Genomic DNA, 57,537 nt, shown 5'->3' on the forward strand with positions numbered 1-57,537 from the left:
TCAAACACGAACACGAACACGACCCGCTACCCTCAGACACGAACACGACACGAACCGGTTCGGGTCAACACGACACGAACACGACACGAACCCATCAATGACACAAAAATAAGTATTAAAAAATGAAAATAATAAGAATAATAATATTAAAATATTATGTGTTAATAAGAATAATAATATTAAAATATTATGTGTTAACGGATAAAACGAACACGACACGAACACGACACGAACACGCATTGCTAACGGATAACACGAACCCGACACGAACACGACACGAAATTTTCGTGTCCTTAATGGGTCGACCCGATAAGGACACGAACACGATAAGCTCTAACCCAAACCCATTAATTTCGTGCCGGTTCGTGTCGTGTTATCGTGTCGTGTCAAAAATTGTCAGCCCTACTTGCGGCCCATACTCAGACCCGAATTCGTATAAGCATATCCAACAATCACATTTAAACAAACATAGGCATGGCATAACAGTTAAACCACCCTTATAACACCGAACAACATTTTGACAAAATAAAAGAGAGTTTTAAGAGTAAAGCCCACCTCGATTACTTAGTTTTCAAGTAGTTTCGCTTTTCCGTTATCCGGCTTCGCAACCAAAGTTTCACCTTTTAATCACATAGGCACATATCACAAATTAGGTTCGATACTACTCTTACTCATGCATGTCTCATCACTTTTCCCTCTTCCCAACGATTTATCTTATCATTACTAATTAACCAAGATCATGTTTATCACACAAGATTATTTAACTATCAAACACACACTACACCACACAACAACACACACACACACACGCCACACACACTCACGGCACACACACATACACATGTTCCCACATCCCTTTTTATCCCTCTTTCACTCAACCAAGATGCATGAGGGTTAAAGAAGACCGATTAATCGGTTAGAAGAAGAAAAAGAAGAAGTAGAAGAAGAACAAACATAACTCTTAAACAAAAATACCTTTTTGAGAAAAACAATTGGTAGAAAACAAGTATTAGCCTTGATTCTTCAAAGTTCTTGGATTAAACTTCAATTCTTTCTCAAAGGATGAAGGATTAATGAAGTAAAGTAGAAGAAAAATTGAGAGAGTATGTGGGAGGGTGGGGGCCGAAAATTATGGGGGCTAGGGTTGATGTTTCTCTTATTTATAGTGCTCAACAAGATCTTTAGGTAATTAGAATAGAATATTTGGTAAGATCTCATTCTCCACAATTAAAATAATATTGTGAAGTAGGGAAGAAGAATTAACAAAAATAGACTAGGTATCAAGCATGGCAATTTTCGAAAACTAGGCTCTCAAACTAGCCAAGACTTTGTTTTGGTATTTTTCCATATAGAATAAAATATCATGGAGCAAAATAAAAATAAGAAAAATCCTCCATGAAGCAAGGTAGGGGCGATTTCTATGCCTTTTAAATAAGGCATGGATTTTTGAATATTGACTAAAATAAAGTAAGGCAAGATCTCTTGAAGTATGGAAAGATTTGGTAGAATATTTAAATTCTAGGTATGGAAGGAAATCAAGTAAGGAATCAATTAAATAGGCAAAATAATATTTCCTTTCCACATAGTGATTTTCGAAAATCACTATTAGACAAGGGGCTCGATTTTTCCATCTTCAAAATAAGGAAATAATTGGCTCTTGGAATTTAATTTGGATAAATATCCCAAGGATTAAATAAATTCCGGAAAAATAGAAATTCTTTCTCTAAGGGGTCTAGGGTTCGAAAATTACAAGAATTAGGGTGACAAGTATTTATGGAAATTTTCTCTAATATCCTCACTCACCCTTAAACAAATAATTGCCACATAATCTCACCAAATAAATAAATCACATGCCACATCATTTAAATCACATAGTTTGACTTTTCAAACTTTCAGCACAAACCCTAAACTCAATTCAACCATATTAACTCACGAAATAAATGCATTCTCGATTCCACGTCATCAACAATTAATTCTAGGGCTCTAAAATTAGGGTTCTAAAATCCGGGATATTACAGTTACCCTACAGACTGGTATTTGGAAAAATGTGTCACCTGCCCGTGGAGATAGAGCACAAAGCGTATTGGGCAGTCGGGGAAATGAATATAAAGGCTCATGCATGTGAGGAAGAGAGGAAGCTGCAACTGCAGGAGCTAGAGGAATTGAGACTGGAGTCATATGATTCAGCCATGTGGTATAAGGAGAGGATCAAACTCTGGCACGACAAAAACCTTCGGGTCAAGGAGCTGCAGGTCGGGCAGAAAGTACTCCTTTTTCAGTCAAAGCTCAAACTCATGCCTGGAAAGCTGAAGTCCAAGTGGATAAGGCCTTACACAATTGTTGGCATTCGACCGCATGGAGCAGTGGAAATTCAGGGAGTCAATGCTAACTCTGTTCTTTTCCTTGTTAATGGTCATAGAGTGAAAGTGTTTAGGGATAGTTCGGAGTTGTGTGAAGTGGAAGAAATTCCACTCCACACACCTTCTACTATTTCCTAGTAAGCCATGTTTAAATATTCTTCGGGAATTACTGGGCCAAGTAGATAGGGTAAAATTTTCGATCAGTTGACTGGACCAGTTAATTCCCAAGAATATTTAAACATTTAGGTGTAAATAACATGAATAAGTTTTATTATTAAAATACAAACAATATATATATATATACACTTCTAAAACCCAAAAAGATTTTTGAAACTCTGAGCGTCTGAGGAAAAGCAAAAAATTGAAAAGCTTATCTCTTTGACCCCGACGTTCAGAAAATTTCGTTTTTTTTACTAAGTGTTTAAGATTACCCGGTCAGAGGGAAGTGAGAAAAATCAGGGGGAAGTTTGAATTTTGAAATTCAAAAAGCTGGCGAGGCATATGGTTGCTTGCGTCAGAGACGCGACCGTTCGCCTGCAGCCAATCATGATATTCCTTTTCTTATTTTTATTTTATTTTCTTTTCTTTTCCTTTTATTTCTTTTATTTTCCTTTTATTTTCTTTTTCCTAAAATAACTTCCCTAAAAACTAATTAACTTCTCTCGCCTAAAATTATTTTCTCATAACTCCTAATTCCCAAACTTTTCTTTCTCTCTCTGCAGATCCGAGAACCATCAAACCCACCGCCATTAACCACCACCATTAACCACCGCCGTAAAACACCGCCATAGACGAAGATGCAGAGAAATCTGGCGTCACGCACAACCCGCGGGAAGAACCCGCCGAAGGAAAAAACCAAAAAGAAAGCAACAGAGGCGGCGAGTTCGACTCCCGCGGCCGAAAAAACACCCACGCCGCCACCAGAAGAAAACCCTACTCTGCCAGAAGTTCCACCACAGCCCATACCGACCAAAGTGCAACCAGAGACCAACAGCGGACAAGAAAATCCCGCCGAGGCGAAATCAGACGAAGCAGAACCGGCCCCCGAGGAAATCATACAAGAATTCATGAGGAAGTACGGAAAGGGGCCGAAGGCGAGCAAATTCTTTGCCCAAATGTCGGAGGCATGCCGGAAGCAAGAAGAGGTAATTCCTGCCCTAACCCCACTTACAATTCCACTAAGACCCCAAACCTTAATCGAAACACCCACTGCACAAGCCTTACCCACACACCCAGAAAACCCCCAAATTTTACCCGAAACCCTAACTCAAGAGACGAACCCCCCACACACTATTCCTCAAAAAGAAACTGAGCCCCATGCCGAACCCTCTGTAAATATAGAAGAAACTGATGCTGAGGAGGGTGATAGGATGGATACGGAGGAATCAGAGAGAGTGGAGGGAGGGGGTAGTCTAGGTGAGCAAGACGAAACACCGGATGTAGAGGCCGCTGGGTCAGGGGACGAAGGGGAAAAAGAGGAGGGTATAGACGGTGGGGAGAATGATGGAGCAGAGGAAGTAAATCAATAAGAAACTGGGGATGTGGAAGAGACTGAGGAACAGGGTGTGGAGGAAACTGTGGATGGTGGGAAGGGTAGTAAGGGCAGCGTGGGGGAAGAAGGTGAAGCAGTTGATGACAAAGAGGCTGAGAAGGAAGGCGAGAGTGTTGATGAGGAAGTTGTTGAGAAGGAGAAAGAGGAGGAAGAAATTGTTGATAAGGAGGATGTTGAGAAGGAAGAGGAAAGAGACGGCGATGGGCAAGATGCCGAAGAAGTGTGTGAAGAGATAGAGACTGACATCGTCGTGGTAGACGATATAACTACCGATGACCAAGGGACCCCAACCGATGAGAGGCTGACGAGGAGGCAATCCTGTCGTAATAGGAAGCAAGAGGATGAGGCAGAGGCAGGCAATCCCAAGCGCCTGAGGCTGGAGGACACAGAGGAGGCAGGGGATGATATCCCCCTGGCCCAGGAGACTGTGGCAGCCGAAAAGGAAATCTCTCTGTAGGCTATGGAGACGAGATACGGGGCGGAAAGGAAAAGGAAGGGGAAACATACTGCTAAGCCCCAACAGAAGAAATCTCGCCCCGCGAACACCACTGTGGTGATTAGCGAGCCGGAGGCGATCCATGTGTCGTTTGCCCATCCAACTGAAGAGGAGGAGGCTAAGATACCAGCCGTGGAGGAGAGCCCTTTCGAAACAATGGAGGTCCTTGTGACCAAAAGGTTGTTGGAAGCCATGGTCCAGTTTGAGGACCCAAAGCTGCAGAAGGCATGTGATGGCCGAGCCACGAATGGGAAGTCGGCAAAATGCGGAAAGAAGTTGTGCCTCTCGGACCTGGAGGAAATGGGAGTGGAGAAGAAGTTCATCTCCTACTTCAAAAGCATCGGGTTTCAGTGGCTTCTCAACCTCAGCAACACGGAGGTACCAGTGGCTCTGGCGAAGGAGTTCTTCACGTCCTTCAAGTTCAAACAGTCTACAGATCTCGATGCAGACACAATCTCTTTCAGGCTGTTCAACGAGGAGATGGAGATGAGTATAAGGGAGTGGTCGTTGAGACTGGGACTACTGACTGTTAGGTTTGGTATACTGAAAAGCATGTTTCGAGCAAGTTTCGCTCGAATAGAATCTTGCTTGTATATGTAAAACTCTATAATCCACTTTTACCCCGATTCAGTATTATTCGAGCAGTTCCGCACGAATAGAATCACTATTATTATTACATTGTGTTTGCTTGTGCATTTATAAGATGTTTTACAAACATTTAAATGCATAAGAAGTAAACAAAGTCTAAGTCTTTTGCTTAGTAGACCGGTTGTGGGCGTCGTCCACTTTAAGGTAATACGGTCAGATCTATGCAATGCTTTGCAAAAGAAAAAGAAGAATTTCACAACCTAGATAGGCTTTGGCTACCTATCGTGAAAGGTTGCAATGTCAGTCCGCATATTTCTAAGCCTTACTGAAATAAGATGACATTGGTGTGGTATAGCACTGAACGAATCTAACAGCAAGACGTGTCTTTATGCTATCTACTGAAAGACTAGGTCTTGATAAAATTCTATTTCTTAATCTACATATGTTAGTATTGAGCATACGGTATTGATTATGCACTACTTTGACTTATCAAATGGTGCGGATTTTTCGCAACCCAATAATCCTGATATATTGGGTAGTGGTGATTAATATCTAGCGGTGTTAGGATTGCTATTATGTTGAAACGTGCGCGAGGTGAGTCTCGTTTGATAATGTCCTCAAGAGAAGCTCGAACAAGGTTTTATTATTCGGAAAACTGGCCAGTTGGAGTTTTATTACTCTATGAATAATAAATAAATGTTTGTTTCTAAGTCCACTCTTGGAATTAATAAGATGTTAATTAATTAAGTCCATAGCAGACATTAATTAATTAATGGACATTTATATCTTAAGCGCGGGAAATAAATAATAAAAGTGGAAACCCGGATTACTTGTAATTTCGGATTTGGATGGAAGAGTTCAATATTACTTCTGTAGTGGCTGCTCGTAATATTCCAATATAAGCTTGTATTAAATTGTGGGTTCAATTTAATTAGTAAAATGCTAATTGGGGGAGCCCATATCCAAAACCTTCCATAGATCCCTGTCTAGGTCCAAAAGGAACTTAATATAAATAGGAGAATAAAGGAGACAGAATGATTTAACTCCATATCTCCATTTACCAGAATGGACAAAACACTGTGAAAATAACTCCATATCTCCATTTCTTAGCATCTCAAAACCTATCTGAATTATTTAACTTGCTAAAACTGAATTATGGCATAAAAATGCTAACTGGATTTTTTCATATGAGCGTAATGAAACCGTGCTAATATCTCCACACCAGTTTTTTCTCAAACATAGTTAGCTGAGAAAGGAAAGGACACTCAACTTCAACTTTTTAGTTGCTCATAGCTCTTGTTTTCCCCCAAATTCGGGTATCAATTTTATTTTTGGGTTTCAAAACAATTTAGGGGTGAGGTTTTTGCTTTCCTAGGACACTACCATAGAGTTCGATGGCAAGTGTGCAAAGGATAATAATGAAAACGGACAGATAACCTTCAACGTGTAACTATTTAGCATTTTTCAAATGGCACGGTTGCGATTTAGGGGAGAAAAACACAGGTTATCAAGATGAAGAAATTCATATTTAAATAGTTTAACCAAAGCAGGCTATGGCAAAATATGAGCACAAATCTTGTCTACCAAGAGTACAAACGCACCAGATTGAAGCAGGATCTTTGGACATCATAGCATTGCCTTGTGCAGGAGCATTAGGCTGGGAGTAGCCGCTAAATTCTCCACCAAAATCACCATCAAAGCTGAATATATCTCTCTCAGGGGTCTTCTTATCATCATCAAACTTATTCTCGAAGCTGAATAAATCTCTCTCTGAGGGCTTGTTGTCGAAGCTGAATAAATCTCCCCCTGAGGGCTTCTTGTCACCTTCAAACTTATTGTCACAGCTGAATATATCAGTATCAGAGGATTTGTTTCCACCTTCAAGCTTACTGTCGAAGCTGAATATATCAGTATCAGATGATTTGTTTTCACCTTCAAGCTTACTGTCAAAGCTGAACAAGTCCTCTGCTGACTTATTTTCAGAAGTTGAGACATGATCACAACTTCCAGCCCAGGTATTTTGGGGAGGAGCTTGTAAGCTGGTTGAGCAAGCAAAATCATTCCAGTCTTCAGATACATCCTCATCCGTTGCAGTAGGCTCATGGCTCATGCTCTTATTCTTAGTAATATCTGCATGGTTCGCTGGCGTCTGGAAGTCCTTGAACAAATCAAAATCAACACTGCTAGAAAGATCTTCTGAGAAGCCTAGTGTAGTAGGGTCATTTTGATTGTCAATCTTAGCGCTGAAAGTAACACCAAATCCACCAGACAAATCGGGCATGCTCGACCCCAGATTATTCCATGCATCATCCGAATTCCAGTCACCAGCTGCTGTAGGAACAGAAGCATTGCCGTTTCCTTTCCCATCATTCAGGTTTTCTCCAGGTCCAAACACAGAATCGAGTTGAGCACCAAGATCAACATTTAAACTCGAGGAGCTCTGAAAGGACACGGGGTCTTCAAATTTAATATTAGAACCTTCTGAGGAAGCTACAACATGATCAGATGACGTGTGCCCACCAAGCTGATTTTCAGAATCAGTGAACTGAAAATCTGCCTCCCATCCAGAAAGTCTGTTGTTCATGTGCTCAGAAGAGCTGACTGCCGGCTTGGATGATTGGACACTTTGAAACAAATCTTGATCGGCAAGAGCTGCAACATCTTATGTACTGTCAGCCTCTGTCAATTTAAGATCAGATGGTTGCTCAGAGACGCCATTACTCTTAGATTTCAAGAAGAATCTATAGGGAGCTACTCCAGTCAAAACCGAGGCTCTTTTCCCCTCTTTTAAAGGCTTATTGGAACCATTATCTTCGTTCACGTTTTCAGCTGGCCACGCTATCTTAAAGTTCAAGAATTCAGACAGCAGAATTAAATCTTTAGGCAAGCCCTGAACCTTACCTTGGTTAACTTTACTGATTGGATCAACCATTTCCTGCAAGATTGAAGTTATTTATCTTGTTTCATTTCATTATTGAGATAAAAATCGCCATTTTTCTAAAATGACATTAGCTAATGCCTAATGCTGTTGTTTTTCCCACAACCTTCTTGGATTAATAACCTGTCAAATTCTACAGCTCGATCCTCCTAAATCCTAGTATCCTACTATTCGACAGACAAATACATCAAATTAGAATCCTAAATCGATTTCTATAACCAGATAACTCAATTCCCCATAAAATAATACATCAGCCAGACTCATCCAACTGTCTTCAGCTAAATCCTCATAATCCTACTCTTTCAACAGAAGAATATGCTATCAAATTAAAAACCTAAATCGATTTCTATAAGCAGATAACTCAATTCCCCCCAAACAATAATCAATCAGCGAGATTCAAGCAGAAGTTTCGCACAGAAACAAAAAAATTACTAATCGGATTCATCGAAAACAACCATACCGATCCATCGAAGTGGAGCGAGCGGAGCAGCCACTGGTACCCCGCGGTGGAGGTGCAGCAGATGGGGTCAGGAACAGCGTAGTAATGGGGACCAATGCCGCAGTAGAAGCAGATTATGGACTCCGATTCTCTAAGAAGCAACGCTTTGCAGTTCCGGCAGCGGCGGTCCGACGGCGAGGCTATCGTGGCTGAGAGAGACGGCAGATGAGGTAGGTTAGGATCCGACGGGTCGTAATCTGGTAGCCCCGCGGCCGACCGGGTACGGATCTGGACTTGTCGGATCAATTCATAAGGAATTTGGGTCATTTTCTATGTTTTCGTTTTATTCGGTGATTTTCCCTCCTTTTTTGGTACTCCATAAAAAGAAAAGGATGAAATCGCTTTTTTGGATTAGTTTTGAAAATTAATTGAATAAACGACTTTTAATCCACTTGATCTTGTTGAATTTCCATTTGAGAAAAGCATGCTCTAATTTTTTGTGAGATGAATCACCTATTGATGAACTACTATAATTTATGTGTACACTCGTATGAAGGTATAACATAAAGATGAAAAAACGAAGTCAAATCAATTATAAATTCATTCGTATAAGAAGCTCGGTAAGAAGCTAAAATTCCAATTCGATTAGTCCAATACTTGGATAAAGTTGTGACTCCAAACTTGATGAGCTCGGCCAAAAGTTTTCTCAAAATTTAGAACAAAATTCAAGCCAAAATCCACTTAATTTCGAAAAACTGAAAAATTTGTTGTTATATTCTTCCCTGATAATCTTTCTTCTGTATATACCTTAGTATTGATGATGGGTTGGGCGAATTTTATCCTAGGTGTTAGGATGATGAAGAACCGAAATTTGCTTATTGTTCTAGCTTGGAATTTCCGATTGATGAATATAGGTTAAGGTGATATGTAATGAAAAATGAGTCTCACTGATTACATTTATGTGCACTTTTGCACCACATAGGAGCATAAAATAACGCAACCGGTGGAGATTTAAATTAATCAACCATATTGAATTAAACTACAAATAATATAAAATATAAAGTTCAGTACTACTATCTACTTTAAAACAAATTAAACTGCATGTAGTTATCATTTTATATAAACACGTAATTATTTATAAAATTAACTCTAAATATTTGGATAAACTAAATTGAAAATGTAAATTTATTAACGTGATATAACGCACTCATAATTTTATGTTGAATCTCAATGCATATAGATAAGAAAAGTAAAACATATAAAAAAAATTAGAATAAAAAATTAATTAGAGAAAATCAAGCATATGATTGGCCAAAACCTGCAAAATTAATTGAAACGAATAAACAAATTAACAGAAATGAATAAACAAGTTAATAATCTAGAACACATTACACATATATACATGAAATCTAAAAAAATTCTCCAAAAATTTGTCACGTGAAACAGATGTAACAAATTACGATCTATCAAGTCTTGCACGTAACACAAATATATGTCAATTCACACTATAATAATATACTCTTGTAGTGCAATCACCAAATTAAATATTTTATCTAATATTATGTAAAATATATGCATATCTTTGATTATCTATAACAAGCAAATTGGAGATCTCGCATGATAACTCTAATGATCAATCCATTTGAATTTTGAGTACATTAAATTAACCTCTTCTATTAATACTCTATAAATATTGAAATAAGAAGCCACTCTTCACAATTACGTTCATCACAATGATACTTGTACTGTCCATAACTCTACCAATATTCTTGATTTTCTACATCCTCCACAAAACCCCAACTCGGGCAAAAACCACTCTACCACCGGGCCCGCCGCCTCTGCCGCTGATCGGAAACCTCCATCAGCTCGGCACGGCGGCCGACCCTCACATCTACCTCCACCAACTCTCCAAAAAATATGGCCCCATTATTCACATGAAACTAGGCTCAGTTCCTGTCCTTGTAATTTACTCAGCCAAATTAGCCAAACAAGTATTGAAAACTCAAGATTTGGCATTCTGCAGCAGACCAAAATTACTAGGAACGCAGAAACTATCCTACTACCGCTCCGACCTCGCATTCACACCGTACAACGAAGACTGGAGGGAGATGAAAAAGATAACTCACATTCATTTGGTAAGCAACAAAAGGATTCAATCTTTTCGCCCCATCCGCGAAGAGGAGATCTCTCGTATGATCACCAACATTTTATCTGCCTCTTCTTCCTCATTGAATCTGAGCGAGGTGGCGATGGCCGCCAGCAGCCGTATGGTGTGCAGGGTTGCTTTTGGTAAAAGATACGAGGAGGGCGGGCCGGGGATGAAGAGATTCTATCAGATTCTGAAAGGATTCGACAGCCTCACCACTTCTTTCTTTGTGTCTGATTACTTTCCTGCTTTGAGTTTCGTTGATAAGTTCAGTGGCAGAATGAATAGTGTGGATGCGGTGTGTAAGGTCATGGATTCGTTCTATCAAGAGCTCATCGATGAGCACCGCGAATCGAGGAGGATGGAAGAGGAGGAAGACATGCTTGCTGTGTTGATCAAGCTTAAAGAGGATCACTCTTCTTATAGTGCTCTCACTTGGGATAGCATCAAGGCCCTTCTAATGGTAACCTTAATTTATTAATTGCATCATTTTATAAATTTTGTTTTCATTAATTATCTCTAATTTTACTTTTTTCTTCTTTTGGTTTTTGGACTATAAAAAAATTTTAATTATGGAATAGAATATGATCATAGCTTCAGCAGAGACAGTTCCAGCTGCAACGATCTGGACAATGACAGCTCTGATGAAAGCACCAAAAGCACTGGAAAAGTTGCAAAAGGAAATGAGAAGTTTGGTAGGAGAAAAGGGGAGAGTAGAAGAAGATGATCTGCCAAAACTTCCATATCTAAAAGCAGTAATAAATGAGAGTTTGAGGTTATACCCACCGGCCCCGCTGCTTATACCAAGAGAAACGATGGATGTATGTCGTCTTGATGGCTATGAAATCGGCCCCAAAACAATGGTTTATGTCAACGCGTATGCTGTAGGTAGAGATCCCGAGTACTGGGAAAATCCAGATGAGTTCATTCCGGAGAGATTCTTGAATAGTAGTATTGACCCGAAGGGGCAAGATTTCAGGCTCATTCCATTTGGGTCGGGCAGAAGAATGTGCCCTGGCATGTCTATGGGATATTTGACAACTCAGCTTTTGGTTGCAAATTTAGTGTATAGTTTTGATTGGGAATTGCCTAGAGGAATTCATGCACAAGACTTGGATATAAATCCAACGAATGGAATCGCAGTGCATAGGAAAAATGCCCTTCTACTTGTGCCTAAGAGTTATGCTGCTTAGTGTGTGTGTGTGTGTGTGTGATCTTCTATTTTACAAATAGTATTAATAAAAGGGCAGCAGATTATCATGGTAAATGGTGGCATTAAGTTTATTACTACGATTCTACAATAATTACGAGAATAACATGAAAATATGATGAAAATAGTTGATCGAATATTCCAGCATTTCATCATTGAGTTAAAATTTTGAAAATAGGATGAAAATAGATCGTCTTTATTGGGCGAAGCTCATCATGTATTGTTATAGAAATCGTACCATTCAATGAAATGTTACTTAACACGTGATGGAGAGATTAATCAAGCTATAGTGAGATTCGAACGAAAAAGTGATTCGATATATATTTAAGTTAATCTTTTTTGTCTACGTTGGAAGTGTTGTTTAGCCGGTTTAGTTGCATGTAAATTTGAAGAGTAGGGTACTAGTGTTTGCGATTTGAGTGAACTACAAAAATAGTCTCTGGACTATGAGGTTATTTTATAATGGTTTCTGGACTTTAAAAATATTACCAGCAGTCCCTGGACTAAGGGTTAATATCAAAAATAGTCTTTTTGCAATGTTTCGAGACGAAAATGCCCTTTTGAGGGGTTTTGGAGGGTTTGGACAATTTGGTCTTTTTACACTTTTAACATTTTTAATCTGGTATTATTTCAGTTACGTACTAATATAATTTCGTATATTAATTTGAAAACAATCAAAATTACTAGAAAATTTCAACAATAATCCTATATAAATTTTTAGTCAACTTGATAATATTCTATCACAAGCAATTATAACAACCGAACAGAGGCTAAATAATATAGTTCTTATTTTTCCATCATGATTAATATTATTTTTTTTACTTCTTCAATTCAGTTGAATATTATATTAAATAACAAAAATTAATAGTTTTAATCAATATTTATGTGTCCATGAATTAATAGTTTTAATTAAAAAAAATTATTGATATTTAAAAATCAAAAATTTAAAATTTAATTTTATAAATTAAATCTAATATTGAAATAAAGAAACAAAGTGAAGGAAGACAAAGGGGAAGAAGAATGATAATTTTGAAATAATATCAGATTTAGTAAATAACTGAAATAATATCAGATTTAAAATGTTAAAAGTGTAAAAAGACCAAATTACCCAAACCCCCCATAACCCCTCAAAAGGGCATTTTCGTCTCAAAACAGTGCAAATGACCGTTTTTGATATTAACCCTTAGTCTAGGGACTGTTGGTGATATTTTTAAAGTCCAGGGACCATTTAATTATAAAGATACTCCAGTATTTTTGTCATTAATTATTTAAAATGAATTTGCATTATTAATATTCCAGGGACAAGCAGATTTTTTATTTGGAATAAACAACTCATTGGTTTTCTAGTTTTTACCCAATTACTCCCATTCCTATAAATATGATTATTATAAATTCATTTTTAGTAATCAGTAACAAAAAAAAACAATTTTAGTATAAATATATTTAACGGATATTGGTATTAAAACTAAAAATTTAGCCAAAGTTTGATATATTCGACAAACTTTAAAATTAGTTTAAAATATCACAAACTTTACATTTTATTTGTTATTTCTCACGGCAGGTCAATCACTATATCCGACTAACTTACACGTATTTTTTTTATCTTAAGGTATTTTAGACGAACTTTAAAATTTGGCCAAAATTTGTAGTTTTAATACCAATATCCGTTAAATATATTTATACTGAAGTTGTTTTTTTTTACTAATTACTAAAAATGAATTTATAATAATCATATTTTGTAGGAATGCGAGTGATTGGGTAAAAACTAGAAAACCAATGAGTTGTTTGTTCCTAATCAAAATCTGCTTGTCCCTGAAATATTAATAATGCAAATTCATTTTTAATAATTAATGACAAAAATAGTGGAGTATCTTTATAATTAAATATTGTATATTTGAATTTCAGAGAATGAATCGGTGAGGTGGGCCATGGGGAAACGGTGTTTGAATAATGAATAAAGCAAATTATGTTGAAAGGCTTATTGTTTGCGTTTTAACAACAGCATGGTGTGCTGTGAATTACTCCAAAGCAGAGTGCTCCCGCCCTCAGTGATAGTGGATAGTGAATTTATATTATTAAATTGATATATTTTTTTAAAAATAAAATGTATATATTTTTATGTGATAGATGAAAATAAAAAGTACATATATATATTTTTATGGTAGGAGGGAGTATAAAAAACTAAAAAAGTTATGGCTCGACTCAGTGGCCCATCACAGAAGGCCCAATAAAATAAGGTCTCATTCGACCTAGTTGCTAAATTGGTAGCTTTAAGCCCATGTTAGTTAAGAACTCGCTGCTAATTTTATGTTAGTATCATTTTAAAGTGACATTAAAATGTTTTATGGAGTATAGCTGGCGGACAGACATGGCATTCGTATGCTGGAGAACGGAGATAGCTTACCACTCCAATGTAAAGCAAAATTGTGATCTGTTTGTGGGCTTTGATTTAACTGTGAACGTCATGTGCATTAAGAAGGTAACTTTGATGTCGACTACTTATCACACTATGCATACACGTTTCATCGAGGCGTCCGCGTTCTAGATACCTCTCCGTCAGATATTAAAATCTGCCTTTGCATGATAGAGTTGGTGTCTCTTATTATCGTTAATTTTTGTTTTTTGAGAATTTTGGATTGTTACCGCTTTTACTTCCAAAAAAAATGTTATGCGTAACATAGTCTCAATTAAATTAAATATCATATTAGCAATCATGTTAATGAAATTCATGATCAAAAGATATGATAGTTTGCTTCGATATTAAATGCAAATCGTAGCCAAACCTAGAAATTCTGTTTTCTTATTGCTATAATAATATTATATTGAAATTAACAAATTGTCTCAGTTTATGAATATTGAACTTTTAAATTATTTTGTCCATAAATTTCAGTTGTCTTTCTATAAAATAAATAATGTTTTGGATCGATCAAGCAGACAACAAATTAGCAATGCAATTATACACAAGAAATAATGCTAAATAATACCAATAATTGAACCTGGTCGAATATTAGTAAATACTTTGGAGTTTGAACCCTACCTTTAGTACTTAGTAAATAAATTTATCGTTGGTTGTATTTGATATTGTAATTATTGAAATCGATTATTGTCCGGAAATATTAGGCCAACTCATTAATATTGGTATCGTAAAGATTATTTTATAATCGGTTCCAAGACGAGACTGTAATTTTGATTGTTACTCCATATACTACTGGATTTATTTGCGTATAGAGTATTCTTTACGGGTAATTTCTATTGTATATATATATATCAGAATATACGCCAAATTACGGGTACTAGATAAAAGGTTAAAATAATGCTAGCAAATGGAGTAGCAATTAAGAATGAGATAAATACATTTTCGAGGGATAGTATTCATAGCACCTCCGCCATAGTGGATGGCTTGATGCTTTAACGGCAACGACATTTTTTTCAAAAATAGGAGGTAATTGAGGTCAAACAAATCAGTCTTTGTCTAAAAGTAATAGATCTTACTTTCGGTGGGAAGTTAATTTGCATTAAAGAATCCTATTTTTATAATACAATTAGTGTTACAAAATTTTCAAGCAATTAACTTTAACAGTACGTTCATATTTATGAGGCGAGATGTAACGTGCATTGATCAAATCATTAAAAATGTGTACTACTCCATTTCTTTTCTTTTTTCCAACAATAATGTACTAGTAATTAATATAGAGGATATAACAAAAAATTAAGATATTAAATTTCTTATGGTATTAAATTAAGAATCATTAAACAATTTCAAGGGGCTAAGATGAAAATTTTCTGCAACCGACATATGCTAAATTCGATAGTTGAGACATCTTAACATATGTGATTTTTTTTCATGTATCAAACATGCTCACACTAATGAACATGGTGAGAGGCAAAACAGTTGAGAAACAGATCAATTGAACAACTAAAAAAGGGCAACAGGAGCTAGAAGAAGCTTGCAAAACCTATCCTGACGAGCTACCTCAAACAATAATGAGATAAAAGCAAAAAAAATAGCAAAAACAAGACAATTCAATCCAAGGCACACTGGGGCACGACACAACAATAATACCAACAAGACTACAACCTAAAAAAAAAGGATCCAAGCAGCAATCAACTGCACGAAGGATGGGGACGGCCACAAAATCTGTATGCGTGCAACGAGTCACGAGAAAGTGTACTACTCCGATCGAGGAATAGGGAAGTAGATCAAAGCGGTTAACCTAAATGATATATTTAATCTTTTGATAAAAATTACCAACTCATTTAATCTCTTTTATTTTATTCTTTTGTCTCTCCTACACTTATGTCTGTCGTTGAATGTAGAGACGGAGCCAACCACGGACACGACTCGGAGGTTACATGGATTTTTATTTTTTTTTGTATTTTTAATTATAATTGTAATTTTTTCCATCCAATTGTTAATAAATACAATAAATATTTAATTTGGCCCCCCTATTCTTTAAATCATAGCTCCACCCTAAACGCTTACATTAATGACGTGTACTGGTGATTAATCTGGTATTAATATATACTCGATTTTTGTTTTCGTCTTGATTTTTATTCAACGAGGTACAATACATGTCAAAGTAACTAGGGTTTGAGATTAGCAAGTATGCATGGCCACCTATGACCACAATTTAATTAACCAACCACAAATTAAATTATCCGCAAATGTAGCTCTAACTGTTCCATTCACTATTCATAACTTATTTCACTATAAATACACTGAAGCAATAATAACAACTAAATTTATTGATCACAACAATATTCATTCATATCACCATGAAAGTCTCACATGCAGGGCCAACACCACTCCTATGGCTGCCCTTCCTCCTCCTGCTCGCCGCCACAGCCGCGGCCAAAGTTCCAGCGATCGTCGTCTTTGGTGACTCGTCCGTAGACGCCGGGAACAACAACCAGATCCCGACGATCGCCCGGAGCAATTTCCTCCCCTACGGCCGTGACTTCTCGGGTGGAAAGGCCACCGGGAGGTTTTCGAACGGGCGAATCGCCACCGACTTCATATCGGAGGCGTTCGGGCTCCGACCGGCGGTGCCGGCCTACTTGGATCCAGCTTATAACATTTCTGATTTTGCTGTGGGGGTCACGTTTGCTTCTGCTGGCACTGGATATGATAATGCAACTTCTGATGTACTAGTAAGTCAATCTCATAACTTTCAAAAGTAGCGAATTAAATCATAAATTTTTTGATTAAAATTCACAATGATTTAATTTTATTGATCTTCAGGGAGTTATTCCTGCGTGGAGGGAGTTGGAATACTACAAAGACTACCAAAAGAGATTAAGAGCCTATCTTGGTGATGGGAAGGCCATATATACTATCTCTAATTCATTGTACATAATAAGTATGGGAACAAATGATTTTTTGGAAAACTATTTCGCCTTTAATTCGCAGCGACGGAGTCAATATTCGATCGATGCATATCAGCATTATCTCATTGGACTAGCCCGAAATTTCGTAGTTAACCTACATGGCCTTGGGGCCCGTAAAATCAGCATCGGGGGTCTTCCCCCGATGGGCTGCATGCCCTTAGAGAGGGCCCAAAACCTAGCAAATGGGAATGGATGCATGGAGACGTATAACGTAGTGGCCAGGAGCTTCAACGATAAACTCTACAATTTAACCAGAGTGTTAAATAGGGAAATACCTGGCCTCAAATTGGTCTTCTCCAATCCCTACTACGTTCTTCTACAATTAATCCAAAAGCCATCCTCTTATGGTAAGAGTTCTTAGTATTAATTACTCACATTTTATGATTATACCACATGATCGATCGGGCTTGTTCACTGTCCGATGTGTCCGTATACTTATATGCCTGTGGTTTTTGTACAGGGTTTCAAGAATCACAGAGGGCGTGTTGTGCCACGGGGATGTTCGAGATGGGGTATGCCTGCCAGCGCAGTCTCCTCACGTGCACTGATGCAAATACATACGTATTCTGGGACGCGTTCCACCCGTCTGAGCATACGAATAAATTGATCGCGGATCATGTTATCAAGACTGCCTTGTACAAGTTCCTTTGACATATGAGTATAGACAGAATCATATATTCATGTGTTTGTCGGGCTGTGTCTGAGTTATCTCTGACTGAAGAGAAATACAATTTTGCTACTTTTGTCGCTTCTGCAGATTACCTACAGGGCGATGCGTGTAAACATTATGAATTTATATATGCATATATAATGGATAAAGTTTATTACTTATAAATTACTGTATAATTGAATATTAAGAATTTAAATACATTCTCGCATCAAAATAAATAAAATAAGGAAAGACAGGCGATACTGTCGAAAGTCGAAACCAAATTAATGTTTTAAGTCTGAATATTTTAGTTCAACAAAATGATGTCTTTACTTATATGTTTGTTCATTTTAGCTGTAATCGCAATCGCTGCTAAAAAGTACTAATTCCAATTTCAGCAAATGACGAAATCCCTTTTGAACATTCACTCACCAACAAATAACACTACTCTGTTACATCAAAACTGTTTTTTAATTAAGCAGAAATCTTGTTTCTCTCAAAAGCTAAAAAGAATAGAACTAGAGCTCATCTTTGGTGGCAGTGTCATCTCCCATGAGTTCTTCGAGGGAGAACTCGTCTTCCTCGATTATCTCTCCGTCTTTGCCGTCCCACGGTAGGGTCTTCACGATCTCGGGGTCAACAGCCAATGGCAGAGTGCCCTTCCCGCCACGTCCGGCTTCTTTCACAAACTCTCTGAGAAAGCAAATGGGGTTTTACTTCGTTTGCAGTGAGGGATCAAATGAAGCGAGAAGAAAAGAGAAACAGAGAGAGGAGCTCACGATATCTGGTCACGCTCGAACGCACTCTTGAGTGGGGCGTAGGCTTTCTTCTTTAAGTTGAGTGCCACCAGTGCTGGATATCCGTAGCCCCCGACTCCAACGTGCTGCTCGAGATCCGCCTGCTTCCCAGCAGCGGCCCAGAGGAAACTGTAGCATTTTTGAAACTCAAGTCAATCATGTCAAAGATAGGGGTACAGAATGAGAATATGAGATTTTTAAGGAGCTTTTATCTTGCCTGTAAGGGCTCTTTCTGAACTTCTCTGCAACCGATAGCAGAATCTCGAGGTACTTGTTTCTACCCTCTGCCTTGGAGTCCAATATGTCAGGGAGGAAGGCTACAAAGCAGATGGCAGCTGAGCCACACTTCTCTTCCACAACATCCTATACGAATATACAACAGCATTACAGTGTCAGATGTAATACAACTTGACTGAATTGTCGTAGGAAAGTGAGATTGGGGGTCAGGGGAGGCGGGAAACCAGAAGGGGTGATGGATCATACTGGGCTAGTCAATTCAGTCACTTCGGGAGGGGCAGCATTTGCTTCCAGCTGCTCCAGAGCGAAAGATTCAATTGCTGATGCAGTTCTTGCACCTTCATATGGGAATGGGCTGTCTTTGTCAGCACCAAACACCATAATAGTGGGAAAACCTTGCACATTATACCTGCTCATCAAAGACTGGGAAGTCTGATTGGTTAGAAATGGGAAAAAACCTTCATCTTGTATCAATGGCAAGAAAGAAAGGATGGAGCTACAACATTTATATTACCAAGCAAAATATCTACTACTTATGAATACAGGAATATATACCTATGCATATATACATTAATGTCACTCTGCATAGCTCACACTTCTCAAGTTTTAGCACAATGGCACTTCCTAGTATAGTCTGAGAAGTAATACAGATCTCTAACGCATATGACAATGACATGAGGCATGATTCATACCGAACATTGCTAAAATTAGGCTTTGTGAAGTACATAAATGAACTTATGATCACTCATTAGAATAAAACACAGTAAGAACCAATGTGACCAGTGCTTAATGGCATGTGGCTTACCTTATCTGCATCACAGTCAACATGACCCAACTTCACCTGACCCTTGAGACTGTTAGCTGCCTTCTTCCACTCAGGAGCAAGCTTCTTGCAGTGACCACACCTTCACAACAGCAAATTGAATGACTATATGAAAAAACAAAATTTCATAATAGCTAACCATAAAATCACAATATCATTATATCAGAAGAAGTGCAAAGATTTCAATCCAATTAATAGTTCACCATCTTTGATTTCCTACTGTTCACAAAATCCATTTTCCCAGTCAAACTAAATTCGACCTCAATGGAACAATTCACATCTTTCAACTTTTGGCTGCAAGACTTGCAAATCTACACTCCTCCAGCCCTTCTTCATTCTCGACAACAGACATTTCCATGGTTGCACTTGCACTACAACCCAAACTATATTTACCAGATCACATAAGCTCAAGCCTGCTCTAATGGTGAACCAGTACTGCCTTAGATATCCTTATATGCTTCAACATAGCCAAACCCAGATTCCACTTCTTCTCCACCTGTCCCGTGGGTAATGCTCCACAGACCTCAAGAATATTTCTCCCATTTTCGTCCTAACCTCAATGATCCCCCACCCTGCCAAAAATATAATACTACTGGAAAACTTTGTCTCTCCAACACAACTACTCATTTACTACATCATTATACTACTATCGAATAGAAATGCGGGATGTAATTCAAACAAAATCACAGGTTTAACTCAAGGATTAACCCAAAAAAAAAAGATTAAAAAAAAAAAGATATAACAAGCACACAACTCACCAAGGAGCAAAGAACTCCACAACCCACAGTTCCTTGCTTTTGAGTACCAATTCATCAAAATTGCGAGAGTTCAGTTCTACAGATGCACTTGGTTCCGATTTCTGACTTGATCCTCCTCCCGATTTTCCATCCAGGCGTTCTTTCAGGAGTGCTTTGACCTTATGGAAATGAAGAGAGAAAAAAGAATCTAGTTATCCCTGCTCAACAATAATGACTCGGTGCCAAAACAGATATAGTGCAAAGTGCCTGACTAAGAAGTAAGAACCTTGTGCAACTTGACTTGTTACATATCTACATAGACTAAATGAATACCCAACAAAGTAGTATGCACTAATACATAAAAAAATCTTTTATCATAAGGATGATAAACAACTTTAAGTGCAGAAAGATATGACTGTAACTTTTTAAGGACCTAAAATCCATTTCAAACGATCCTTAAAACTTTATTGCCTGTCAAGATAGAAGGTGGTGATAAGCAAAGCACACGAACATAAATAAGATAACAATATAGAAAATGGAAAATGAGAAGCAACTTGCAAGTAATAAATTTAAAGCTTAAAAGAACCATAATTCACCTGTTGGAGTGTAAATTCGACAATAGGCTTGACATCTCTAGCTCCTTGATAATCTGCAGGGGGTTTCCCTGGTGCAAAGACCTTAATGGTAGGAAATCCTCTAATACCATATTCCTACATAACACAAGGACCAGAGATTCTTCAAAATAATGGACAAAGAAAGCCTTGTTTATGGGAGAAATAAATCACATGTCAGAATCCTATGTAGTGAAAGCTTTTCATGGAAATTTTTTTAAATGAATGATTAAAGAAGACTGAAGATCAGATATCAAGATTTATTATCTACTATATCCAGAGATGTACAGTAATAAGTAAGATACAGAAAGTCAAAGAGTGGATTAAACTTGTGTTAGCTATAGATCTAACGGCACAACGAATGAGCATCCTTGCAGCATATTTTCCATTCTTTAATGTCAAAAGACCATGCAATATTTCCAGAGTAGAATCTCTAGATGCTCCTAGTCCATAAAGTGACCAATCAATAGATTAACAGCAACTAAGAATGCAACATCTTGCGGAAAAAGCATTAACGCAATTGTATATCAAGTTGAAAGCAATGAAGTAGCAACAGCACAGTGGTAAATAATTCGTGATATTAAGCTCTATAAATAAATAAATGATACTCCATATGAATACCACCAAATTGTTCAACAAAAAGTTACCTGAGCTAGTGACTGGTGAGCATCAGCATCTAAAGCCGCCACAGTTGCCACACCTTTCAAGACAGTAGCCGCCTTCTCCCACGCAGGTGTCAGAGCTTTACAATGACCACACCATGGCGCGAAGAACTCTACCAAAACTATACCATTCGAATTGAGCACCTGTGCGACATAAATAAACAAAACTTCAGAAATACTACGCCGTCGACTAAGACTCAATAAGAAAAGATTGAGCAGTCACGCCAAATTTTATCAAATTTTTGTCTCATCCGGCTACGAATTTACAAATTCAAGGCAAATCCACCTCCTCAGTGTAATTGAAAACTAATCACGCACTCACATCATGGAATATAGGCTAAAGAAGCAGGTACAATGTTAACCAAATCACTTTCACCAAAACAAACAAGTAAAATGAGCTAAAATTAGTCTTCAATAACATTACACCATAAAACTCTGAGAATCTTCAGAAACGGAGAAACGGAAGCAAATTCGCGTACCTTGGACTTGAAATTGTTAGGGTTTAGCTGTACAACGGGGGAGGAAGGTCCGTACAGAGCATATACGCCGAGATTTCCAACCAATGAGAGAAGGAGTAGTGCGATCAGCGGTGATTTCTCCATTTTTGGACCTTTTTTCTCTTTCGAAGTGGCTTAGTATTATTTGCTGAGAACAAATCACCAGCTACTGCTGGTGCTACGTAGCTCCGGCCAATGGAAGCGATCCACGTCATCTTGATTATATTCATTTTGTTTTCGTTCAATAATGTCCTTTCAAACTATCTAAAATTATGTTTTTAAATTTTTTTAATTTATTTTTATGATATAATCTCGTAAAACTTATCTTTCCCTAAATTTTTATATATACTACTTATGCCTCAAGGTATAAAACATAAAACATCTTAGATGAAATCCATCCGACTCTTTTCAAAATTAATGTCTTGCTTTTCTAGTTCATTCTTCATTAATAAAACTCGTATATTATTTACATTATCACAATTTGCAACACTTACCACTACTTTCATATCCATATTAATTAATTTCACTTTATTTTATTTCAAGCTACATATATATAGTAGTAGTATTATTAATGACAATAAAAATATAAAGTGTTGATTTAAAAAACTAGCTTTAGTAGAATCTATGATTCTATGGCTTCCGTTACCATCCTATATGCACATATTAAATAAATATACATTTGCTTTTTCTAGGATTATAAATTTGTCAATTTTTCGGTTAAATAGAACCAACAAAATAAAAATTAATTTACCAAATAATAAAAGAATACTAAGTACGAAATTTGCGCGCATTAACCATTTGATTAACTCTTTCCTTTTCCGTCCAGCTCACAGCCCAAAAAGATTAAGAGAAAGAGAGATATTTATTATAAAATAAAAAAAAATAAAAAATAAAAAAAAACACATCTGCACAAGTCTTCAAAAAAAAATTCATAGTAATACTCTGGATGAGAGTTTAAGAAATACGATCCTCCCAAAAAAGATTAAGAAAAAAAAACAAAGAAAACTGACAATAAAAATAGAACCATCTGAGTCTTCAAAATAAAATTTCATAGTAACAGTATGTGAGAGTTTAAGAAAAAACATCAGCCAAAAATAGACCATCACTGAGAGGGTGATGGCGGGGTTACTGGCGACAGAGCGTCAGTCAGACTCGCCGTGATGAACCTCGGATGAGGCCTTCGACGAGTGTGGGAGCGAATCAGACTGGTCGAGTGACTCCCCAGGGCTCTTGGTGTCTGAGTTCTGATGATGCTTGTTGTTAGCAGTTGCTTCCTTTTTGATCCAGTCACTCAACTTGGATGATTTGGTTGGGGAGATGTCGGCTATGGGCAGCGATATACTCTGATATGGGGCCGGAGACAAGTAAGTGAAGGCCGGAGGAGGGACACTGAGGCTGTACGCGTAGTTGTGCCCGTCCATGGGGTGGTCAAATCGGCAGGTAGGGCCATATTTGCAAAGTCCATACATGCTATAATATGAACACACGGGCTGGCCCTGCATTTAAACAGATGTCGAACCATCACAATCACGAACCAACAAAACCTAGTAACGTATATATAATGAGAAACTTACAGGTCTTAGAGGAAGACCGAGTGGACCGAGAGAAGTTGAAACTAATTGCGTGAGCTTTTCTCTGGGATGGTGATATTTGCACTCTGATCCGTATTTACAATTACCGTGTTCCATGAAATATCGGCATTCCGGTTGATCTGGTCTTTCCGGGAGATACGAGACAGATAGATGCCCGCTCGGTACTGGTCCAGTTAGGACACTAGTGACAGACAACGGATTGGCGTTTCCCTAGCAATCGGAAAATGGAATGCATAATAAGATGATCCCGAAATAATTAACCAAAAATGCTTTCAACGAAAATGGCATACCATGTACGTGTTCCATCCTTGCGACTGAGGTATAAATAAGGGCATGTAGCTATGTGGAACTTGGAGAGAGCTAGCAAAATAAGTTGCCTTTGATAAGGATGCAGCTGAAACACTTTCAGATGATGCACCAAGTGAAGAAACACTTGCAGAGCCGCCTGAACCATAGACGGGTCCTGCTACAGGTAAGACATTTGCAGCAGCTAATGTAGGCTGGGGATGATGGAACTTGCAAGCATATCCATATTTACATAATCCTGTACGCATATAAAAAGGACAGGGCCTTGCGTCCTGTACATCACAGCCAATTCAATGAGGTCTATCAAAATTAATGCCCGTGGCTAAATGGAACAACCGGATTATAGAAGATATAGCACCTGACGCATTGGTAAGCCCAACATATTCAACACGAAATCAGCTTGTCGATCCTTCGGATGATGATATCTACAGGTTGACCCATACTTACAGGTGCCTGTCTTTATATAGTGCTGAAAGACGACATAATCAATCAAAATCAGTACAAACGATCAAACATTTCTCTTCACATATCGCAACCTCATTTAAAGCATGAACAGAAACTAAAAAGTCATTGAAACCTAATCAGCCCATATCAGGAAATACTTCAACACCATTTGATCGACATGTGGCCAACAAACAGAGTTACTTAAACGATTCGTGCAGGAAATGCAAAACATGCCAACAAGCAGAGTTCATTAATGAACTTAAATAATGAAATACATTAAGGGGTTGTTCGGTTTGCAAGATTTGATCTAGGGATTAAATATGTATTGTGTTTGATTCATGAGATTGAATCTCACAACTTAATCCTAGATGGATAATCATGTGATAATTAGTCATAGCCACCCCTCCAACTAAAATAATCTCGCAACTTAATCCTAGATGGATTCTCATAGGATAATTAGGCATGGCAACCGAACGACACCAAATAAGAATACCCAGCAAATTTAATACTCGCCTAAACAACAAGCCAATTACCACAAGTAAAGGCAAAAAATGCATCTGAACTGAATTTACTTCACAGCTCAATATCGTACATCAGTGTTGCTGCTAAGTGTATTCGAGCTAGGAACTAATGGCTCGTTTTCTTAAAGCAAAACGATAAGTGATATTCGGGGAACACCCATTCTATAAATATATAAGCTTCCATCCACTATGCAATAAAAGTACATAAAACTGAAAGCAAGAATATAACCAAAATAGGTTGAAAAGTAATAGAATCCAACAGAAGAATTACCCCACAATCTGGCTGTCCAACCCTTTCGGGAAGTTCATTGCTCGTTTTAACACCATAAACCTAGAACAAAGAACAACAGGAAAGAATCTGATCAGAATGAAAAGTAGCCAAAACAACAAACGCAAAACAGAGAAATGCAAAAAAAGGCATGATATATTTCTATATGTAGATATGTATGTACTTGTCCTGCATTAGAGGGATGATTAAAACGGCAATCGCTCCCATAGCCACAAGACCCCGTCCGCAAATAGTATATGCAATCGGGTTCACCCGGACGATCCGGGTAGGATCCTAGCTCATCACCAGCTCCCCCATTTTCACCACTCTCTTCTACCTTAAGCCGTCTCATTGCCTCTGCCGAAATGAACTAGTTAAGCATTAAAACCAAAATACACAAGCGAGCTTAGAGCTAAGATGATACTCAAAATTCAAGCTCTGTTAACAACAAAAAAACTGATGTAGAAGGAAAAAAATAATGATTCAATCAAACCCCATTATCAAAAAACACCGATCATCAAACAATACGAGAGATCAACCGAAAATCAACATTAATAAAGCGGAAAATAGAAACAAAACCAAAGATTGAATCGAAAAAATCAGCTCTGATCAAAATTCGCACCTTCAACTCTGTCGGAGGTTGAGCCATTCCTCGAAAATTTCCGATTTCCCGGCATCGATTTCTCGAGAATTTTTTACCGACACTGTGCTGAATTTGTGGTTTGGAATTACGATTTTGATTTTGATTTTGATTTCGATTTTAAATTAGCAGCTCCACTGAATGCACATGCGTGTGATTATGATCAAAATTCAGAAATCACGCCAACTTTTAATGGCGAATAAATTAGGCGAAGAATAAAAAAAACTAATATGAGTCGGATTCGATCATCACTCGCTTAAAAATTATTCGATTTCTCTCTCTCTAGCACAGAGGCTTCAGATCTTCGAAAAAGTCCCTAAAACTGGACTGCGTATCCTTGTGAAAGATTTTCCTGCACTCGTGTACGAATGTGTTAAATTTAATTCACCAAATAATTCTTGTATACAAGAACAAAATGTACTCGTGGCATGTGGCGATAAGACATATTTGCCCCTGGAAGTGTATAAATATTCTAATTTCTCTTAATTTCTTTCTTTGTACATATTCACTTTATAACCGAACAAATGGTAGGTTTATGTAGTAAGGTGGTACTAAAAAGGACAAAATTTGGTTACAAAAGTCCCCCTATGAAATTTTAGTAATAATGTTAAAATTATTTCTGAATTGGCCTACTAAAATAATCAAAACTCAGATATATCCGACTTTTAGAGTTTTGTTGGAAAATGTTGTTGAGCATATTTCTAAACCTAATTAGCTTGGTATGAATTACTAAATCTAATAAACGATTATGAACTTAGTAATTTTGCTATTAACTCACGTACTTCATGTCAGGCTTAGCAAATATGTAGACCTAGCATTTTTGGTATGGTTCCAGACAATCATATCTTACTTAGACATGCACAAAGCACACTTCAAGTTTGATATACAAGATATGAAATAATATCATATCAAGCATATTAATCGTGCATTTGTTATACGCATGGTACAAACTTATAGCATTAAAATTTATAATCATGATATAAATTCAGTCAATTCATATCAAACTTGTAGACCATTGGGTGCCCATCATATGATCGATCTGCACGTGCATATTTGGTAAATCTCGATACGAATTTGTCGAATCCGAACTATGATTACAAAACAAAAGCTACAGAAGGATCAATGTACTAAAAGTCAAATCTATACTAAGAGAGTTAGATGGAAAGTCAATATTGCCCTTTTTGGAGGGAAAATATAAAGCTATTTTGTTTATCATTTTGGTAATTTTGAGAAATGACAACCATTGGATAGAAAATTGATCCAATTAAATGATAGCTTCCCAATCAAGATTTGGAACAATAATAATAGTATGTATTTTTAAAATTAAATTTATTTTAATTCAATAACTAATTTATTAAATATTTTTTATAATCCTTTAGATATTAAAATTATCGTATGCAATATTAAAACTAAATTTATTATTTATATTTAATATTAAAGCTAATATAAATATATTTACATTTAAATTTAGTTTACATAATTACGGAATAAGATGAAATTATATAATATAAAATTAAATTTGGCTTACTATAAAGTTTGTATTGCTTCTTAATATAAATAGTAGTGTAAATTGTCACATTATTCAAAACAACCAAGATGCATAAAATATTATCGTTATTTTAAGTGACAATTTACTTTTTGTATGTATATGTGGCGGGAAGTAAGAAATTTATTCTTTCTAATATTAAAAATTCATTTAGTCTTTGGCCATGTATATCAAGTTATGCCATGGTCTGAAGTTAAACGGAAAAAATAATAATCAACTAAAGTGTGATTATTGGATAATACAAATTTTTTAACTTGACTTCTCTAAGAAGTTTTAAATTTTTATGATTTAAATTATTCATATTTTAATGTGGATATGTTTAATATTCCTGAAAATTTTCAATTGATTTTTTTTAATTAAGCTATTAAATTTGAATTTACCTTTTATTTCGATTAATGACTACCATAGCACTATCAATAAATATTTTTACTCACGCATATTTTCTTATTCTAATTAAGTCATATTCTTTGAACATAGTTACACATCTTCTTTTTGTCATTAATTTTTATTGTTTTTACTCCATTTAAATTATAAATTAAAATTGTATTGTATAGATATTTCATTCATTAGGGAGTAGTAAATTCGTCATTTAGAGTTAGACAAGATAAATACATTTCTATTTTTTTAAATCTTCACACTAATTAGAATTTATATTTTCTATATATTTATTATATTGTGTATTCATTATTTGAAACTATTATGTCCTGCATAGCACAGATGTCAATACTAGTACAACAAATCTACTTAAAATATGTATGGAGATAGAGCCCTCTTTCAATCATTGACTTGGTAATAAAGAGATTTTCCGTTTAAGCAATGAAAAGTATATTCCTTTAGTCATGTGTTTATACTCATTTTGCACGGTTAGGACATAAAATCATAAAATTGTACAGACATTTTTTTATACTCCCTGGTTTTTATTCCAGGAGTAATTAACATATTTATGGTGTTTCCAGGCGTGCTTGTAATATTTTTTCTTAAGAAATGCATTAGCTCATGAAAATATTTGTCTTTTTATATTTTCAGATACTAGTAGACAAAGAAATTAGCATGCTATGTGGGGGAGTTTTCTGTCATTTCGAACATCATAGTTTATACTAGTATTACAAGAGGCATGGTTCTAGGAAATAGGAATTGGGCGAAATATACATAGAATTTACTAAATTTGTATTTTATCTAACTGTGAAAAATCGTCGCCGTTGAACGGGGAAAAAGTAGTAGCGTGGGCTAGAAGCAGGAAGCTGTCAGCCGTTGATCAAATCGGTTCCTTGGATCTTCTCTGATGGGCCCACATATTGGAATTTGTTCTGCTTTTTGAATAAAGGATTCCGACCGCGGTGCATGTAATAAGGAAATAGGCGTGGGAATGAAAAAAAGATACACATATTCTCACATACTAATGTAATGTACTGTAATGTAGTGGAGCATATGAATTTTTATTCTTAATAATTTTGGTATGGTGAACCATTTTAGGATAACCAATTACCTATGATGCTAAAAATATGTTACAATTGCTTTACTAGATAATGGAAATTAAGTGGTACTGGTATTGATAACGTATATTCGTAAAGAGACTCGAATTTTGTCATATTACCTAATGTTATTAGTATAAATATTATTTTCATCCTTTCAAAATAGATAATAATTATATTTTGATCCATTAAAATACAATTTTTTTAAAATTTTTTCTTTAATGAAATGAGTCACATTCTCAATTAATAATTTTTTAATTATTTTTGCTCGATGGAAAACTGTCAACGGCACCTCCAATTGTGTGGAGTACAAATATGTAAATTTTGACAGAAGTAAAAGAAAGAATACAATGTAGTATTAGGAGAATTAGCAAATTCGAGGTCATTTTACTGAAACTTTCAAAAACCAAAACAAGACAATAGTACTATATGGCGTGAACAAAATAAGACAATTTAGGGGCCGTTTGATAGCTATATTTCGCCTAGATAAGAGATTAATCTGAGTTTATTTGTGTGTTTGGTAGTTATGTTACCAAACATAGTAGCCCGTGTTTTATTTCCGGCCCGCACAAAGCCCACTGAAAATCTTATGTTTTAGTCATATTTGTAACTACCCAAAATCCTATGTTATTTATCATGGAAGCCTAGTTAAGTTAGCAAAATACAATTTTACCCATCAAAATTTCTAACCCATCAATTTTACTTAGTTGTTGTATTGAAGGACGTCATTTTCCTATTAAATCATATTAAGAATTTTGTTGATGTCAATTTGTTGTTCTAATTATATTACTTTGTTATTTTATTTACATTATATTATATTATAATATTCTCATTATATTACTTTATGTTCTCGTTATATTACTTTACATTAAATCATATTATATTCTCATTATATTACTTTATTTACATTATATTATATTATACTTATAATTACGTAATACTTGAAGGCAATTACTTTTGTTTTAAACATAACGCTTTAAACTTAAAAAAATTGAACATATAAAATTTGATACTTAATAAAATATTTTCATATAGAATTTGTCCAAAATAATAATTGATTATTCATAAAATTTGTCCAAAATTATTAATGCTCACAAAAATAGAATACCAAAATAAATATAAGTTTTTTGATATAAAGATGCTAATTTTTGTAAAGAGTTTAGCTTGAAAAGATGTTAATTTTAAACAAAACGATTTTATAGGAATTATTAGGGCAAAATGATGATAGTTTAGTAATTAACTTAAACTAATGAGGATAATTTTGACAATCATAATTTTAATCCTTACTTGTGACTTATTGTACCAAACACTACAATAAGATAACTCACAATTATCTTAATCTACCAAACACCCAATATATGTAAATTAACTAATCGAAACTATGATTACTATCATAATGGTATCATGTCTAGTCTAAACATGACATAGCTACCAAACAAGCCCTTAGAGTACTAGTTTGTTCACTGGTGATGAAAAAAAATAGTACGGAGTACTACTCTAGGAGTCCACAATATTCACTATCGTAATTTTACCATCACATATATTTTTACATCATCACTAAGAGTCCACTCACAAAACCTTACATAAACATTCCTTGCTTTGCAGTATACATGGGTCTTATATATTTATATCTGAATAAATTAAATATTAATAAAATAACAAATTTGCTTTAAAAATCACATGCAAACTAACCATAATAATTTGAAACTGAATATTTTATCTTATACATTAACTGCTCTATCAATAGACAGATTCACACGCACATCAATACACCAACTTATACTCCCCTCGTCCCAATAAATATGAAACGTTTATTTTTCGGCACAAGATTTTATGTAGTGTTGTTTTGTGAGTTAAAGAAGAGAGTTAAGTAAGAGAGAAAGAAAAGTGGAGATAAAGTTATTTCTATTTTAAGAAACGTTTCATTTTTAATGGGACAACCTAAAAAGGAAAACGTTTCATTTCTAGTGGGACAGAGGGAGTATTACTTTAGTGACTAAATATTTTATTTGGGGTTGGCACAAGTTTAACGCATAATCGATAAAATAAGAAAGAAAGAAAAAAGTGAAATAACTAATATTATTGGATGATGAAACCCATAATAATAAAGTGTAAGAGGATGAGCAAATATTTGTACAAATAGATATTGACTATTTCTAAGGTTGAATGAAAAACGAATTACTAAGACTTTCTATGGGATAGAGAAAATATAAATCAATACAATTAGAGGGATACGATCAATTGATAACTATCTTTAAAATTGATAACCGACAACTATGTCAACAACCTACATTACAGATGTCAACAGAAGACATACATATGTCAACTGACAGCAATGAGCTTAGACATCTTTGACAGAGATCTCGAGTTCGACCCCTCTTAGCAACAAAAATATAGTGGAAATTTATTTCCACTAGGTTTAGAAGAGGGGAGTCTTGACCCACTCAGTCAATTCACAATTTTTGCGTGTGTGAATTAGTCAAGCGGTAGAGGTAGAAAGGTTAATGTCTGAGATCAGTGGTGGACCTACAATGGGGCATGGGGGTCCCATAGAGACCCCAACTTTCATAACTATTACTATACATACACTATTAGTTACGGCGTGTGTGAGCTGGTCAAGCGGTAGAGAAGTTAATGTCTGAGACCAATGGCGGACCTACAATGGGGCATGGGGGTCTCCATGGAACCCCCAACTTTCGTAACTATTACTATACATATATATACTATTAGTTTTATGAATATAATTTTCCATCAGCGCAAGTGGCTGACTCCATGGACTTCGTTCGGAGAGGTCCAAGTTTGAAACCTCCTCAGACGTACTTATGCTTAGTTTGTCCTTTCGTTTTCACATGCCCAAAGTGGTGTTTTAGTGATCTTTACCAATACACAAGCTTCTTGCAATAAAAATCTCCTTATTTATCATTCCATTAAAATGAAAACAACATCATCTCTATTTTATTCTCTCTTACTTTATCATTTTTTTTATTTAACTTAAAAAATGTCACTTATATAAAAATTTTGGAGAATACTTCTCATTTTAGCAAACATACACAAGCTTTTAGTATTAACTTACACTCACTTTACTTTTTTGTTTCGCACATAATTTGCACAAACAAAAAATCTCCTTATTTAGTACTCTCCATTAAAATGGAAGTATAATCATCTCTATATTTTTTCCTCTCTTTATCATTTTTTACTTAACTAAAAAAATATAACACTATACAAAATCTCGTGCAAAAAAACAAGTGTTTCACATTTAGTGGGACAGAGAGAGTTATTGTCACCAACCTTTTATTATTCGTACTCATTATTCATCTATCTCGTAACCTCCTGCTACCCGTATACAACTACTTACGGTGAGGATAAATATCGAAAAAATTCTATTACTGTTAATAGTAAATTGTACCCTCCAGAGTTGAAATCTTGCGTCCGCCACTATCTGAGACTGAGACCAGAGTTTTTGCGTGTGTGAGTTGGTCAAGCGGCAAGTGGTTAATGTTTGAGACCAAAGGCTTCAGGTTCGAGTCCACCGTTGCGCGACCTTTCAAATTTTAAAATTTATAAACCCATAAAAAAACAAATGTCTTCATAATACTCACTTCGTCTCACTTTAGGAGTCTCATTTGAGTTCGGCACGAGTTTATTTATCCATAAAAAAAACTAATGTCTTCGTAATACTCCCTTCGTCCCACTTTGAGAGTCTCATTTGAGTTCGGCACTAGTTTATTTACCCCTAAAATAAACACATGTCTTCATAATACTCCCTTCGTCCCACTTTAGGAGTGTCATTTGAGTTGGACACGAGTTTTAGGAAATGTAAAGGAAAGTTGTTGAAAAAAGATAGTGGAATGCGAGTCATACTTTTATATAGTACTCCCTCCGTCCCATAAAAGTTGAGACAAAACTTTTGGGCACGGAGATTAAGAATTTATATTAAATAAATAGGAGAGATGAAAAAAGCAGGAAAAATAAGAGAGAGTAAAGTAAATGATGGAATAAAATAAGAGCGATTAGATGTTTTGTCTTTAATTAAAAAAGGAAATGACTCAACTTTGTTGGGACGGACTAAAATGGAATACGACTCAACTTTTATGGGACGGAGGAGTACAAAATGTGAATGGGAAAAAGTTAATGGAATATGAGACTACTTTTATATATTACTCTGTTTTATAATAAAATGAGAGTGACCTTATTGAAATGCATGTTCTATTATAATTTGATATAAAATATTTAAACCAAGACTCTTAAATTGAAATATCCATAAATAGCAAACTGATCCTAGCAGTAAATTCAAAAAAGAAAAGTAATTATCCTAGCAATAAATTCGAAAGAGAAAAATAGTACTCCGTAACTAGATCTGTCACATAGGTCGCAATAATTCAGAAAAGAAATTAACCTTCTTTTGTGTGTATTATATGAGTACTGTCTCTGCATTGAATTGAATTATCCAATTATCCATCTCCACGGCGGATATGCTTATAAAATTGAAATATCTTCGTCCCCACCACCACTCCCACTCAAAATCCACGCGATTCACACTTCCTATCTCCTAATCCCCTCTCTCTTCACAATTTATTCGATCTAGGATCACCCGAGGAATGGAGGATTGCTCGACGACTTTCACAGTGCCAGCGGCGGATCCAGCTCCGGAGGCGGAGGACAAGGAGTTGTCGTGCCCAATTTGTATGCAGATTATGCAGGACGTCTTCCTAACCTCGTGCGGCCATAGCTTCTGCTACATGTGCATCGTCACTCATCTCCACAACAAGAGCGATTGCCCCTGCTGCGCTCACTTTCTCACTCCCTCTCAGCTCTTCCCCAATTTTCTCCTCAACAAGGTTTCCTCGCTGCCTCTGCTGTGCGTGTGTGTGTGATTTCTTATCTTACATTTTCCTCATGTGGATTTTATTTCGTAATGTGTTATACATCCCTCAGTTTCATCCTCGACAAGGTTTCCTCGCTGCCTGTGTGTGTGATTTTTTTTATGTCTCATTTACCGATGTGTAGATTTTATTTCGTAATGTATTATAGATTTCCATTGTATGTGGTTTTTGATCTTCTGTTGGATTCTTTTTTCCTTCTCTTTTTTTGAAAAAGTTTGCTGGCGTGTGGTTTGTTTAGTGTGAAACTGAAGTTGCTAGTGTTTAGTGATTAGCACGGAAGAAGATAATATTAGGAGAAGACATAAATAGGAGAGGAATTGGCTTTTTTATAAATTCGCATCCCTCTTTAATAATTACAACTAGATTTACTTTTAAGATAAAGGAGACTCACAATGTTGAACATCTAAATAGCCAACAAAAAAGGAAATAACAAACATATCGTGCACAGTTTCATGCACCATTTGGCAAGCTGTTCAACTCGATTTAATTGTTTTGTTGTTGGGATGCTGAAGATGAAGCGATTGATACTACCATTGCACACTAACAAGTGCCTTTGATCCACTAGATTTGCTATAATATTGTGGAGTGTATATATCTAATGTAGCGGAGATGTGTGGCTTTGGGAGGGACAAAGAGGAGGTGGTGGTTGTTATTGGAGATGACATGAGATAGTCACAGGAGTGACAGGAGAGGCTGGATATGTCAATTTGGAAAAAGAATAAAAACTGATTGTGTTCATACTTGGTTAATGTGGGTGCTGTAAATGGTCATAGCTCTTATGCAACAGCTTAAAGGAGCAGTCGTATGTGTTGCCTTTTCTCCTTGATTTTACAGCTTTTCTGGTTACTTTACTGTATTTTTATGATTCGTTCCTACCTAGTTTGCATCTTGAAATAGTTCAATTGACAATGCAGCTTATTGTGATAAGGTTTCTATGTACCACATTTGTAGCTATTGAAGAAGACATCTACCCATCAACTATCAAAATTAGCATCTCCAGTAGAACAATTTCGTCATTCACTGGAACAGGTAATTATGATTTAGGTATTGCTTACATGGTTTGATGTTACGAGACAATAGGTTTTTAGTAAATCTTTATCAATGTGTTTTTTTTTCTTTGACATATCTGGATGTTATTAATCCCTCTTTAGCCTTTTTGACTCAGTCATTTTTTGCAGGTAGATTCTATGCACCTATATTAGATCCTGCACTGATTCATAATCAATTGGTTGAACCTATCCTGTAATGTTGCAAACCTTAATAATATAAGGATTTCAATATGTAAATTGGTGTGACCCTTAATTACTAATTTACTAACCACATATCGTGGTGAAGAACTTTTCATGTAAATGTTCTCCTGATATTAGGTTTGGACTTTTCTTTTCTTGCTGAGACTGCTTTAATGTTAAAACCATACATGGTGATATTGGCTGTGTTACCACTTGCCTCACTATAATTAGTATAATATCTCATCATTAATCTGATTCCCATGTATTCTACTTTAGTAATTTTACTCCGCTCATGCACCAGAGTCTAGCCGTCAATGCCAATTGCCAAGCATATTCTCTATCTGCTTTTCTTACAGAGGATTGATATGTTCTATTCGTAGACAGGGCTGTCAAGTTTCAGTGAAGGAGTTAGACTCTCTAGTGTCTCTGGTTACAGAGAAAAAGAGAAAATTGGAACAAGAAGAAGCAGAGAGAAACATGCAGATTCTGCTGGACTTCTTACACTGCTTAAGGAAGCAAAAAGTTAATGAACTCAACGAGGTTTGTCTAATATAGCATTAAATGAGAGAGAAACGGATTTACATCATTTATGTCAGAATGTTTGATTATAAAATAGTTATTTGTCATTTATACTTGACCATTCATTATGGGATACTCTGCTATTAACTTACTTTACCATAGAAGGACATATTACCTATGATGTTTCTTCTTATTCTTCATATTTGTAAGGTGCAAAGTGATCTGCAATACATCAAGGAAGACTTAAATTCTGTGGAAAGACATAGGATAGAGCTGTACCAAGCAAGAGAAAGGTGTTCAGTTAAACTGAAGATTCTCTCTAGTGATCCTCTTGGAATTAGATCCCGCACTTCCTCTAGGCCAATGGATAGAAACATGTCAGGCCCTGTGTCCAACTCTTACAACTTAAGAGGAATTACTTCTATGAACTTCCAGTTCACTAAAGACGAAGCGAAGGCTCAAGTTAATAATATCCCTCGAACCCAGAGCAAGGAAGCTGCTCCGAGCGAACCAACTTCACAACATATGAGCCAATCTGGTTTGGCAGTTATGCGGAAAAAGCGAGTCCATGCACAGGTTAGTCATCAGGCATGCTTGACTAGCTTTTATCTCGGCAAAATCTTCACGTAATTGCAGCGCCTGGATTAGCAAAAGTTTTAGCCTCTCCTTATTTTTAAATAGTCCTCCTTGTTTGATGATTTGATTACATCTGACCATGAAATCCTAGTAACTGGAATGCAGTTCTTTTTTTTTTTTTTCTTTTTTGTGAAATCAGTTTTGGAAATTTTCACATATTTTAGAAGTAATTAAGAACAAATAAGGTTTACTTTTAGTACTTGATTTTGAGATTCAATGGTTTTTGGAGTAATACCAAATATGAAATGACATACCTGTTACATCTAAGCTATATAGTACTCTCACTGAAATTTATGTCATCATTTAAAAGATAAAAAAAGTTCATAAAAACTTTGATTGAGTTTCAAAAAAGATTAACAAATCCATTTCTTAAATACTCTCACTGAAATTTATGTCATCCTGCAGTTTAACGAACTTCAGGAATTTTACTTACAAAAGAGACGTCAATTGGTCAACCAAATAGAGAAGCAAGGACATAAAGATAACACCATCATTAGAAGAGAAGGTTATAGTTCTGGTTTAGCAGATTTCCAGTCAGTTCTAAGTACGTTTACTCGGTTCAGGTAGGTTCATATGCATCAGTAACACTGTGGTTTACTCCCATTTACACATTGTCTAATCACATATTCTCATGAGCATTTGCAACCTTGTTTTGGAACAGTCGATTACGAGTAATTGCTGAACTTAGACACGGTGACCTATTCCACTCACCCAATATCGTTTCAAGGTAAGTGGAAGTCCGGAGGATAAGTTGCAATTTCATTTAGTAATCTCACAATGTCAAAATTGAAAATGGGAACTATCACAACCTACATTGCGAGAAGTCTGAATTGGAAAATGAGAACATAGGAAGGAAGGCCTGAAGTTCTTACAATTCATCCACTTGAATTAAAATCCGTTCAAAAAGAGAGATTGATGAGGGAGAAAACAGGGTATGGGTGCTTACTCATTGTGAGAGTAATACTTTGGAAACATATATCCAGATGACTATCACATATAAAGTGAAGAGTGATAATGAGGATAGATGATCGACAATAAGATTATGTTCTATTAATTATATACTTGGATAAGTAACTAGCTTTCCTCTCATGTCCCCACAAAATATTTAGCAACAGGATTCTTCTGAAATTATTTTGTTTGATGCAATCATGATACTACGTGGAAGCATTTTATAATGTTATATATGTCCCCCACAGTTATATTTTGTTAGTATTTTGATGTTAAGCATATAAATTTTTTATTTTTTCCTGTGCAGTATAGAGTTTGATCGGGACGATGAGCTGTTTGCTACTGCTGGAGTTTCACGGCGGATAAAAGTTTTTGATTTCTCATCAGTAGGCTTCTTTTCCCTCAGCTACTTCCTTTCCTAACTTTTGTAAAGCCACACTCTTTTTTTTGCGCCTTGCATCTGACAACATTATGTTTACAGGTTGTGAACGAACCTACAGATGTGCATTGCCCTGTTGTTGAGATGACTACTAGATCTAAGCTTAGCTGCTTGAGCTGGAACAAGTTCACGAAAAATCACATAGCTAGTAGTGATTATGAAGGCATAGTAACTGTCTGGGATGCTGGTACTCAACAAGTAGGATCTAGACTGCATCAAATGTCTCCTTATTTCTTTTAGTGTGCACACACTGAAATGGTTGCTTCTATTTTTGGACTCGTGCAGAGTATCATGGAATATGAGGAGCACGAGAAACGGGCATGGAGTGTTGACTTCTCCCCAACAGAGCCTTCAATGCTTGTTTCTGGTAGTGATGACTGCAAGGTGAACCTTTTAGTCCATCCCAAGTCCTTCAAGCCCGATATATTAAACTCGGCCTGCAGTATATGTTCGGTTCTTAGCTACAGGCGCTTATTGATAGTTTGTCTTCCATCAATGAAATTGCCTTTGTTCGACTAAATGTCTAAGCTCCATAATGACGACCCATCCAACTTTCAGGTCAAAATTTGGTGCACAAAGCAAGAAGGTAGCGTTCTCAACATCGATATGAAGACTAATATATGCTGTGTGAAGTACAATCCCGAGTCCAGCAAACATGTTGCGGTACATAATCTCTGCTATCCCTATTTCACGTATTCTTTTGAACTTGTTGCATTCGGTATGAAATACTGGAAGAATCACATTACTTCTTATAGATGAAGTATATCCTAGTCTACTACTGATTTGTGGATATAATAACGACTTTCTCAAAATACCTTTCAATAACAAAAAACAGTACATATAGCAGACTCAAGGAGAGTGCATTATCGACTTAACATTCAGCATGATATTTCGTTGATATTTACAGTTCTTCACCTTTTTGTATTTCTGAATTGCAACGTATTCTACAGGTTGGCTCTGCTGATCACCATATTCACTACTACGACTTGAGAAACCCCTGCCATCCAGTCTCTGTGTTCAGTGGTCATAATAAGGCGGTTTCATATGTGAAATTCCTCTCCAGCAACGAGCTTGCTTCTGCTTCAACAGATAGCACTCTCCGGCTATGGGACGTGAAGGACAATCTGCTCGTAAGTGACACAAATGCTTGTTAACATTCGCCTACATGTGACATGTTACATATATGTAGTTGTATTTTTAGGTCCGTACATTTAGAGGGCACACCAACGAGAAGAATTTCGTAGGCCTAACAGTCAACAATGATTTCCTAGCTTGTGGCAGTGAAACAAATGAAGTCTCTGTCTATCACAAGGTCAGTAGATATACAGTAGGCCTTACTGCTTTAGAATTTAAGGCTATTTCTTTTTCATCTGGTTTATCTTTTTAAGCCCGCCTCTTTCATCTCACCACGAGACGAATGAAACTCAGGCTATCACGAAACCCGTGACATGGCATAAATTTGGATCCCCGGATGTCGAGGACGTCGAGGAAGATGCGGGATCATACTTCATAAGCGCAGTATGCTGGAAAGTTGGAAGTCCCACCATATTAGCTGCCAACAGTAGAGGAACAATCAAGGTGTTGGCCCTCACTGCTTGAGATAAGGAAGCAAACAGTAACTCCGGAGTTTGGACTACGATTGTTCAAGTCGGATTCTCTATTGCAACATTGTGCAACGTCGAAATTCTTAATTATTTCACCATATCTCCGCCGATTTCCACAAGAATTTTTAAAATTGAAATCCATCAATCGTAAGAGATGTTGCACAATAATGTAATGGACGATTCGGCTTCTGATTATTTCACAGTGGGTTGTGTTACTGCATATTCATCGTGTATCCATAAAATCGCAACAGAGACAGTTTGATTTTGTTTGAATTTGTTCGTTGCAGATTACTATAATAAAAACAAAACCAATTCTTGCCATTGTGATTTTGTTTAGATACAGCCATGCAGCCTTTCATTAAATTAAAGCATGTAAATTACCATCACAATTAAGCTGCATTACATTCATCCAAAATTTCTTCAGACAGCCCACCGACAAATAGGAGAATACTTACAACGTTAGCATAGATTATAAAAATACAGTAGATACATAGATCACTCGGGACAAGCTCTCACATGTACACGATGATATTAGTATATTACACATTGAATGTTGTTGTATATGGTACGTGTCAACATCATCTAACCATTCCTGGGCTTGAACTGCTGATGGGACTCTTCCCAACTCTTGGCTGCAACAAGTTAAAAAAGAATTACTGAGTGAATCCATACTGTGGCAAACTTGCATCCAAGCTACTATGTGAATGAAACTGATAAACAAACTCGAATCTCAATAGTGAATTCAAGTAAGAAATGAGAATTTCACGACCACCATATTTTGTGTAGGTAGATGTTCCGAATATGGACCTGATCAGCTACAAAATGCTGGAGATATACTTACAGATAAACGTGTTGCAGAAGTATGTGTATCTTGATCGACTTTTTGAGCACTCGCTCTCCTGGGTCTACGAGACAATCTGTGGTATAACTCCTTCATATGATTATACGTGCTGCAGTAAAAACACGTGTGATTATCAATCTGAATATGAGAACAGTGCTTTCATGTGTTTTTTTATTAACTTAAAATGTTTAAAGAAATTGTAAAATTACCAACTAATACAAGCTCATTAGAATAAACCCTTTTTCCTTTTTGGAGGAGTGTATGTAATGAAAGAATTTATAGAACATGTGATTCTCATTACAGAGTATGTCATAACATTTTCCCCATTGAAACTAAGTTTCCCATTAAATATGCGTAATGTATCATATTGAGATGACAACATGGCCAAAATGTACGAAAAATACCTCAGCCGGTGTCTATTGCATGCCATGAAGAAAGCCACAAAACCGTTCAGGATACTTCGGAGAGCACGGAAAATCTGAAATAAAGGACGGAGATGAGTGAAGAAAATGTAAACATGTACACTCTAGCAACAAGGGTAGAATGATATAACCAAAGTACCTGAGAGAAAAGGTCGTTCCACAGAGAGCGCCAGATTGAAACCTCATACGAGCTCACTGTTGATTCGACATCCCTGGTAAAACTAACTAGGCTGCCAGCGAACAGCAATAAATCTCCAACCATTTCATAAACAAGTGTGCATAAGTATGCCACGAGGCTACAGAATCCTAGGACGAGTCGAATTGGAGCATAAAGGAACTCAAACAGTATCCAGAATATGGGACATATAACCGATATTGCTGCAATCAAACACAACATACATACAAAATTATTTAAGTCAAAACAGCTTAGAAATCCAAAGAAAAAAAAAAGAGAGAAATATGTAAGCTCACCAATATTCCATCCAAGAGACAAGATAAACCACAATGGCAGCACTAAAATCTCTATTAGGTCTCCTACCATTGCGAAACAAGACTCAGTCACCATCCACATGACTGAAAACAGATTCTCAGCAACTTCTCCGAACACACTCCAAAGAGGAAGTAAGAATTCCAGAAACTCAGCAAATGGTCCAGCCATTGGCTCTATAACTAATGTAAAAAATGAACGAATGGTTCTCGTTGCAGAAAGAAACCACTTAATCGCCTTTTGAAAATTATGAAGGAATAACATGGTCCCTAAATACTTGATTCTTGAAATCATTTCCAACGATTCTATCCAGTCGAACAGGGGCCCGAACAACCTAGATGCTGTGGCCTTAAGGAGTGGTACATTTTTATACAAGTCATAAAACCCAATGAGGACAGTGATGATCGATATAAGCACATAGCAAGCCCTGGCCAACGGACACATCCAGGGACGATAGAGATGGCAGAATACTGGATAGGATTGAAGGAAAATAACCCATGATGGAAGCCCAGCTTCAAGTAGAGTGAGTAACCGCAGATCAGACATAACTATGTACATTAATTTGTAAGGAAGGTCGCGATCATCAAACCGAAACAAAATCAGAACATCACGGTACATGGAACACTGGAGTGTGTCTTCACATTCGCTTGTATCTGGCGTGTGAGACAATATATCAACATTTTCCACGTCAGCTTCTTCAGAAGGTGAACCAAGATCGAAGTGTATAGGACTCGTAAGTTTCCGCCTTTTGTAAGGAAACCCATCAGGAGGAGGTGTGTGGAGTCTCTGAGTCAAGTTTTGCCCCATTACAGTATACATGCTGAAACTACTACTTGAAGAGCATGGGGATTCAGTTTTAACATTGGTGCAATCACCTGCAATATCTGCCTTCCTGTCACTCCTTGGGAAACTTTCTTGTGCGTCATGGAACACCTCCCCTGTGACAAGGTCAAATTCAGGAATAATCTGGAAATTATATTGGGCGACGGCACCAACATAAAGGCGGTACACTGTCGATAACAGAAAAATCACATGGACAGCAATCTAACTGAGGCTTTGCTTGCACAGGACATCTTAAACGGGGAAAAGTGATTGCTGGATTCTAACAACTGAGCTTCTATAATTGCTCAAAGTACATCCTATCAAACGCCACTCCTTCGACACAGTCCATTTTCAAGATTAATGAATAATTGATTTGAAGTATGAAAGGAGTAGTTCACATATGAAATTAATTACAAGGAGAATTAACTCCTACCCCCCAACCAACCAAAAGAAAAATGCACACACAAGTCACTGAAAATTGTCTTTGTTTAGGTTCTTGATCTTTGAGCAGTGATGATGTACATGTATCTCAGTGATGTTTCCTTTTACATGCTTATTGAAGAGCTTATATAGCGATGACAGGCATGAGGCAAAGAGATGACGAGTAAAATCAAGAATTTAGAGCAAATCTCTGGAAGGAGGTAAATCTATGACTACCTATTGTAGCATCCAAATGCTCTTCCAAAAGGATCCGTTCATCGAGGGTACCAGGGAACCATGAAGAAATCGAGTTAGCGGCTTGGGCTACGCTATCGAATTCCCACCTTCTCATGACTTTAGCCTCCATTGCAAGCGAGGTATCAGTCTTTCATGAAACACAAAGAAATGTATACTCAGAGTTACTGAATACATTTAAAAGTGCATCACTTGAAACCAAATTATTGAGATTGGCTACCTGAAGCTCATTCAAATAGTTAATACCACGTACATCCCTCCATGCAACTTCAAAGACAATGAAGCCATACAAGGTTCTATGCAACTTGCTGTTTGCAATCAAAGAATTCCTAAGCTTCTTGACAGGTAACAAAGCCCTCTTCCGGGACAAGGTCACTGCATCAATCAACGAGATCCACTGCTTGAAGTTCCTCAACTTACTTGTGTTTAGTGAGGGAGAAGTCTCTAATTCCGAAAGTTGTCTCAACAACTTCCTATCCTTCCCCCTCTTCGTGTTTGCAAAGGGAGACAACCTGGACTGCAACACAATGTCAAGAATGACTCAAGCAAATGGCTAAAATTGAAGTTACAAGAGATTGTGATTAATCAGAGAGGTTTCAGAAACCTTAGTGACCATCAACTGCCACAAATGTGTGGGTCGTGACACAAGATCCTTCAACCATGGCCGGTTATCCACCAAGATGTAGAACTTCCCACTGTCAGAGGCCATAAATAGGCTCAGATGTGAAAGATAGGACTGCAAATCCCTGCTCAAAATTACCAGAATAGATCAATTTCTGCAACTTGTAGAAATTTGATAAACTATTTTCACCCCCATCATCAAATCCCCATTCCCACCACTACTTACACTGATTGAACTAGTTTGAGAGAGATAATTTCAGTTCAATAAAAAAATCAGCAAACATAAAACCAGCTAAACAACTCTTAGAGAGAGAATTCAATTCAATAAAAAACTCAGCAAAAAGAGTTGGGTTGAACTTCTAAAACTGAGCACAACTTCTACAAACATGTACACTCATCTGATCCCGACACTTGAAAACAAAAAAGTACCCAATTTGTAAGCCTGTTAACGGGAACACGCAACGGCCATTGTCTCCATTCGCCATCTAAATCTTCCTTCTCTCTCAAAGACACAACTGTTCGGTGAAAATGACAACGCACTTGATCTCAATTCCAACACAGTAACAAAAATAAAATTCAAGCAAGAAAAGAGTAGCTCATGACAACAAATGTAAGGAATCAAAACCTGAGGAAGACAATGCAATTGGGAGCTGATCAAGCGAATTCCATAACAATTGCTGTCTAGAACAATCAAAACGGCAGGCGGCACTACAGAACTTCATTAAACAGAAAAAAAAAAGGCAAAAAAAGAAAGAAAATATAAAGCGCGGGAGGCAGTGGAACGGGGCTCTGATGTCGCAATCAATGGTTAGAGACAAGCGCATCGATAAATGAATCAGAAAATGCAGAGAATTAGTGACGCTAAGAAAGAGAGATTGCTAGTTGATAGGGAATTATTGCTATCGAATTTGGGATTTTTGGGAATTAAGGTTTTTGGTTTTTGGTCAGGGTTTGGCCATGTTGTTGTGTACTGTGCAAAGGGTATCTTCGGTATTTCATATCCTGTAGCTTCCCGCCAGCAAGGAATTTGGGATATTCTCTCTTCGGATACCAATCCTGCTATTATCTCTTTCATGTGATTTTACCGAGTTAGTACTAAAACTACTTTTATACTTTTGGTTAGTTAAGTAATAAAAATTAGAGAAACAATAAAATATGATAGATAATTAGAGCATGCAGAAACGAGAGAGAATCAAATTTTTTGCAAAAGAATAAATGAGTCAAATGCCTTGTTGGTAGCAACAAAATATAGCAGTAGTTGTATAAATTAATTTACAAAAATATTCAAAAGCGAATAGTTACATGGTTATGTCAATATGTGTTCTACATAATTTATGAATTCGCGCACAATTATCTGAAATTCAAATATAAAATCTCGATTGCATATGTGACTACCACTTCATTAATTTAAGAATCCCCTAACATTTTAGGATGGAGCATACATAAAAACACCCTTAATGCACGTTTGAAAGAAAAATTTCCTTCACGTTAGAAATCATTGTAAATCCTTAGATTATGAACATCTACATGGGAGTGGTCTTTTTTTCTATTTCATCATCTCTTACATAAATTGATCCTACTTCATATACTTCAATTTCATGGGAGTTTTTTTTTTTTTTTTCTTTTCTAATTCATCATCTTTTACCATAAATTGATCATGTTTGATACACTACGATTTAATAGGAGTGAGTTTTTTTTTTTATATATTAAATTCATCATCTTTTACGTAAAATTGATCATAATTGATACTACACGTTATCATCGTACATGGGTTATTTTATTCCACATAAATATATACAAATTCAACACACAATTTACACCCAACCCTATTTGAATACCAAGCCTAAACAATGTCAATTGAAACAAAACCAAGATACAAATAATTTCCTCAAAAATGCTTTCTTTAGTAAAATTGTAAGTAGTGATGAATTAGGCATTGGTCAGATTCGAGGTTGTAATTTTGCCTCATCTTCTTCAACTCCACCGACTATACTTAAGCTAAGTTAGATACTTGGCTATGACATTGTTTTGGTTCATCCACCACTTTTGCTGCTCACACACCAAAAATTGCTCCATCGCATCATGACCTAAACATGGTGTTTGATCTTCAAATTGAATTGGAATTGTAGGCAATGTAACCGCACGTTGAAGGCTTTGTGCTTCCATTGGATCATCCACTAGGAATGGATTGTAGTAGTTGTTTGGTGGCATTGTGTAGCTTTGTAGTAGGCACGGTTGAGCTGCCGGTTCCCGTTCCAGTTCCAGTTCCGGTTCTGGTTCGAATAAAATAAGCTCCCAATTGTCCGAAAAGTTGCCTGTCTTGTCGGACATTGGTAGTAATGACGGCGATGATGCTAATGTCTTTGCCATCACGACTTCCCAATTGTTGGATAAATCGTGATGCAATTGTTGTTGATCGCCAAGGTCTGAGTCATCCCACAACGAGATGAGGTCGACCATGGAGTAGGAGACGGGGAGGGACCTGACCGAGCCCGTCTCACTCAGCATGAATGCCTCGTCTCGTTGTGGCGTGGCATTTATTAGCTCTTGTAGAGAGGCGCACGATGCTCCCATCTCGGATAACGATCTCTCCCCCTCTCTTGCTTTCTCACAAATAGATTGTTCATTCAAGAATTCTTGCAAAGCCTTAATTTGATCTTCCGAGATTGATTGAACGCTTGGGTACTCGAAATCGCGCCCAATTCCTATGCTTTTGCACAAATTGTAGAAGTTGTTTAGCTCTTTGAATTGCTTTGCAGCTTTGGCGCAAGCGTGGTATGCATTCACACAGTTATGGATTTGTAAGTGGAAGAAGCCTTCTAGAATGAGTGAGAGCCCCTCAGAGATGTCTTTGTAGAGATCGAAGCTCTCTAAAACGACGTCGTATAAGCACATTTGGACCAACCGGTTGACCCGGGCCTCGCCCGTCGGGCGGGTGGCGATGGCCCGGTCGAGCAACCGCTGCCAGTACGCGATCCGGTCGAGTATCATAGCCGGTTTCATAGCTAAAACCGGCTCGCTAGGCCGCCTACCGTTGTGGGCGTGGAGTTTGGCCGTGAGGAAGCAGTCGAGGCGCTCGTCTAGGTAGAGGGCGAAGGTCCGGACGAAGGACGTGAAGTCCCAGCGGCTGGTGTAGCTCGACTCGTCTCGGAAGGAGGCGAGGTTGAGGATCTTGGCGTGGAAGACCTCGTGGGGGAAGTAGGGGTCGCCGTCCTGGAAGATGCGGAGGACGAGCATCAACGACTTGAGGGCCACCATCCAGTTCCGCGTGCGGCCTATGCGCTTGGCGATGGCACGGACACAGGCCGCGGTGTGGAACTTGTTGGAGGAGAGGAGGAGGAGGACCTCGTGGACGACCCTGTTGTCCACGGGGTCGTCATCGTGGGTGGTGGCCTTGAGCACAGCAACTTCAAGGGAGGGGGAGGTAGTGTTTGAGACCAAAGCAAGGCTAATGCTGGTTTGGTCCTTCACTGCTCCAATTGCTCTTTGAAGCGTGCTTGGCATTGTTGATGATGAGAATTTCAATATCTCATCCTCAGCAATCACCACTCTCTGATTTTCTTCAATATTCACAACAATATTGAAGCGTGACTATTTTTGGTGTTCTTGAAGTTTTTTTCCCCATTTTGGGGATGTGGTGGGATGGATGGTAATGCAGAAAGAGAGAGAACTATGTGATCAAGATTTTGTCATAGTTGAGGTCTTGAGAAATGATGATATTTTTCCTAAAAGGTCTCTCCATCAAATATTTTTCTTAGCATAAAAATTTGACTACCTATATTATCTTTACCAAAATGCTGCTAGTATTAGACTTTGGATTTTACTACTGTTGCGATTTCATAGGCAGCTACTGACCTGGTCCATTGCTTGGGGTATTGAACATTTTGTGCAATCGGATATGATATAAAGTAAAGGGAATCCGAATTTTATGTTTTTCAAAAGTCAAACCATTTATATTGCAATTAATTTCTGTAAATTAGCCCAATCAGAAGGCCCAGCCATATAGCCTGACTAGGCCCGTTGATAGGTTATGCTATAAGCTTAATTATTTCAAGTTTACTATTTTTAATTAGGGTAAACTGCCTCTAAAATCGTCAACTTTCACAAAAGGCTGGTATTTCCCGTGAACTTTAAAAGTTGCACGAAAAATCGCAAACTTTGCCGGGTTGTGCAAATTTCCCGAGTGACCCGACCCTGAAATTTTCCGGTATTAACTTATCTTATGTGGCAGCCGGAAGCATGACTACGCAGCTGGAACACAAAACGACGTCGTTTTGTGTTATTCTAAAAAAAAATTATTAAAAAAACTCATATTATTTCAATTTTTAATTAAATTTCGAATTATTAAAAAAGCTCAATATTTATATATGGAAAATTTCTGGAAAACTCATATTAAAAAAACTCAATTTCTGGGAAAATTTGTATCTTCACCTAAACACCAAAATCGCGCTGAGATTTCTGGGAAAATCACCACCGCAAGACATCGTCCCTGCACAAATTCACATTCCAACTTTGAATTCATGTTCTGTAAAACAAGTGTTCTGTTTTTGCGAATTCATGAATATATAGGCCAAAAACAAGTGTACAGTTTTTGCGAATTCATGTTCTGTAAAAACCATTAAATTCAAATCTTTTCACACTAACCAACTTTGAAAAACAAATTAATCATCAGCACTATCTAACCTTTCAAATAATTGAAGTGATAGCATTACGAAAAACAAAGATACTAAGCTTTTCCCTAAGAAATAGTAAAATGACGTCGAACAGCAAAAACCATTGAGCACTGCTACATCGAACAGCAAAAATCATTAAGGATTGGGACAACTAACATAATTTAATGAAACCAAAATTCTTCCTACACAAAATCAACAAAAAATTGAGCAGCGGAGGTTACGGAATGCAGAACTTACGAAGTCGTCGGCGCCATCCGCCGTCGCCGTCGCCGTCGCAGTCGTTGTCGTTGTCGGGGAAGAGCTCGCGTCGGCGCTATGTGAAGAAGAAACCGTAAGAAACCCTATTTGGCAGAATCAAATTTTTGTTATCGGGAAGAGTTTGGGGATTTTGCTATTTAAAATATGATTTCAAATTTATAAAATTTAAATTCCATGTCATTGCACACATCAGCGTCCACATCATTATCCACGTCAGACAATTACACACGTCACCATTCTACATAGCCGGAATACCCGACTCGGGAAATTTGCACACGGGAGCAAAGTTTGCGATTTTTCGTGCAACTTTTAAAGTTCACGGGAAATACCAGCCTTTTGTGAAAGTTGACGATTTTAGAGGCAGTTTACCCTTTTAATTATTCTACGTACAATGATATGAGTACTTGAGGTCCAAGTCCATTTAGTTGATCACAAAAGTTCTCACATCCTTCTCCTCCCAACAATCAATATCGAAAAATCAAAGTTAATTTATGATAATAAAAAAGGTTACTTGCCTATAAGTTTTAAACTTCTCGCTAAATTCTATATACCATCCTCTATAAATTATCAAATTATTAATTTATTCTTATTTTGCAACCAATTTTTTAATTAATTCTAATTTTTTTGGCAACCAATCAAAATTTCGACACTAACATAATTTAATGACTTATTTATATGGCATTGTCGAACGTCAACCAAAACAACGACACGTTTTAGGCGGCGTAACAACATCGTATTATACGAAATTAAATAATGTTATTTGTTGAATTGTGAATTATATCTAGCATATTAGTGTCAAGATTTTAATTGGTTGCCAAAATCAGAACAAATTAATAATTTGATAAGTTATAGGCAGATTTTAAAGTTGGTATGCAAAATCAGTATTTAGGGCAAGTTTAGGAATTTAGTCGCAAATATCCCTAATAAGAAAACTGTCATTAATAGTGATGTGATCATTAGTATCCGGAAAAGCCAAAACAAAATTTACTACTACTATTGTTCTCATTATTTTGAATTTAAGCAGCCCCAACGGTAAATAAAAGAAGAGTGGAATGCAAAACAAATTCACAGATTCGGCATAAATTCAAAAGGCAGAGCCTTTCGTCCCATGTTATGAGGAAACCGAAACACACACATTGATATTAGCTTCGCCTCCTCCGACTGTGTGTGTGTGTGTGTGTACAATCTTTGTTATATTCCCATTCTCCACTTTACTAGTGTTTGTGAGTGGCAGCATATTTGTTCTCTCCTTTTATATATTCTTCCCGGCTGCACTTTTTCCAACTTTTCTATCTCTTGTCTCTCTGCCGCTTTACTTTTCTCCTTCCTTATTCCTTACTCTCTCTCTCAAGCTCAGAAACACGCAGTAATGGGTGACATTCTACACCCTCCCATGGAGCAGCTCCAAGACCTCGAATACTGCATTGATTCCAATCCTCCATGGCGTATGCTTCCACTCTCCTTTCCTCTCTTTTTTCACACACTACACACACTTACTTATTGTGGTTTCACTGATGTCTGTTTGTTTTCTATATGTTTTTTTTTCTTGTATTTAACGTTAGCATATTCCACATATCTGTGAAGTGAGGGGTGGGGTGTAGGGGGCTTTCAATTTCAATCAAGAAACGATTTTTATATCACGTCACACATTCAGATCAATGGAATTATAAACCTTTTTCTGTGCATTATTTGGCTGACTTTAAAATGACATTTCTTGAAATTCTTGTTATAAGTGTGTCTCATAATTTAATCAAGACACGATTTTTATATCACTCCAGATCCTCTGTTCCTCTTCATAATTATAGATGTGTAGAAATATTGGAGTTTTGTGGGGCTTTGCCACATTTAAGGTGGGAAGCTATGTTGTTGGGATTAATGAGTTTTTGGTACATGACTATTTGGTTGGTTTTCAGAACTGTAAATAGGTTTGTTGCGAGTCGTGAATCAATGGTTATGGTCCCCCCACCTACAATTCAATTTTTATGGGATTTTTTTTCTTGTTCATTAAAAAATTGTGTAACAAAAATGTTCATTACTAATTGTTTGTGCTGGAATCATGATTGCATTGTGCTTAAAGTAATCAAAATTCAAAATTTGAAGAGTGAATCAGATTTTCTGGATTTTTGTGTCTTTTCCCCCTTCCTTTTTTATATGGTCTCTGTGTGGACTTTATTGTTTAATGTAGTACTACTTGGTTTGGTGAGAATTCAATTTTTCATACAAATTTGGAAGCTGAAAAATCTGCTTTTTTATGCTCATTTAGTGATGCAGCAGTGCTGTGTAAGGTGATAACATGCTCTATTTAATGTTTAAAACAGTGCAAACATAAATTTTTTTAAAATTATGAGTAATTATAGGATAATGAAGGCCATGATTTTCATCCATGTTTGAACTTAATTCCAATTTTTGCTACTATAGTGATGTAGACTTTCCTTTTAAAGTAAAAAACGCGCATTATCCGGTAAGAGGCGAAGGGTTCAATGGGGAAATCCTGTTGATACATGATGTGCAGGCATGAAAGCAGCAGAATTTGATTTTTCTTACTATTTTGTGTCTTAATTCTCTGATGTTTATTCTTCTATCTGCAGCTGAAACCGTTTTGTTAGCATTTCAGAATTACATCTTAGTACTTGGTACAAGTGTGATGATCCCGACAATGCTTGTTCCTATGATGGGAGGAAGCGATGTAAGACACTGCTCTTTCTTGTTTATCTGCATTGTCTAATTATCAAGCTGCAAACCATAGGACTTATTTCGCTTGCTTATCATAAGAAATTTAAGCAGCTGCTTCAAACACAGTATCATGAAGTAGTGCTACTTGTGTTTCTTCATTGAAATTTCAGACAAACCATCAATTCTAGCATTTTTTCAAGGCATTTGAGATGCATCTTTCCATGTATAATGTGGATACGACCTGAACCTTCAGTTCGTTTTCTTGTTTATCTTCATTTCCTAATTATAAAGCTGCAAATCTTGATTCATACATCTGTTGCGGTTTCAAGATTTTTGTGTTCTTTATTCATGTTTTGCCTTTCATAGTAAACCAATTCATTTCAAGACGAACCTTAGGAATCCGCTTCCAAACCCCCTGTCTTGCCATCAAGAGGTCTTATTTCGCTTGCTTATCATAAGATATTCAAGCAGTCAAAGCATTGTCTAATTTTGAAGCTGCATATCGTCATGCATATTCTTCAATCACATTTGTCTTTTATGGTAAACCAATTCTTTCCGAGTCGAAGCATAGGAGTCCTCCTCGAAACCCCCTTTCTGTCATTAGAAAGGACTTATTTCACTTGCTTATCATAAGAAATTCGTGTGTTTCAACACTGTAATTTCAGATACACCATGAATTCTAGCATTCTGTAAGGCTTGTGACAAGTGACAACTCATCTATGTATAATGTGAACTATATAAATTCAGTTTTCAGTTTGTTTTCTTGTTTTCTGATCAATGCAGGGAGATAAGGCGAAAGTTATTCAGACATTGTTGTTCGTTGGTGGCCTCAACACGCTCTTTCAGACACTCTTCGGAACCAGGTTACCTGCTGTGGTCGGGGGCTCATTCGCGTATGTTGTTCCCATAGCATACATCATCAATGACTCATCGCTGCTAAGAATTCAGGATCCTCACGTGGTGAGTACCCATTGATCTCAATAAACATGATGAGAGACGAAAAGAGGGGAGCTTACGCCTTTTTCTCTTTCTGTTTTGCAGAGATTTACGCACTCTATGAGAGCTATCCAAGGAGCCCTAATTGTTGCTGCTAGTATACAAATAATTCTAGGCTACAGCCAAGTTTGGGGCCTATTTTCGCGGTATAGTTTTGTTTCTACTCTCGATTTCACCAATTAGGCCAACAGAAGTTCCATTTTTGACATGTTCTTGAATCATTTTCTGTTTCTTGACAGCTTCTTTAGTCCCCTCGGAATGGCACCTGTCGTTGGATTAGTTGGTTTAGGGCTGTTTCAACGAGGATTCCCCTCCGTAAGTGCATACACTTGCTAGTTTCTTGCAATGATCTCGTACACTCTTTGACTATATGTTCACTAATCTGTCAGATGCTGTGCAGCTAGGAAACTGTGTGGAGATTGGTTTGCCGATGCTTATTTTGGTCATCGGCTTGTCTCAAGTGAGTAAATCATGCAAGAAAGCGCGTTCTTGATCACGACATTCCTGCAAGTAACACACTGTTTGTTCCCTTCCCCAACTGCAGTATCTTAAGCACATCAAACCAATGAGGGACTTCCCCATCTTCGAACGGTTCCCTGTGTTGATCTCTGTCGCCATTATCTGGATATACTCCGTTGTGCTGACAGCTAGTGGCGCTTACCGGGGCAGACCAAACACTACTCAGATCAACTGTCGGACGGACAGAGCCCATCTCATATCTACAGCACCGTGGTTCGTGTTGCCTACGTCACTCCTCACACAAAAAAGTCACGAATTTTAGGGCTAATCGATGAGTTTTTTTCTGATGTCAAGGTTCATGTTCCCTTATCCTCTCCAATGGGGCGCGCCTACGTTTGCTGCTGGCCACTGCTTTGCGATGATGTCAGCTGTGCTCGTCTCAATGGTTGAGGTACATGCAACACGAACGCTCTCTTTAGTAACTTGATGACGCTACAATGGAGTTTGTTTGTGTGTTTGTTTTCAAGTGTCTGATCAAAGGTTTCATTGGTTGATTGCTGCAGTCGACCGGAGCATACAAGGCAGCGTCTCGTCTGGCTATAGCCACTCCGCCTCCAGCATATGTGCTCAGCCGGGGCATTGGTTGGCAGGTGGAGCCATGGATTCTGTTAGCATTATCACTATGTGATGTGGTCCATTTTCCTTTTTTTCATCGCGTAATGTGACTCGTTTTTCTCTTTTCACGTGCAGGGAATAGGTGTCCTACTAGACGGCCTCTTTGGCACGGGGACTGGCTCCACTGTATCCGTGTATGTATCAACTACAAATTGTTTGCTTAGTTGTCTGACTGCTAAAATTTTGACGTTTCTGAACATGGTGGCGCGTTTCTAGGGAGAACGTCGGGCTGCTTGGGCTTACTCGGGTCGGAAGCAGGAGAGTGGTCCAGATCTCGGCTGGTTTCATGATATTCTTTTCCATCTTAGGTCAATCTCATTCTCAGCTCTCTGTAGTCGATGCAAATATCCGATTTTTCTTGTTTGCGTTTCAACTGAAATTCCAAAAATGATCACGGTGCAGGGAAATTCGGAGCTGTTTTTGCTTCAATCCCCTTTCCGATATACGCTGCATTGTACTGTGTCCTATTCGGCCTCGTAGGTACGATAGTTCGTCACCAAATAATTGAAAGAAATTTCATCCTCGAAATTTACGTTGTAACCATATTTCCCTCCAAATTTTCAGGTTCAGTTGGCTTATCATTTCTGCAGTTCACTAATATGAATTCCATGAGGAGTCTTTTTATAACTGGCATATCACTCTTCCTTGGGATCTCCATACCCCAATTTTTCGACGGATACTGGACCCCGCATCGCCGTGGCCTAGTCCAGACAAATGCAGGATGGGTAAGCCCAGCCGGCCTTTATGAAATAAAATACGAGATTGAACAATAAATTTGATAAGTCTTAATTTTCATCTCTTTCAGTTCAACGCGTTCTTGAACACGGTGTTCATGTCCCCGCCCATGGTGGGGCTGATCATCGCGGTATTCCTCGACAACACGATCGAGGTGGATAAGTCGAAGAAGGACCGGGGGATGCCGTGGTGGGCCAAGTTCCGGACCTTCCGAGGCGATAGTCGCAACGAAGAGTTCTATACGCTGCCGTTTAATCTCAATAGATTCTTCCCTCCTACATAGTAGCAGTAGTAGTTGAAGAGTTGTAGTACATTCGGTTAGATTGAGAATGAGATTGAGATTGAGATTGAGATTGAGAGACTTAGTGAAGGCTAATCTTGTTTCTCTATGATTCAATTTTTTTGGGGCCAAAGGGTTGCTGATGAGGGCATCAAAGTCTAGCGATGAATAAGTAATTAGATGTGCATTCTGCTTGTATTAGTACATTTATTTAAGCTTGTATTAGTAGTACATTTAATTAAATTTAACTTGTAATATTGTATTACAAGTAGCACTAAGTGTCGTTTAATCTCAACACCATTCTTCCGACCTGTAATTGTAACATTTCTAACACGAATTATCTTTGACCATGGGTTTATTGAATTGGTCATTTTGACGGCCAGAATACTATCACTAGACCCTCGATTTAATGCAGAATTTATAAAGTAAGAGAGACGTAGAGGAAAAAATAATTAAAGTATTGTTAATAGATAATGGGTCACACCTCATTAAAGAGAAAATAGTTTTCAAAATTAAAAAATACATATTCTTGTGGGACGAACTAAAAAAAAAGTATATATTCTTGTAGAACACATGTAGTATATGTTATGAAATAATATATTACAACAAAGTAAATGATAAAATATAATTAGAATTTATTCGATGATAAATATAATAAAATATTTATATATAAAATATTAAATAATTAGTTAAATATATAATTAAACATGGATTATTGTCTAGTAGTACTATAAAAAATTAAATGTTTTATACTATAAAAACATATTTCAAGTTAATACTGTTTCATACAATTGTTATTGTCTAATGTGTTTTATACCTTGTTTGAGCCAAGAGATCAAATTTCATTACACACAAATTAAATAGTTTTTTGAAAAATATTGTAAAAGTTAGAAAATCGGTCAACAATTCGCAGTCGAACAGTGACTATTTTTTCTATTGATTTTACCTGACTTAAATACTGATTCACGACGGAATCGACTTTCACGCCCTACTTTAGACGTCACCACGGTTCATGAACCGCCGGTTCCCGGTTCGGAACCGCCGGTTCCGGTTCAAAAAAATATGGAACCTGAACCGGCCCGCCTAGGGTCAGGCGGTTCCGGTTCAGTCACGGTTCCAAGCCGGTTCAAAATCGGCAGTTTCCAGACGGTTCCGGGCCGGTTCCGGTTCGGACCGCCGGTTCAATGCCGAATTTTTTTATTTTTAATTTTTAAATTTTTTTCTGGTATAGTACTAATTGTAGAGTTGTAGGTGTAGTTGTAGTCTTGTACTATCGAATAAATAAATAAAACGAGAATGACAATTGACAAATGTAGTAGAAGTCGACATTGGAGTTGGAACAATTGGAATTTTATTGAAACAATCATACAATCATACAAATTTGAACGATATGTGAATGTCGATATTACAAATACAAATGTTGAAAATTGAAATTACAAAAGAATCAAAAGACTTAAATAAAAAAAGTTGAAGTAAAAAACAATAAATTATAAATGTAAATAGATAGTATATATATATACTCTTAGTCGGCATGCCTACGCCTGCATGCCTATACCCTAAACCCTGAAAACCTACCGGAACCGCCGGTTTCCGGCGAACCGGCGGTTACGGTTCTTGATTTTTCGTGAACCTGAACCGGCCCGCCTAAACCGCCGACTCCTATCCGGTTCCGAACCGCCACCGCGGTTCCGGTTCACGGTTCCGAACCGCCGGTGACGGTTCCGGGCCGGTTCGGTTTGGTGACGTCTACCCTACTTTAAGACACTACACTTGACCCTAATATGTCAATAGTGATAATTTGTCATTTTTAATTTCAATTTCACCCTTGCGAGTAGGTCTGTCAAAATGGATATCAGATATTGGATACCCGATATCCAAACCCGAAAAACACTGGATAATTGGATACCCGATACCCAATTTTTTGGGTTTCGGATCGGAATTCGGTAGTGAAATTTTTGGATTATCGGGTATCAGATAACCCGATACCCGATCGGGTATACCCGAATTACCCGATTTTTTAATTTAATAAATTAAATGTAATTTTGAAAGTCACATTTAGTGTTGGTGTTAAGAGGTATTTTTGTATTGTTTTTATTGGATTATTTAATGTTTGAAGATAATCTTTGATTCTATATGTGTTTAGTTCATCTTTGTGTATATGTAAATTCATACTATAAGAAATTAATGACACTATAAGGCAACCAAGATTAAGAAGCCTTCTTGTTACAGAATTTGCATACCTATGTTCTAGCTTGAACTCTTGTCAACACACGATTTTTCTAGATTTAAGACTAAATAAAGAGCATGAATCAAACTTGTTGTATTCCAAAATAATAGTATTAACATACATGTAGAAACAATTTCAAATATTTTGTGAAATGAACGCATCTGTACTCATATTTCATTCATCATCCAGTTTGCTTCATTCACTACCAGTGGCTAAAATTTGCATGAAATAATATGCACAGTTTCACCAATGTAGTATACTACAAGTTTGTAGTTAATTTTTTTTAAAAAAAAATCAAAATCGGGACTGGATACCCGATTTTTCGGGACTGGATACCCGAGTCGGGTATTCGGGTATCCGAAATCAGTTTCAGATCGGGTATCGGGTATCAATTTTTGGGAAATTCGGGATCGGGTACCCGAAATTTTCGGATCAGATATCCGCGGGTACCCGATTTGACGGGCCCTATTTGCGAGTTTCAAATTGCAAACTATGAAAAATCTTGGTAACATGCTGGAGCAAGTTCAGTGCCGTAATTAGAGTCAGATGACATTATTTTCAAATGCATTGATTTCAAATGTGACGTCAAAAGATAACAAACATGAGAAGAACATATGGTAATATGCATTGTGCCCGATATGACTTTATTTGGATGTGTACCACATTAGATATAACTCTCTTTATCGATGTAGGTCATGCAAAGAGCACATGCGTTTCTCAATCTTATTGATTAAGTTGAGTAATTTACAAGTCAACGAACATGGATGAAGTATATACATATATTAAGTAGTGTGTGTCTATATACAACTATATCACAATTCACATGAACATCATTAGCCATAATTTTAAATACAGTCTCGTCTCGTGCATGCAAATCTTAACAATTTATAATGATATTCATATATAATTAGTCGAAAGTAAATCACATAGCATAGTCCAACTCTAGGAGTGAGATTGTATAAGACTAGCTAGAGAGTGATATAGTAATTAATAAAATATTTATCCTAATGTTACTAATTTAATTTATAAGTAATTAGGAACTTTATGATCAGTCATAGCAGAATTGTACTAGTATTAAATTAAAGTGGAAAAAATTCTTTTAGTTCTTAAGTACTTTATAAATAATACTAATGTGATTTAGTATCTTTTTAAAGAAAGTAATGTAAAACAATCAAACGGAAATAAAAACATATACTCCTTATTATGCAAAAATCCAACTACGCCTTATTAGAGGAGTTTGTAAACATGAATATCTTTTTGGTATGCAAAAATCGACCCATTTTCTAACGTTTACAATATTTATCAGAAAATTTTTTAGTATCAAACAGAGATAAAAAATCTCTTTGATATATTATTATTAGTTGACTTCATAAAGCATTGATACATTATGTTTCATAATATCAACTGATAATATCAACTGATATTAACGTATTTGGCAAATAATATTAAAATTTTATGCAGAATAAAAAGTATACTCCACATAGTTGAAATTCAAGATGAATCTGACATTCCTAAA

The 57,537-nt window shown here is 36.8% G+C and overlaps 8 protein-coding genes and 1 pseudogene across 8 annotated transcripts; 4 read left to right on the forward strand and 5 right to left on the reverse strand.

Moving 5' to 3' along the window:
- Positions 1–6,500: 6,500 nt before the first annotated feature.
- On the reverse strand, positions 6,501–8,743 carry LOC125192855 (uncharacterized). The gene is made up of 3 exons (XM_048090522.2): positions 8,395–8,743; positions 7,898–7,931; positions 6,501–7,648 (listed from the first exon to the last, which is right to left on the reverse strand). Exons 1-3 carry the CDS (start codon positions 8,698–8,700, stop codon positions 6,534–6,536), a joined length of 1,455 nt encoding a protein of 484 aa, XP_047946479.1. The 5' UTR covers positions 8,701–8,743; the 3' UTR covers positions 6,501–6,533.
- Positions 8,744–10,106: 1,363 nt separating this feature from the next.
- Positions 10,107–11,786, forward strand: LOC125196919 (6,7,8-trihydroxycoumarin synthase-like). The gene is made up of 2 exons (XM_048095583.2): positions 10,107–10,982; positions 11,101–11,786. Exons 1-2 carry the CDS (start codon positions 10,107–10,109, stop codon positions 11,710–11,712), a joined length of 1,488 nt encoding a protein of 495 aa, XP_047951540.2. The 3' UTR covers positions 11,713–11,786.
- A 4,675-nt stretch (positions 11,787–16,461) lies between these two features.
- Positions 16,462–17,952, forward strand: LOC125196163 (GDSL esterase/lipase At2g04570-like). The gene is made up of 3 exons (XM_048094560.2): positions 16,462–16,880; positions 16,972–17,464; positions 17,578–17,952. The coding sequence occupies exons 1-3, from the start codon at positions 16,506–16,508 to the stop codon at positions 17,766–17,768; spliced, it is 1,059 nt and encodes a 352-aa protein (XP_047950517.1). The 5' UTR covers positions 16,462–16,505; the 3' UTR covers positions 17,769–17,952.
- Positions 17,953–18,136: 184 nt separating this feature from the next.
- LOC125196162 (protein disulfide isomerase-like 2-3) lies at positions 18,137–22,270 on the reverse strand. The gene is made up of 9 exons (XM_048094559.2): positions 22,113–22,270; positions 21,619–21,777; positions 20,957–21,070; positions 20,382–20,539; positions 19,606–19,705; positions 19,047–19,223; positions 18,781–18,926; positions 18,546–18,692; positions 18,137–18,459 (listed from the first exon to the last, which is right to left on the reverse strand). Exons 1-9 carry the CDS (start codon positions 22,233–22,235, stop codon positions 18,285–18,287), a joined length of 1,299 nt encoding a protein of 432 aa, XP_047950516.1. The 5' UTR covers positions 22,236–22,270; the 3' UTR covers positions 18,137–18,284.
- A 772-nt stretch (positions 22,271–23,042) lies between these two features.
- On the reverse strand, positions 23,043–26,272 carry LOC125192944 (zinc finger CCCH domain-containing protein 3-like). Its single transcript, XM_048090624.2, has 7 exons — positions 25,884–26,272; positions 25,446–25,618; positions 25,265–25,324; positions 24,387–24,497; positions 24,013–24,300; positions 23,705–23,932; positions 23,043–23,626 (listed from the first exon to the last, which is right to left on the reverse strand). Exons 1-7 carry the CDS (start codon positions 25,936–25,938, stop codon positions 23,273–23,275), a joined length of 1,269 nt encoding a protein of 422 aa, XP_047946581.1. The 5' UTR covers positions 25,939–26,272; the 3' UTR covers positions 23,043–23,272.
- A 7,122-nt stretch (positions 26,273–33,394) lies between these two features.
- On the forward strand, positions 33,395–39,498 carry LOC125194108 (E3 ubiquitin-protein ligase COP1-like). The gene is made up of 13 exons (XM_048092150.2): positions 33,395–33,757; positions 34,754–34,831; positions 35,416–35,571; positions 35,761–36,126; positions 36,592–36,749; positions 36,848–36,913; positions 37,442–37,520; positions 37,616–37,771; positions 37,859–37,957; positions 38,132–38,236; positions 38,524–38,703; positions 38,775–38,885; positions 39,002–39,498. The coding sequence occupies exons 1-13, from the start codon at positions 33,518–33,520 to the stop codon at positions 39,170–39,172; spliced, it is 1,965 nt and encodes a 654-aa protein (XP_047948107.1). The 5' UTR covers positions 33,395–33,517; the 3' UTR covers positions 39,173–39,498.
- A 56-nt stretch (positions 39,499–39,554) lies between these two features.
- LOC125194107 (uncharacterized) lies at positions 39,555–43,984 on the reverse strand. The gene is made up of 10 exons (XM_048092148.2): positions 43,671–43,984; positions 43,475–43,560; positions 43,029–43,170; positions 42,645–42,941; positions 42,407–42,554; positions 40,912–41,865; positions 40,580–40,818; positions 40,423–40,496; positions 40,019–40,127; positions 39,555–39,809 (listed from the first exon to the last, which is right to left on the reverse strand). The coding sequence occupies exons 2-10, from the start codon at positions 43,528–43,530 to the stop codon at positions 39,756–39,758; spliced, it is 2,073 nt and encodes a 690-aa protein (XP_047948105.1). The 5' UTR covers positions 43,531–43,560; positions 43,671–43,984; the 3' UTR covers positions 39,555–39,755.
- An 816-nt stretch (positions 43,985–44,800) lies between these two features.
- Positions 44,801–46,701, reverse strand: LOC125191937 (clathrin coat assembly protein AP180 pseudogene; annotated as a pseudogene).
- A 2,360-nt stretch (positions 46,702–49,061) lies between these two features.
- LOC125192784 (nucleobase-ascorbate transporter 1) lies at positions 49,062–54,062 on the forward strand. Its single transcript, XM_048090436.2, has 14 exons — positions 49,062–49,421; positions 50,565–50,662; positions 51,433–51,609; positions 51,691–51,791; positions 51,885–51,960; positions 52,046–52,105; positions 52,190–52,377; positions 52,459–52,555; positions 52,668–52,754; positions 52,855–52,913; positions 52,996–53,087; positions 53,182–53,259; positions 53,344–53,504; positions 53,585–54,062. The coding sequence occupies exons 1-14, from the start codon at positions 49,346–49,348 to the stop codon at positions 53,795–53,797; spliced, it is 1,563 nt and encodes a 520-aa protein (XP_047946393.1). The 5' UTR covers positions 49,062–49,345; the 3' UTR covers positions 53,798–54,062.
- The last annotated feature ends 3,475 nt before the right edge of the window (positions 54,063–57,537 follow it).

Source organism: Salvia hispanica, chromosome 4 (genome assembly GCF_029641045.1).
Source record: "Salvia hispanica isolate PSC_SH4W2 chromosome 4, Shi_PSC_v1, whole genome shotgun sequence".
In the NCBI taxonomy this organism is placed as follows: Eukaryota; Viridiplantae; Streptophyta; class Magnoliopsida; order Lamiales; family Lamiaceae; genus Salvia; species Salvia hispanica.

What these genes read in the sequence shown, in the direction of transcription:
- LOC125192855 (XM_048090522.2), bottom strand. Translation starts at nt 8,700, where the DNA reads ATGACCCAAATTCCTTATGAATTGATCCGACAAGTCCAGATCCGTACC. An exon ending in CGCTCCACTTCGATGGATCG is followed by an intron (nt 7,932 to 8,394) that starts GTATGGTTGTTT and finishes TCAATCTTGCAG; the next exon opens with GAAATGGTTGATCCAATCAG. An exon ending in AATCAGTAAAGTTAACCAAG is followed by an intron (nt 7,649 to 7,897) that starts GTAAGGTTCAGG and finishes AAGATGTTGCAG; the next exon opens with CTCTTGCCGATCAAGATTTG.
- LOC125196919 (XM_048095583.2), top strand. Translation starts at nt 10,107, where the DNA reads ATGATACTTGTACTGTCCATAACTCTACCAATATTCTTGATTTTCTAC. An exon ending in GCATCAAGGCCCTTCTAATG is followed by an intron (nt 10,983 to 11,100) that starts GTAACCTTAATT and finishes ATTATGGAATAG; the next exon opens with AATATGATCATAGCTTCAGC.
- LOC125196163 (XM_048094560.2), top strand. Translation starts at nt 16,506, where the DNA reads ATGAAAGTCTCACATGCAGGGCCAACACCACTCCTATGGCTGCCCTTC. An exon ending in ATGCAACTTCTGATGTACTA is followed by an intron (nt 16,881 to 16,971) that starts GTAAGTCAATCT and finishes ATTGATCTTCAG; the next exon opens with GGAGTTATTCCTGCGTGGAG. An exon ending in CCAAAAGCCATCCTCTTATG is followed by an intron (nt 17,465 to 17,577) that starts GTAAGAGTTCTT and finishes GTTTTTGTACAG; the next exon opens with GGTTTCAAGAATCACAGAGG.
- LOC125196162 (XM_048094559.2), bottom strand. Translation starts at nt 22,235, where the DNA reads ATGGAGAAATCACCGCTGATCGCACTACTCCTTCTCTCATTGGTTGGA. An exon ending in TTCAGAAAGAGCCCTTACAG is followed by an intron (nt 18,693 to 18,780) that starts GCAAGATAAAAG and finishes AAAATGCTACAG; the next exon opens with TTTCCTCTGGGCCGCTGCTG. An exon ending in TTCGAGCGTGACCAGATATC is followed by an intron (nt 18,460 to 18,545) that starts GTGAGCTCCTCT and finishes TTGCTTTCTCAG; the next exon opens with AGAGTTTGTGAAAGAAGCCG.
- LOC125192944 (XM_048090624.2), bottom strand. Translation starts at nt 25,938, where the DNA reads ATGCCGGGAAATCGGAAATTTTCGAGGAATGGCTCAACCTCCGACAGA. An exon ending in AAGGATGGAACACGTACATG is followed by an intron (nt 23,933 to 24,012) that starts GTATGCCATTTT and finishes TCCGATTGCTAG; the next exon opens with GGAAACGCCAATCCGTTGTC. An exon ending in TCGGTCTTCCTCTAAGACCT is followed by an intron (nt 23,627 to 23,704) that starts GTAAGTTTCTCA and finishes GTTTAAATGCAG; the next exon opens with GGCCAGCCCGTGTGTTCATA.
- LOC125194108 (XM_048092150.2), top strand. Translation starts at nt 33,518, where the DNA reads ATGGAGGATTGCTCGACGACTTTCACAGTGCCAGCGGCGGATCCAGCT. An exon ending in GGGATGCTGGTACTCAACAA is followed by an intron (nt 37,772 to 37,858) that starts GTAGGATCTAGA and finishes GGACTCGTGCAG; the next exon opens with AGTATCATGGAATATGAGGA. An exon ending in AGTCCAGCAAACATGTTGCG is followed by an intron (nt 38,237 to 38,523) that starts GTACATAATCTC and finishes CGTATTCTACAG; the next exon opens with GTTGGCTCTGCTGATCACCA.
- LOC125194107 (XM_048092148.2), bottom strand. Translation starts at nt 43,530, where the DNA reads ATGGCGAATGGAGACAATGGCCGTTGCGTGTTCCCGTTAACAGGCTTA. An exon ending in GGCAGTTGATGGTCACTAAG is followed by an intron (nt 42,942 to 43,028) that starts GTTTCTGAAACC and finishes ATTGTGTTGCAG; the next exon opens with TCCAGGTTGTCTCCCTTTGC. An exon ending in ACTATTTGAATGAGCTTCAG is followed by an intron (nt 42,555 to 42,644) that starts GTAGCCAATCTC and finishes GTTTCATGAAAG; the next exon opens with ACTGATACCTCGCTTGCAAT.
- LOC125192784 (XM_048090436.2), top strand. Translation starts at nt 49,346, where the DNA reads ATGGGTGACATTCTACACCCTCCCATGGAGCAGCTCCAAGACCTCGAA. An exon ending in CTATGATGGGAGGAAGCGAT is followed by an intron (nt 50,663 to 51,432) that starts GTAAGACACTGC and finishes TGATCAATGCAG; the next exon opens with GGAGATAAGGCGAAAGTTAT. An exon ending in TTCAACGAGGATTCCCCTCC is followed by an intron (nt 51,961 to 52,045) that starts GTAAGTGCATAC and finishes GATGCTGTGCAG; the next exon opens with CTAGGAAACTGTGTGGAGAT.